This window comes from Salvia hispanica, chromosome 2, assembly GCF_023119035.1.
Source record: "Salvia hispanica cultivar TCC Black 2014 chromosome 2, UniMelb_Shisp_WGS_1.0, whole genome shotgun sequence".
NCBI classification, from domain to species: Eukaryota; Viridiplantae; Streptophyta; class Magnoliopsida; order Lamiales; family Lamiaceae; genus Salvia; species Salvia hispanica.
In genome coordinates, this window is record NC_062966.1 from 1418589 (window position 1) to 1490677 (window position 72089).

The following is a 72089-nucleotide window of genomic DNA, read 5'->3' on the forward strand; positions in this document are numbered from 1 at the left end:
TGGTGGTCCAGTACGGTGTGGAGGTCGCTGGGTCTGTGCGGCGAAACCCTGGCCGATTTCCCCAAGTGATGAATCGGTGGTTCCACCGTAAGCTTCTCCGGTGGGTGGAGGCAACACCAGTGGCATGATGGGGTCGACATCGTAGGCATGATGGGGTCGAGCCGCCTCCGTCTTCACCCATCCATACGCAGCCTCTACTGATGGGGTCGGCTCCTCCTTCAAAATGTCCCTTCGAATCAAATCATACTCCTGATTTAGTCCGGTCAGGAACTGAATCAAACGCTTCTCGTTTGAATTTGTTCGGAACTGATCAATCCTCTTGTCACAACAACTAATCGGCTATTTCTGGCTTCTGTCACTGCTGATCCACAGCCCGTGGATCCTTCGGTAATACGTCTCTAGATCGAGATTTCTTTGTCTGATGTTTATAGTCTTTTCTTCCAGGTCGTAGATGTGATATTTTTCGGCTTTGTTCTCAAACGTCACAGCGAGGTTATCCCACAACGCTTTAGCTGTCTGGTGGTGGGCGAAATCGGCGACGATATCATTCTCGATGTTGTCGACGATCCATGAGAACACCACCAAGTCGTTCTCCTCTCACTCGTCAAATCCCTTACTTCCGGGTTCTGGGGGTTCATTCCGGATGTACGAATAGGCTCCTCGGCCTCCGATTTTCACCTTGATGAATCTTGACCACAGGGGGTAGTTCTTCCCATTCAATTTGAATGCGATTGTGACACTCTTGCTATTTCTTAAATTGATCTGCTCTGGTTGTTCTGGTTTTGCATCGTCTGAGTCTGACATTTTGGCTGATTGTAGGGTTCGATCTCTGTTGTTAGAATGAAAAAAAGGTCGGGAAAGGTATTTTAGGGCTATGATGAAGATTTTCTGAGCCCGAATCGTTGCTGTTCTGAGGCCATGTAGAAATTGGTAGAAGGGATGTTTCTTATTCAATATATCAACAATGTAGAGTTTACAGATTTATATAGCTTAGGAATTCTATACATGGTAAACCTAGATTACAATAATATTCTCCTATTACAAACGTAATATTCTACCATATCAATTCCTAATTTTGTGCAATATCTTTTAACACCGTCGATGCAAAGGCAAGCAGGAGAAAGGCGGTGAAGCAGAATGGTAAGGAGAAAGGGAATACCTCGGTACAAGCATGTAATTATTCTAACTGTATTGGAATTTCGTGTTACAAAATTATTTGCATATAAATGATAAATAAGAAAGATTAAAGAAAATATTAGTTATGACTCATGATAAATGAGTAGGTGATAAAGAAAAACAAGATAAGAATATGTTATACATGAATGTTGGATTTGACAATTTCCTTCCAGAATAATACTCCCTCTGTCCTGACTAAGATGACACATTGCTTAGCCGGCACGAGATTTTAGGAGTTATTGGTTAAAGTGTTTAATTGGAGAGAGAAGGTGGGTGTAAGTATTGAAGTAGAGAGATAAAGAAAGATGAATATTTTAATAGGAGTGAGAAAAAGTAGTTATCAAAAAAGGAAATGTGTCATCTTAATTGGGACAAACTAAAAAGGAAAACGTGTCATTGTTAAATTCTCCAAATCATTGTCCCACATCGGTTTGGTGATGATCCTAGCTTCTCTATATAAGTGTGGATAACCCTCCCCCTTATGAGCTTATGAGGCCTTTTAAGGGTTGAGTGACCCATTTCTAATAGTAATCTTAAACGGGATGGAGGGAGTAATATTTTATCATTCGTAAACCTCATAGGATGCATTTCTTATGAACCACAAGTCATTATTATCTATCACCGTATTCTGAACTTGTGGAAATATTGGTGCGCTGACGCATAAGCAAAAGGAATGTATAGTGTTATTACAAAACATGAATCCAGTAACATTTGCACCAAAACAGTGCATTATTACATAAAAACTTGATCAGATTTGGAAAATAGAGAAGAAACGAGAGAGGTTGGGATCGTCCGACTTCAGTGATTTCCACAATCCCGGGTTCAATAATATCTTATGGGTCGAGGCCCAGCCAAATCAACAAGCACAGGAAGTTTCTTCATCAATCTTGGGCACTTTGTTATGGAGACAAATTCAATGGAGTTGCAAATGATGGTTGTTCCCTTGCATAGGCTCTTCAGTTTCGGAAGCTCTTCTAAACACAACTGATGTAATTTGGGGAGGACGAGGGAACGTTTCCCTTCATCATCGAACACATCTTCTATTTCTCCACAGTTACTCACATGAATAGTTTTAAGGTTGGGAACTCCTGATAGGAGTATCCCCACCTTCCTCAGTCTTGGCAGCTCATCTAACCATAAGGTTTTTAATTTAGGCAGGGTGAGGGAACTTGTTCCTCCATCTTCGAATATCTCTTCTATTTCTTCACACTCTTTCATATCAATATCTTCGAGGTTGGGAACCCCTGATATTGGTATCCTCATCTTGTTTTTATTACACTTGTCAATTCTTAGCTTTGTCAGAGAGGAAAACACAGGTTGTGTAAGTGCAGCTGATGCTCCTATTTCCCCCTTTTCGATCAACCCCTTCATATCATCCAACCCATACAGTACAATTTCTTCAAGATCAGACATTTGAGATGATAATCCTGCCTCACTCTTCAAAATGTACTCCATTCCTCCACAAAATTGAATTTTCAATCTCTTCAATCCATCCACAAAGCAAATGCTCAGACCCTCACATTTACTAATTGTTAGCTCCACAATTCCCTCTGCTAATACTCTCTCATCTTTAAGGTTGCATTCGGAAAGGAACAACTCTTTAATATAACATACTCCTCTTATTGCTTGGAAACTTTTATCATACGACCCCACTGCGATTGTGTAGCAAGTGTCATGCACCCGACTTCCCAAACTTGTAATAAAAGTATTAAAATCATTCACATTTTTCACTCTTCCACTAAACTCCTCTAGCAGTTTCAGATTCTCAATTTCTTCAATTACTACTTGTATATGGAATGGTAATTCTAAGTGCTGAAGATTCCCAAGTTTAAGAAATAAACCTCTTGGAAGTGTCTTCAATTTACACACATCCATTGCGAGGAACTTGAGACTGAATAATTCCTCAACTCCTCTAGGGACTTCCTTGATGGCTGTTTTCGAGAAGTCTAACTCCCTGAGTTCTTTCATCTCTCCCAAGTACGGCACATTTTCTAGCTTAAAACACGACCTAAGGAGCAATGCCTTGAGGCACTTTAGCGCACAGACTGACTTTGGCAACATCGTTATGTTAGCGCAGTAGCTAAAATCAAGAGTCTGTAGTACGTGCATGTTAGAAAAGAACGAATCTGGGATAAACTCCAACCAATAATTACCGAATAAAAGTAATGTTGAGAGCTTAGGACAATCAGGAGATATTCCTTCATCAATTCTCCTTATGCCATTGTACATTAAGGACACCCTCTCCAGATCCTTTGCCCATTCTATTTCTTTGGGAATTTCCTTCTCAACACTTGCTCTTACCATATGTTTCCCCTCACATATCTTCAATGCCATACCTCTTACAAGATCATGCATCTTCACGCATTCCGTGGGACCAAACATATCAGGAACAACACACCTTTCCAATAAGCAAACATTCACTAATTTATCCAATATGGAATGTCCTTGCTCAACTTGCGCTCTCCTCGTCTTTCTTTCATCCACCAACCCTCCTGAAATGAAATCTTTAACCAAACGATCTTTCAGTATTTCTTCATCTTCAGGATATAATGCACAATGCAGGAAACAATGTTGTAATGTATTGAATTCATTACTCTGACTATGATGATTTCTATTCAACCGATCAAAACTATATTTCAATAATTTATAAACATCACCGTCTCCTATGCCATTATTCCCTGAGACACGTTCTGTTAGTTCTGCATAAGCATCTCTCCATGTATGGATGGCTCTGTCGCCCCTCATGCTTCCAGCCACTATAACAATTGCTAGGGGCAGACCACCACACAATTCTGCCACAGATCTGGCAATTTTTTCTGCTGAAGAATCAAGTTCTATCTCATTTCTTAGCGTTTCATGGAACAATTCCCATGTCTCATGATGATGTAGATTTTTCACTTGAATCACTTTTTGGCAAGAAATTTGACGACACACTTCTAAGGAGCGAGTTGTTATAATCAACCTACAACACTTGACCGAAAAGGGCCATCCAACCTTTAACAGATCAATATTTTCCCACACATCATCTAATATCAGCACTGAATTCTTCATCTGAGACAAAGTTGTATGGAGTCTCCCTGCCCTTATGTCTTCATTATCCTCACCCACAATGTCCGCACCTATTAAACTGGCTATTTTATCTTGTACAGTCGAAACACTAAATTCTTGAGAGATTGTAACCCAAATCACATGTCCCCGAGAATGATGGAGGAGTCGATTGCGAATGTGCTTTGCCAGTGTCGTTTTGCCCACACCACCCATACCGCAAACACTAATGCTCGACACTTTCCGACTCTCCAAAAGTGTCAAAATCATTTCCAAATTTTCATTAAACGCTTCACCAACCATCCCATTTGTCAACAACTTCTCTCCCCTACTTCCACAAACATCAAGGACAAGTTCACCAAAATTCCGACTTTGCTCAATAAGCCTGTCAACCTCATCATTTAGTTTAGCAGGTAATCCTCCATCCATCAGTCTCATAATGAATCCTTCGGATTCCACTTGAGTCCCCAAATCAACAACTTGCTTTTCGATGGACCTGACTTCTTCCAACCACTCCTCAACTTCACGCTTTCTTTTCTTTCGACCAGAACGCTCTGAGTTCTTGATTTCCTCCTCCACATCATATGCCTTAGCACCCAATGTCTTCAAGTTTTTCTGCAGAGCTTTTAGATTGAGCTCAAAGTCCTTTATACTATTCACGTTATTGTGTGCATTATCTGCCGTTTGTTCCACCAACTTTGACATAAATAACTCCGCTAGCTTTGTCAAAATCGGCTCGAAAAACCAGCTTAACATTTTCACCACTTTGCTCTTCCCAAAGAAAACATAAACAAAAAACAACAATTATTTGATAAGCAAAATAGCTACATTCTCACTTTGATAAACAACAATCATCTATTCCGTCCGAAAATGAATTTGCAAGTAATGAACAAAGTATAAATCCAATATATGTTGAATATGTGAACATGATGCTAAGATGTTAGAGTGGAGTCTAATACAGATGATTGTTCAAAATTTCCTTCATTTTAAAACTTTCATTTCCTGAAGGCTTGGGGTAATATTCACCAGATTTTGTAAAATTCAGATAAAAGCAGAGATGTAAATTAGTAAGAGAATTGTTACCTGAGAGATGTGAAGTTGAGTCGGACTCTGTGTTGCAGTTTTCCGATTGTCCAATAGATATCGCCTTTTAGTTGCTTCTACTTTCAAACTTCTTTTTCTTTCTTCTTCTACACATTAGACTTAGACATTAGAAAGCTGAGATTTTGCTTTGACATGATCGCTTTTTGGGTTTTTCTTTTGTCCATATCGATTCATTTATGATTTGACGCTCGATTCAATTGATTCGCGCCAGTTTATTTATTGATTGGAGGAATTTGTACATTATCTTATCATGGATCATGGACAGCTTGTTTTTATCTATTACATGGCGTTTTTTTAATAAGGAACTGTATTAAATAAATTAAATAAATATAAAATGAAATAGGAAAAAGTATATAATGTAGTATTAGAGAGGATAAAGTAAGTAGTTATTGGATGTTTATCTTTTGCAAAACAGAAAATAATTCAACTCTAAAAAATAATACGACTCAACTTAGTTGGGACGGAGTGAGTGCTACCAGTTATGATGAATATGTTAGCTCATACTCCTAATTAGTTTCGATACGAGTTTTAAGAAATGTAAAAAAAGGTTGTTGAATAAGTTAATTGAGTATAATTTTTATATATTAGTTTTATAATGAATGAAATAGGTTAGTGGAACGGAGTGAGTAATTTTTACTTTTCAAATTTTACTTGAACTAATATTAATACTTAATTCTCTTGACAATGAAAAGAGTTTTCCTTGAAGGTTCCATTTTGCTATTTATATGATATATCAACCCTTACTATCAGAAAAATCTTCAAGGCTGAACCATAGTTAATTTAACAAGAAAAGAAGGAGATTTTGTAGATGCAATGATCTGGTACATGTGTGATCAGCTAAAATAAAAATGGCTGATTTGTCATTAATTTTTTGTTTTAGTGGTTTTTGCTGAATGAAGTCACTTATTTCATTTATGCAAACTTCAAACTTTTTATACCAAACTTTTTATACCAAGTATGAAATAAAAATGTATGGAAGTTGTAATTACACCTAAAAGGGAGAAACTGCAAAGAGAATAAGATTGATAATTTAATTCTCTATTTTTTTAATATTAATAAAACACTCCGTACATATTTATAATATATAGTACAAAAAGATTTTCTGTAAACTAGAATATAAATAAAATCTTAAAGTAAATCAAATCATAATACCTAAACAATAAAATATAAAATAAGTTAAATAATTATATGAATAGATGTAAAAATATATATCCCTATCACTCTTATTTCATCTTGAACACATCTTCTAATCCTCCACACTTAGCGCAGTTGGTTTCGGGGGAGCAGATATTGCTACAAGAAATAGATATAAGGTCGGGAAAATCTGATAGTGATATCCCCACCATCCTCAGTCTTGGAAGATCATATAACCATACTTCTTTTAATTTGGGGAGTGTGAGGCAATGTCTATCTTCATCTTTGAATATCTCTTCTATTTCTTCACACTCCCTTATATCAATAACTTCAAGGTTGGGAGCTCTTGATAGTATCCCCAACTTCCTCAATCTCGAAAGATTTTTTAACTGTACTTCTTTAAAATTAGGGAGGGTTAGGGAACTTGTTCCTTCGTCTTTGAATATCTCTTCTATTGCATAACAGTAGCTGATGCTCCTATTTCCTCCTTTTCGATCAACCCCTTCATAGCATCCAACCAAACCAGTTCAATTTCTTCAAGAGTAGACATTTGAGATGATAATCCTGGCTCACTCCTCCAAATGTACTCCATTTCTCCACAACTTTCAATTCTCAATGTCTTCAATCCATCCACAAAGCATACGCCCAGACCCTCACATTGCTGCACAATTCCCTCTGCTAATACTCTCTCATCTTTAAGGTTGCAGTTGAACAGGAACAACTCTTTATTATGACATATTCCTCCTCTTTTATTGAATATTTCATAATACGATCCCACTAATATTCTGTAGCAAGTGTCACGCACCCGACTTCCCCAACTTGTAATCAAAGACTTCAAATCTTTCACATTTTCCACTCTTCCACTAAACTCCTCTAGCTGTTTCAGATTCTCAATTTCTTCAACTTTTACTTCTATATGCAATGGTAATTCCAAGTGCTGAAGATTCCCAAGTTTAAGAAAAAATCCTTCTGGAAGCATCCAAAATTCACGCACATCCAATGCGAGGAATTTGAGATTGATTTTGTAATATGGATGACGAACATACTAACCACTAGGATAGAAATTGATTTTGTAAACTTAGGACTACATATATTATAAAAGCACAAAGATTTGGGGGTACCGTTGTACCCCTTGTTCCCATGTGCATACGCCTCTGCTCTGATTCCACCTAGATCGATCATTGATGCTTGCCTTCTTTGGTTCCACTGACAAAACTTAAAAGCTTTGTCATATTTTGGCTTCAGTATAGTTCCGATATTTTGAATTTTAATTTGAAATATGTACATATTCAGATTCTAAATTTTTTGGATCCATATAATTTAGTAAAGTAAATTGGTACACTAACAATTAACTAATCCAATTGTTGAATTTGTAAATTAATAGGAGTAAAATTAATATAAGTAACACATGAATTACCAGGAAATTCTACATGAAAAAAAAACGCCTTCCCCTTTCTCCTCACTAATTATTGAATTCATAAATTTAAAAAAATAAATGAAAGTAAAAATACAAATTCCAAAATGAAATTACACATTAATTACCCTAGAAACCCTATGTGAAAAAGGCGCCTTCCTCTCTCCTCCTCCTCCTCCCGGGCTTGGATCCCCTGCTGTGGAGAAATCACAACAGGAGATGTTGCACTCTCTCATTCTTATATCTTATTCATAAAATATAATATTAAAAAATTAAGTCTATTTTGTAATTAAACCCATTCTAATATCTTATTCATAAAATATAATATTAAAAAATTAAGTATGTTTTATAATTAAAAATGACATGTGAGAGGCACAACATCCCCTGCGGGGGATCCAAATCCCTTCGAATGCTCCACCTCTGTTATAAAATATTACTAATATAGATGTTCAGTCCCATTGACTTTTCTGCCATCTTTTTGTAAAAATGATAAAAAATAGTTAACGTGGAGAAATGGTAAAGTAAGAGAGAGAATTATGTAGATAAGACTCTTCTCTATATTATTCTCTCTCTTAATTTACCATTTCTCCTCTTTAACTATTTTTTTTATCATTTTTACAAAAAGATGGCAAAAAAGTCAATGGGACCGCTAAAGCGGGACGGAGGGAGTATAACAATATCTTCGATATGCACTTTGGGTAATATGGATTATGGAATTACAATTTAATCTTAAATTTTATTTTTGTAATTGTTGTATCCTATGTATTATGTTTGTTACCTATTGATCCTAAACAATATGTTTTGATCCAAAGTTAACTACTACTTCCGTCTCAAAGAAATAGGTCATTTGGGTTCGATACGAGTTTTAGTGCATAATTGGTAAAGTAAGAGAGAAGGAGAAAAAGAAGTTGAAAATGTGTAGTGTGTGGTCCATAAATAAAAAAAGTACTCTCTCTGTCCCGCTTAAGATGACACGTTTTCCTTTTTAGTTTGTCCCAACTAAGATGACACATTTCCTTTTTTGGAAACTTTATCTCTTCAATTAATACACCCAACAACTTTTTCTACTCCTATTAAAATATTTATCTTTCTTTCTCTCTCTATTTTCATATTTGCACCTATTTTTTTTCTCTTCAATTAAACACTTTAACCAATAACTCCTAAAATCTCGTGCCGGCCAAAGAATGTGTCATCTTAGCCGGGACGGAGGGAGTAAAAATTAAGGAGAAAAAGGTTATGAATATAGACTATTTATATGTGACGGGTGAAAAGAAAAATATGACATAATTCTATAGGACGAAGGGAGTATTTTGTTAAAAACTTTACTGTCAAACTTATTTTGACCAAATTTGAGACTTAATATTGAACTAAAATAACCCAATTAACCAAATTAATATTAATTTGATTAACCTAATGATAATTAATTAGGTTAATCGTATTAATCTGATTCAAAATTAACTTATTCAATTGGCCAAACCAAGTTTTTGACGAAATTGGTAATTTTTAGACTAAAACATATTGTTTGAAACTAAAATGTAACACACTTAATGTATACTACTAAAAGTTTTTTAGGACATATATAAGGGACCAATTTTGGTCTAGTCTTGAAGAAATATTTTTGAGAAATACTCTCTCCGTTCCTTCATAGTTGAGTCATTTTTCCATTTCAGGAAGTTCCCTCATAGTTGAGTCATATCCATTTATAGTAATTTTTTCCTCTCTCTTACTTTACTCTCTCTTACTTTATTCTCTCTACTTTATTCACTTTTTACTTTATTTTCTCTACCTTTTTTTCTTTCTTATTTTTTTATCTATTTATTTAACACACTCAACATTCATTTCTTAAACTCCATGCCGAAAAGTTCCGCCTCAACTATGAGGGAACGGAGGGAGTAGTTCAGAATTGTATTATTGAAATCTTTTTAATCTATATTAATTCTTGAATGAGTACAGTGATAATAATCTGTGATCATTTCCGAACCTCCACCTCCACCACCATTTAAATAAAATGGATGCATTTCTGATAAAGCATGACTCATTATTGTCTAACATCAATTTATGAACTTATGGATATATGGGTGTGTTGACGCATAAGCAAAGGGAATGTATCGTGTGATTACATACATGAATCCAGAAACATTTGCGCCAAAAACAATGCATTAATAGATATAACTATTATCAGAGGGGTGTGATCAATTGTTAACTTTCTTAAGTTGCTAACTTGCTAACTCAACAATGCAGTGTATTAAAAATGTCAACACGATGACATTATAATGTCAACACATAATTTTGTTGAACTTCAATATAATATGTTGATATTATGTGTTGACATTTTGATGTCACTGTGTTGACATTTTTAATACATTGTATTGATAAGTTAGCAGAGTTAGCAATTTAAATAGTTAGCAATATAACACACCCCTATTATCAGATATGGAAAATAGAGAGAGGTTGGGATGGTCCGACTCCAATGATTCCCACAGTTCTGGGTTGACCCTTATCTTAAATCGTCGAGGCACAGCCAAATCCACAAGCACAGGAAGTTTGTTCATCAATCTTGGGCACTTTTTTATGAATATAGCTTCAATTGAGTTGCAAATGATGGTTGTTCCCTTGCATAGGCTCTTCAGTCTTGGAAGCTCTTCCAACTTCAACTGTTTTAATTTGGGCAGGGTGAGGCATCCTCTTCCTTCATCATCGATTACATCTTCTAATCCTCCACACTCACTCACAGAAATAGTTATAAGGTTAGGAACTCCTGATAGTGATATCCCCACCTTCCTCAGTCTTGGAAGATCATATAACCATACTTCTTTTAATTTGGGGAGTGTGAGGAAATATCGATCTTCATCTTTGAATATCTCTTCTATTTCTTCACAATTGCTGATATGAATAACTCCAAGGTTGGGAGCTCTTGATAGTATCCCCACCTTCCTTAGTCTTGGCAGCCCATGTAACCTTAAGGTTTTTAATTTAGCGAGGGCGAGGGAACTTCTTCCTTCGTCTTCGAATATCTCTTCTACTTCATCACACTCGATGATATCAATAACTTCAAGGTTGGCAGCTCTTGATAGTATCCCCACCTTCCTCAGTTTTGGCAGCCCTGTACTTGTTTTAATTTAGGGAGGGTGAGGGAACCGGTTCCTTCATCCTCGAATATCTCTTCTATTTCTTCACACTCGCTTATATCAATAAGTTCGAGGTTGGGAGCTCCTGGTAGTGGTATCCTCATCTTGTTACACTTATCAATTCTTAACCGTATCAGAGAAGAAAACACAGGCCATGCAAGTGCAGCTGATGCTCCTATTTCCCCCTCTTCGACCAACCCCTTCATATCATCCAACCCAACCAATTCAATTTCTGTAAGAGTAGCCATTTGACATTTCTTCAAAATGTATTCTATGTCTCCACACCATTTAATTTTCAATCTCTCCAATCCATCCACAAAGCATATGGTCGGACCCTCACATTCAATAATTGTTAGTTGCTCAATTCCCTCTGCTAATATTCTCTCATCTTCAAGGTTGCATTCGGACAGGAACAACTGTTTATTATAACATGCTCCTCCTGTTATTTCGAATGTATCTTCATGATACGATCCCACTAATATTATGTAGCAAGTGTCATGCACCCGATTTCTCCAACTTGTAATTAAAGAATTAAAATCATTCACATTGTCCACTCTTCCACTAAACTCCTCTAGCAGTTTCAGATTCTCAATTTCTTCAATTACTACTTGTACACAAAATGGTAATTCTAAATGCTGAAGATTCCCAAGTTTATGGAACAAACCTCTTGGAAGTATCTTCAAGTTAGACGATTCCAACGCGAGGAATTTGAGATTGAATAATTCTCCAACTCCTTGAGGTACTTCCATGATGGCTGTGAGCGAGAGGTTTAACTCCCTGATTTCTTTCATCTCTCCCAAGTATGGCACATTTTTCAGCTTATAACACGACTCAAGGAGCAATGCCTTGAGGCTCTTCATGGCACAGACTGAGTTTGGCAGCATTGTTATGACAGTCCAGCTCAAATCAAGAGTACATAGTCCTTGCATTTTAGAAAAGAATGAATCTGGGATAAACTCCAGCCGATGATTATTGCATAAAAGCAATGTAGAGAGCTTAGGACAATCGGGAGACATTCCTTCTTCAATTCTCCTTATGCCATTTTCCATTAAGGACACCTTCTCCAGATCCTTTGCCCATTCTGATTCTTTGGGAATTTCCTTCAAAGACCAATCACCTGCTCTTACCATATATTTCCCCTCACATATCTTCAATGCCATACTTCTTACAAGATCATGCATCTTCACTCATTTCATAGGACGATCAAATTCATCGGGAACAACGCAACTTTCCAATAAGCATACATTCACTAATTTATCCAATATGAAATGTCCTTGCTCAACTTGCGCTCTCCTTGTCTTACTTTCATCCACCAACCCTCCTGAAATGAACTCTCTAACCAAACGCTCTCTATTTATTTCTTCATCTTCAGGATACCGTCTAGATCATGGAACCAGTGTTTCGATCAAACCGTTCAAAAGTTTGGATTCGAAAAATGCCCTAATGAAAGCTGCGTGAATAAGAAGGTTGAGAAAGGAAATGTTGTGTTCTTAGTTTTATATGTAGATGACATTCTTCTAATTGGAAACAATAAAAAGATGTTGTCATCAGTGCGAACTTGGTTGTCCAGCCAGTTCGAGATGAAAGATATGGGTGATGCGGGACACATTCTCGGTATCAAGGTTCTTAGGAACCGTGCAAAGAGAATGTTGTGCTTATCCCAAGAATCTTACATCGACACAGTACTTAGACGCTTTAGCATGCAAGATGCCAAGAAAGGTTTCCTACCTTTTAGACATGGCATCCATTTATCTCAAGAGATGTGTCCTAAGACAACATCTGAGATAGAAGAATACCATATGCCCCGGCAGTTGGTAGTCTCATGTATGCTATGCTTTGTACTAGACCTGATATTTGCTTTGCTGTTGGCATGGTAGCAAGATATCAATCAAATCCCAAATACACGTTTTCGAGTGATTGAATACTATAAAACTCTTACCTTATTTTCCAATAAATAAAACAGATTATTTTTGTCATAATGTTGTTATGTTTTATATTCAATGGATGTTAATGCATGTTTAAATGTATAAGTTAACTTAACAAAGTCTAAGTCTTTCTTTTAGTAGACCGGTTGTGGGCGTCGTCCACTTTTAAGGTGACATGGTCAGTCTCTAAACAAAGAAGAAGAAGAATTTCACTACCTAGATAGAATTAGACTATCCATTGGTAGGCATGTTGCGATGTCAGTCCGCCAAGATTTCTAAATTCTTACTCGAAATAAGATGACATTAGTGTGGTAGCATCCTGAACGGATCTAAATGTTGTAAGATTTGTTCTTGGGCTATCTAACGACGAAGGCTTGCGGTTTTGATAAATGTTTGTTTCTTAATCAATATAGGTTAGCATTGAGCATACGGTGATTGATTATGCATTACTTTGACTTATCAAATGGTAAGGGTTTTTCAGTAACCCAATTATCTCTGATATATTGGGTAATGCAGTGATCAATATCTAGCGGTGCTAGGATTGCTATTATATCGAATCGTGCGCGAGCTGAGTCTCGTTTGATAATGTCCTCCAGAGGAGCGCGAAACAAGGTTTTATTATTCGGAACCTAGCTAGTTGGAGTTCGATTACTCTACGAATAATAAATAAGCGTTTTATGTTAAGTTCACTCTCTTCCAATTAATAAGCTAGTTAATTAATTAAGTCAATAGCAGACATTAATTAATTTGATGGACATTTTAATCTTTTGTGCATGTAAATAAAAGTTAAACGGAAACCCGTATTACTTTGTAATTTTCTAGATATTTGACGTGGAGAAAGCTCAATATTACTTACGTAGTGTAAGCTGCTCGTAATATTCCAATTATAACTTTTATTAAATTATGGGTTCAATTTAATTAGTAAAGCAAATTTGAATGAGGACCCATATCCAAAACCTTCCATAGATCTCAGTGTGGACCCATGTGAACTTAATATAAATAGGAGAATAAAGGGACACAGAAATGATCACAATTTTTATTCTCAAAATTTTGAATTCCCCCCCCAGGTGAAGGAGATTTTCGAATTCCACTCCTATTCCCAAAGGATTTCTACTGTCTTCTTTATTTAAGTCGTAGTATTCTAGTAAGATCAGCCCACACTGATATTGGAATACAGTTCGGGAATCAAAGAGAAGATTTATGGTCTAGTATTCAAAGCATCACGTGGAGAAGAAGCTGGCCATCTTCAATTCTTTGGAGAATTAATTAGGTATTATTTCTGCTCCGTAGAAAAGTATGTTTTAGGTTTCAATATTCTTAAGGCATGATTAATTCAAGTTATGAGCATTATACATGTGATAATTACGCGACTAGATTTTGTCTAAATAATCTTGCTAAAATAGATCTGATTATTATGTGATTTATTGGTGTGATTAATAATTGTAAAATTATGATAATCAATTCAACACCGCATCCGCTGCCGGTTCCATCATCTCAATCACAGTGGAGTCGTCCCCTCATTTCCCCAAGCCAACCTGAGCCTGATTGGAGTCGTCGCCCCTACTCACAAAGCCAAAATGAGCCGCAATGGAGTGGAGCCCGAGCATCAGTCGATTCATACTTCCACAATTATCAATTTGTGGCTCCTCAACGAGTTGAAGAAGATGATGATGAAGGAGAAGAAGAAAATAAAGTGGAAGAAGAAAATGATGACAGCAATGAGGAAAATGAGGAAGCAGAGGTTCAGAACACCCATGTACAACCTCGCCCAGTTGCGGAGGGTTCATCACGTACTGGGGTTGGGAAGTACGTGAGCAAAGTGATGAAGAGATTTTCAACTAGGAAGAATAAGGGGATTGAACCGTCGAAATACACTCCATCAACGTATAAGTAGCTCATTGTGGAATGATTTAATGTCATGTATGTTTTGTTTGCTTGAACTTATTTTCATTATATATTGATGTTTTGGTTTTTGAAAGGTTTATGGTGTCATACTTTAAGATAAATTCTTGCCAAATTTTTTTAAAAAATCGACAACTTTAATGTAAAAACCATTATACAATTACCTTTAATAGATAAAATTATAGTGCGAAAGATAATTTAAATCAAAAGATTTATACGAAACTATAAGTTTTTGTTAATTGTGAAAAATAATTTAAATTTTTGGCTCAAAGCTCAATTACTCAACCAATCCATCACAAAAAGAGAAAATCATTACCAAAAAAAAAGGGCCACCAACATAAAAAGGGACTCCCCCAAACCCCACAAAATGAGAAAATCATTAAAAAAAAGGTCCCCCAAGATAAAGTAAGGACTTGGTAAGGGATCACAAGAAATCAATTCATAATAATTGATCTATTTAGGGGTTATTTTGACAAATTCTATTCGGGGGTAATTACTGATCATGCTCATAACCAAATAAAACAGCAAATTAATTGAAACCAAAACATGCTTTTCTGGGTTTACCATTATCCAAAGATTCTCCAAAGAATCAAGATAGCAACGCTTTCCAGGGGAAGATCTTTAGTAAAAAAAAACCATTCCCCGTTGGGGTTCTATAAAAATTTGGGGGGATCTCACGTCCCAGATTTAAATAGAGATACGAAATCCACCCCTAAAAGGGGAGAAAATTTGACACCCCCCGGGGGGGGGCAAAATTTTTGTAAACAAGTGTATTTTCTTCCTTTATTTTTATTTATATTAAGCACATACCGAAGGATCTATGGAAGATTTTGGGATAGGGGCTCCTCCAATTAGTTTTTTTACAAATTTAAAATTAAAACCCCAAATTTAATATAAACTTAAAATTGGAATATTACACCCCAAATACGAATAATATTGCACCCCCCACCCAAAACCAAATTAAAAGTATTTGGGTTTTTCCATTCTTTATATTTTTTTCCCCGCTTTTAAGATAAAACATCCATTAAAATTATTTCCCTTATATTAATTAATTTATCTTATTTTTTCCCAAAGTATGGTTCGTAATAAAAACCTTATTTCAAGTTTCCAGGATGTTATCAAACAGACTCCCTCCTAATTCAACATAATAGCAACCAAGACCGCTAAATATTAATCCCCACTCCCCAATATCCCGGTTATTGGGTTTAAAAAACCCGCACCATTTGGTGTTAAAGTAGTGCATAATCAATACCGTATTCAATGCAAACAATTGATTGAAAAAAAATTTACAAGCCCTCGCCCTTTTGAAAGATAATTTAAAAAGGTTAGATCCATTATGTATACCACCAACGCATCTTATTTCAGAAGGCTTAGAAATAACGGATGAACAACCTTTCAAATAGGTAGTCTAAACTTTTAGGTTGTGAAATTTTCTTTTTTTTTGTTTAGAACTGATGTTTCCTTAAAGTAACACCCCAAACCGGCTACTAAAACAAAGACTTTGACTTTTTTAATTCTTATACATTTAAATATGCACAAATATCCATTAAATGTGAAACATAACAACATTATACAAAATGATTCATATTACTTTAAAAAATAAAAATAAGAGTTTTAACAGTATTCAATAACTCGAAAGGTGATTTCTAGTATACAAACTCTAACAAAAGGTACTCAACAAATCCATCACAAAATGAGAAAATCATTACATAAAAAAGGTCCACCAAGATAAAGGTAACAACTTGCTTTTCATCCAACCGTAGTAGAAACACAGTCTTCACCAACAAGTCATGTTACAACAGAAAAGAAAGATGATTTACCATAACAAGATCCAATACGCACTAGTAAAATTAAATTAAGAAAAAACTAAAAATTTAGAATAAAAAAATACCGCGCAACAAAAAGTGGGAGGATCTCACAAATGTCAACAACTCCTACAACACGACCGACAAAGGCAATTTCTTCTGCCATGCCCCCTACGCAATTCCTACATCTTCCCATGGGTTTCCTGCCTTCATTTTCCTGGGACATCCATTCGACGTAATCCTCTTCTTCTCACTGCTCCACGCTTTCGAGGTGCTGCTGTCAGGGTGGAGGCACAATTTCCATCCGGTTGCGCCTAAATAGTCTTCGTATCTTGGTGTTCCAAATGGGCCACCAGAGTACTGTGCTTCCCATGTGGCTTTATGGTTGAAGTCAGACAATTATTCAAACATAGCGTTAAATTTATATCTAGCAACAAGGCAAGCATGTGAACAAGGAACTTCACATCCGCCACTTCCCCACAAGTGCAATTTGAAGAAAAATCCCTACCTCCTTGTTTGTTGTTCCCTTCGTCGGCATTTCCATTCGTGGACGACTTAAAATTTCTGTGATGTCTGGGCTTTGTTTGTATACAACAATAATGCTTTTTCCCCTTCATCATTCGCAGCTAAAAGCATCTATACTTCACCTGGGTTAATCGACCTTCTGTGTCAGATTTCGCTTTTCTATCCATTTCACCACCGCATTGTCTTCAAAATGCCTGATCCAACAGTACAATCCCCATATCTTTCCTTCCAACTGTCGCCAGTTTCTTCATCAACAACAGCATATGCAATCGGCAGAGTCTTCTTGTTAGCATCAACACCACAAGCAACAAGCAATTTACCTTTAAATCTTCCTCGAAGGTGAGTCCCGTCTATTGTTAAAACTGGTTGACACTCTTGTAAAGCATGTATAGCAGGTCCAAGTGCCCAGAAAACATAATAGAAGACTTTATTACGTCCCTGGCTCAACAACTCATTGTGCTTCCACTCAACAATTGTGCCTGGATTCCTTGACTGCAGTTCAAGCATGTAGTTTGACAACTGTCTAAATGACTCCTCCCACCCACCAAATACAATCTCTATAGCCCTTCTCCGCGCATACCATGCCTTTTTATAACTGATTACCACATGAAATTTGTCAAGAACAAAATTTCTTACGGCTGCGGCTTTGTACTCAGCATTTTTTAGCAATTGATGGCGAATACACAAAGCAATCATTGATGATGAAAAGTTAGCATGTCCTATCCTCTATCATTACGATGGCCTTCACAACTATGGCGTTCCACTTACTTCCTAATTTCCCACATATCATCATGGGCCCGTTGTGTCACAGAAACTTCCCAAGAACATTCATTCGCCTTTTCAGCGTCGGTCTCGCTGATAATAGCTACCCCATCTTCTGTCCTCCCGCATTTAGCATGCCACCTTCTTAATTTGATCTCCACCACCCTAAATTGTCGATGTTGCCTCAAACTCCACATAGTGATAGCAGTCTTCACATGCAACTTGCTATCAAATTTTTTTCCCGCATTAATCCGATACGGATGTTCCTCATCCCAGTGCATAGTGCTGTGTTCATTACCAACATCAGGTACCCCAGAAGGACAACTCGGTAATTTGCGAAAATATTTCAACCCACTGTGAACGTATTTTGGAAGTGGTTGCTTACCTTGCACGACGGGTTTATATATTACCTCCTCATCACTGGAAATATCAGCTCACTTAAAATAGTGTCAGATGATGATGACGACAATGGTGGATCACGGTCTCTTCGTACAACATCAACATCAACATTATCCTGAACATCCACTTGATTATCCATTCCAACATCAGTAGCATTAGCAACAACTGCTTGCTCATTCATACCACAATCAAAGCTCATATATTCAACCCTCGTAGATGATCCAACACCGTAATCAACAATTGGTGGGATTTCTAGATTTCTTAAAGGCGAATACTCAAGAAATAATTCAATATGACGAGTAGAATTTTGAGCCTCATTGAACATACACAACACACTTTCATCACTGTCAACCCCAGTACATATGTAACTCATACCGGTACTATAGAGACAATGCCTCCATGATATTTCAATGGAATGTTGATTCATATCTATTCTTATCTTAGCACATATCATTGCAACTAATTCAGAGAATGAGACACATGAATTCAATACGATGGAGCCTCTCGCACGAGGTGGATCATAACCAATACCCACTTGAGGAAGTTGAACTATTCTACCACCCCAATACAAACTCACAAATACTGGCATCGTTTCTGCATAAAAAAATATACAACATAATAACAATTAGAGATAATTTTTTTTCTATAAACCCTAATTTAGTAAATTTGACAAGTTTGGCATTAGAAATCCTAATGTTATGCAATAAACAACGAATAAGTGAGAAATGTTGAAAGATTGAACAAAACTTACCGAAAGATAAGAGGAAATGGCCGGAAATCGGCGAGAATCGCCGGAAATCGACCAACAAATCGCCTGCCCCTTTTCTCTCTTCCTCTCTTGCGCAGAATGAAGCTACTGCCTCTGCCGCGATTGTTTTAAATCGACGAAGAGACGCATGACGCTTATGCGTCTTACCCTAAGAAGCATGACCGTCATGCGTCTTTTAATTAAAAAAAAAAAATTCAAAGACGCATGATCTCTATGCGTCTTACCCTAAAACGCATGACGCTAGTGCGTTTCATTAAAAGGAGACGCATGACCTTAATGCGTCTCTCCCAAAGTCGGATTTTAAGAAAAGTCCAGTACAAATATGGAACCTAAGTTTTTCCCTAGAAGCAAAAGAGAAATACCCCACGTGGGCAGTGGCTGATTCAGTTCCGGCGGTGGAAGATTCTGCTTCTTTCCCCGCGGCTCTCTCGGAGGTGGCTGTCTGGTTTGGGAGAAGAGTAGCTGCTAGAGGTGCGGTGCTTGAGGCTGGGGAAGTCGCCAACGGCTTGCTCAACGACGACTTGGTTGAGTGGTCAGTGGATGGTGATGGTTGTGCGACGAGCGACGACTGGTCGGCGATGCTAATACGACAATTGCTGCCGTTGAATTTGATTTCAACATTTTCTTAGTTGGGGACTTTTTTTGGTTGTTCAACATCTACGTTTGTTGCTGCTTGGTATTGAGTAACTAGATTGGATATAATCTCAATAAGAGTTTCTGCCGAAGATGTCAAGCTAGTGACCGCGACACTGCTCCGGTACCATGATAAAAAGATTGTAGTGATAAAGGATTCTTATATCTTATTGATTGAGAAATGATGCCCAACATCCATGTATTTATAGGATTTATGGGGACTCTTGAGATACAACAATAACAACACGAACAAGATTACTATTGAAACAAAACCGAACTTTTGACGAAGTTCACGACTTTTGAAGCAATTTACCCAAAATAATTACTATTACTATTAAATAAAATGGATGCATTTCTGATAAAGCATGATCAGTCATTATTGTCTATCATCAATTTATGAACTTATGGAAATATGGGGGTGCTGACGAATAAGCAAAGGGAATGTTATTACAAAACATGAATCCAGAAACATTTGCGCCAAAAGCAGTGCATTATTAGATTAAATATTTATAAGATTTGAAAAATAGAGAGAGGTTGGGATCGTCTGACTTCAATGATTCCCACAATTCTGGGTTCACCCTTATCTGATATCGTCGAGGCACAGCCAGATCCACAACCACAGGAAGTTTGTTCGTCAATCTTGGGCACTCATTTATATAGATAGATTGAATGGAGTTGCAAATGATGGTTGTTCCCTTGCATAGGCTCTTCAGTGTTGGAAGCTGTTCTAAGTGCAACCTTATTAATTTGGGGAGGGTGATACAACCTCTTTCTTCATCATCGAACACATCTTCTAATCCTCCGCACTCACTCACAGAAACAGTTATAAGGTTGGGAACTCCTGATGGTGGTATCCCCACCTTCCTCAGTCCTGGCAGATTATATAACCAAACTTCTTTTAATTTGGGGAGGGCGAGGCAATGTCTTTCTTCATCTTCGAATATCTCTTCTATTTCTTCACACTCCCTTATATCAATATGTTCAAGGTTGGGAGCTCTTGATAATATTCCCACCTTCCTCAATCTTGGCAGCTCTTCTAACCTTATGCCTGTTAATTTCGAGAGGGTGAGGGAACTTGTTTCGAATATTTCTTCTATTTCTTCACACTCGCTGATATCAATATGCTCAAGGTTGGGAGCGCTTGATAGTTTCCCCACCTTCCTCAGTCTTGGCATCTTTTCTAAACATATGCCTGTTAATTTCGAGAGGGTGAGGGAACTTGTTTCAAATATCTCTTCTATTTTTTCACACTCGCTGATATCAATATGTTCAAGGTTGGGAGCTCTTGATACTATCCCCACCTTCCTCAGTCTCGGCAGCTCTTTTAACAATAAGGTTTTCAATTTAGGGAGAGTGAGGGAACTTGTTTCGAATAGCTCTTCTACCTTTTCACATTCCCATATACCAATATCTTCAAGGTTGGGAGCTCTTGATAGTATCCCCACCTTCCTCAGTCTTGGCAGCACTTTCAACTTCAACTTTTTCAATTTAGGGAGGGTGAGGGAACCTGTTCCTTCATCTTCGAATATCTCTTCTATTTCTCCACACTTCCTTATATCAATAACTTCAAGGTTAGGAGCTCTTGATAGTATCCCCAACTTCCTCAATCTTGGAAGCTTTTTTAACCATACGTCTTTTAATTTGGGGAGGGTGAGGGAACTTGTTTCGAATATCTCTTCTATTTCTTCACACTCCCTTATACCAATATCTTCAAGGTTGGGAGCTCTTGATAGTATCCCCACCTTCCTCAGTTTTGGCAGCTCTTGTAACCTGATTCTTTTTAATTTAGGGAGGGTGAGGGAACTTGTTCCTTCGTCGAATATCTCTTCTATTTCATAACAGTAGCTGATATGAATATCTTCAAGGTTGGGAGCTACTGGTACTGGTATCCTCATCTTGTTACACCAATAAATTACTAGCCGTGTCAGAGAGGAAAACACAGGTTGTGCAAGTGCAGCTGATGCTCCTATTTCCCCCTTTTCGATCAACCCCTTCATAGCATCCAACTCAATCAGTTCAATTTCTTCAAGAGTAGACATTTGAGATGATAATCCTGCCTCACTCCTCCAAATGTACTCTGTTTCTCCACAACTTTTAATTCTCAATCTCTTCAATCCATCCACAAAGCAATTGCCCAGACCCTCACATTGCTGCACAATTCCCTCTGCTAATACTCTCTCATCTTCAAGGTTGCATTTGAACAAGAACAACTCTTTATTATAACATGCTCCTATTCTTGTATGAAAATCTCCATCATACGATCCCACTCCTATTGTGTAGCTAGTGTCACGTACCCGATTTCCCCAACTTGTAATCAAAGACTTCAAATCTTTCACATTTTCCACTCTTCCACTAAACTCCTCTAGCAGTTTCAGATTCTCAATTTCTTCAACTTCTGCTTTCATATGGAATGGTAATTCTAAGTGCTGAAGATTCCCAAGTTTAAGAAACAATCCTCTTGGAAGCATATTTAATCTAGGCGCATTCATTGCGAGGAATTTGAGATTGAATAATTTCCCAACTCCTTGTGGGACTTCCTTGATTGCTGTATGCGAGAGGTTTAACTCCTTGAGTTCTTTCATCTCTCCCAAGTATGGAACATATTTTAGGCTCTGACAGGAATTAAGGAGCAATGCCTTGAGGCTCTTCATGGCACAGACGGAGTTTGGCAGCATTGTTATCATAGTGCAGCGCAAATCAAGAGTGCATAGTCCTTGCATTTTAGAAAAGAATGAATCTGGAATAAAATTCAAACAAAAATTTTCCTGTAAAAGCAATGTAGAGAGCTTAGGACAATCAGGAGACATTCCTTCTTGAATTCTCATTATGCTACTGCGCATTAAGGACACCTTCTCCAGATCCTTTGTCCATTCTGATTCTCTAGGAATTTCCTTCGAAGACTTATCACCTGCTCTTACCATATATTTCACCTCACATATTTTTAATGCCATACCTCTTACAAGATCATGCATCTTCACCCATTCAGGATCAACAGAGCTTTCCAATAAGCACACATTCACTAATTTATCCAATATGGAATGTACTTGCTCAACTTGGTCTCTCCTTGTCTTTCTTTCATCCAACAACCCTCCAGAAATGAACTCACTAACCAAATGCACTCTCATTATTTTTTCATCTTCAGGATGTAACGCGCAATGCAGGAAACAATGTTGTAACGTATTGAACTCATTAGTCTGATTATGATGATTTCTATTCAACCGATCAAAACTATATTTCAATACGTTATAAACATCACCATCTCCCATGCCATCTTTTCCAGTGACACGTTCTTTTAGTTCTGCATAAGCATTTCTCCAAGTATGAATGGCTCTCTCACCCCTCATGCTTCCAGCCACTGTAACAATTGCTAGGGGCAGACCACCACACAATTTTGCCGCAGATCTGGCAATTTCTTCTACCGAAGAATCAAGTTCTATCTCATTTCTTAGAGTTTCCTTGAACAATTCCCATGCCTCTTGATGATGTAGAGTTTTCACTTGAAACACTTGTTGGCAACAAATTTGACGACACACTTGTAAGGAGCGAGAAGTTATAATCAACCTGCAACACTCAACAGAAATGGGACATCCAACCATTGATAGATCAATATTTTCCCACACATCATCTAATATCAGCACTGTATTCTTCATATGAGACAAAGTTGTATGGAGTCTCGCCGCTCTTATGTCTTCATTATGCGCTGTTCGTTCCACCAGGTCCACATCTATAATACTAGCTATTTTATCTTGTAAAGTCGTAACACTAAACTCTTGAGAGACTGTAACCCAAATCACACGACCCTGAGAGTGTTGGAGGAGTCGATTGTGAATGTGCTTTGCCAGTGTTGTTTTGCCCACACCACCCATACCATAAACACCAATGCTCGACACTTGCCCACTCTCCAAAAGTTTCAAAATCATTTCCAGATTTTCATTAAAAGCTTCACCAACCATCCCATTAGTCAACAACTTATCTCCCCTACTTCCACAAACATCAAGGACAAGTTCACAAAAAGAAAGTCTTTGCTCGACAAGTGTGTCAACCTCAACATTTAGTTTAGCTGGTACTCCTCCTTCCATCAAGCTCAGAGTAATTCCTTCGGATTCCACTCGAGTCCCAAACTCAACAACTTGATTTTCAATGGACCTCACTTCTTCCAACCACTCCTTAACTTCACGTTTCCTTTTCTTTAGACCAGAACGCTCTGAGTTCTTGATTTCCTCCTCAACATCAGATGCCTTAGCAACCAATTTATTCAAGTTTTTCTGCAGAGCTTTTAGATTGAGCTCAAAGTCCTGTATACTTTTGAGATTGTTGTGTGCATTATCCACCGTTTGTTCCACAAACTTTGACAAAGCCGACTCCCCCAGCTTTGTCAAAATCCAGCTTATCACCACGTTGCTCTTCCCAGAGAAAACATAAACAAAAAACAAAAATGATTTGATGAGAAAAACAGCTACAATATAACTTTTCTAGGAATCATCTATCTTGTCCGAAAATAAATTTGCAATTAATGAACAAAGTATAAATCCTATGTTGACTATGTGATTATGCGAATATGATGCTAAGCGCTAGCAATCTACAAGCAAGATGTTAGAGTTGACGATGACCGAGTATCCCCACCCTGGTGGCCGCCATGGTCGTTCTGCAACTGTGCGTGTGAGAAATTTGATTTGGGGAAGAAGATAGCCTTACTGGGCTATAAGTTAGTATATGCTATGTTGGGCTTGGGTCATTAGGGATTAGTAATTGAAATGGAAGCCCAAATTTGTAAGTATCTAATTAATTTGTATATTAATTCTTTTATTTATACAGCTTCACATTATTAAGAAGATGCAATAATAAATAGTCTATCATATTCCAAGTTTCCACGCACCATTTCTAGTTTAATATTTTTGTGATCTTCATCTTAACATTTCCCTATTATAGTGTATACTTTATTTTGGATATTTCTTCAGTCTCTTTTTTATATTAATCTATTTTTTCAATATTATGAATATTTATATACTATTACTTTTTATACATATTATTATTATACTACCTCTGTTCTCCAAAATTTGTCCCACTTTGACCCGACACGAATTTTAAGAAATGTAATAGAAAGTGAGTTGAAAAAGTTAGTGGATTGTGAATCTTACTTTTATATATTAGTTTTATAATAAAATGTGAGTAGAAATAAGTTAGTGGAATATGGGTCCACTACTATAAATGGAAAAAAGTGAAATAAGACAAATTTTGGGGGACGGACAGAAATGAAAAAATGGAACAAATTTTCAGGGACAGGTAGTATCTCATAGTGTAATACTTCTTACTCCCTCCGTCCCGGAGTATTAGACTCACTTCTTTTGGGCACATGATTTAAGGAATTGATATTTAAATAGTTAAAGTGGAGAGAGTAAAGTATGAGAGAGGGAAAAAGTAGGGGAGAGAAGAGAGAAAAAAGTAGGTGGAGAATAAAATAAGATAGATACTTTTTGCTAAAAAGGAAATGAGTCTAATATGTTGGGACATCCCAAAAAGGAAAGTTGGTCTAATACCTTGGGATAGAGGGAGTACTATAAAATTGATGGTAAAGTTATAGACCTCTCTCTTCCATGTACTACTCCCTCCGTCCCAAGGAAGATGACCCCTTTCTTGGGCGACACGGGATTTTATGCAACTTTATTTTGTGTGTTAAGTGGAGAGAGTAAAGTAAGAGAGGGGGAATAAAGTAGAGATAAAGGGATTTCTATTTTAAATAATGGGTCATCTTAATTGAGACAAACCAAAAAGGAAAGTGGATCATCTTCAATGGGACGGAGGGAGTACTATATTAGAAGAGCATATAGATTCCATGTACTACTATATTAGAAGAGCATATAGAGTATTCAAGTGACCCAAATATTATTGAAATATTTTATCAAAAAAAATTTGATAACTATTATTTATAGTTTAAAGTCACGATGATCCGATTAATACAATTATAATAATTTAGTGTCTCCTAAAAACTAGTATAAAATATTATAAATAAAAATAAAATTAAATATTTTAACATTATTTTTAAATTCAGCACCGCCTTCCTTAAAATTCTAGTTCCGTCTCTGATTATGTAAGAATATTTATATTTTTATGTGATCTATGTGCATATTGGTGTAGGGTTGTGATCGATTGCTGAGATGCGATCAATAATGGAGGCGTTTCTTTTTTACACGGAGACTAAGAAAAATTGTGTTAGGTGAGTTAAGTAAAGGGAGAATAAAGTGGAAAATGAAAAGGTAGAGAGACGAAGAGAGAAAAAAGTAAGAGAGAGTAAAGTAGGTGTGGAAAAATGTATTGACTTTTACTAAAAAAGAAAATGACTCTATTGCTATGGAACGTACCAAAATGACAAAATGACTCTATTACTTTGGAACAGAGGGAGTATCTTTTAAATTTAAATAATTATTAAATTAAATTAAAGGGTAATAATGTCAATTATCTATTATTAAAATTATCCCAAAACTTTGAATTTACGTAACTCTTTCGATTTAATTTATTTTTCCGCATAAAATATATCAAATTAAAGAATTTTATAAGGATTCTAACGAGAACTCAATTGCATATGTTCCGACGACGTTCGATTGATGAATTTCGATAATTTTTATTTCATTTTTCGTATATGCTGATAAGCATAATTTTATCAACAAATACATCAAAAAGTTTCAATATAATATATGTAAAATCTCAATAAAACTGTGTACAATCTCAATAAAATTGTGTTGATATTTTCTTGTACTTGTGTTGAAATACTCATGTCATTGTATTGATATTTTGTAATACGAAAAACATGAAAATTATGATATGATAACAAAATGACGATCTTACCCCTTTGTCGATATTTTGTCTATTGTTTATTGAAATTCGTAAGGTTTAATCTCATCCATTCATTTTAAAATTCAAGGGTGTAGATTTGGTCTTGATTTTGGATTATGATACTATAAGAAATATAAGATGACCCTATTGGACTATGGGTTTATCTCGCCCATAGTTCCTGGACTTTAAAAATATCGCCAGACATCCCTGGACTAAGAGTTTATCTCAAATTTGGCCCTTTTGCCATTTTGGGAAATTTGGTCATTGTACACTTTTAACATTTAAAATATGATATTATTTTAGTGATGTACTAAATCTGATATTATTTCAAAATTATCATTCTTCTTCCCTTTTGCCATCCTTCACTTTGTTTCTTTATTACAATATTAGATTTAATTTTATAAAATTAAATTTTAAAATTAGATTTTTAAATATCAATAAATTTTTTAATTAAAACTATTAATTCATGGACCCTATAAATATTGATTAAAAATATTAATTTTTGTTATTTAATATAATATTCAGCTGAATTGAAGAAGTACAAAAAAAATAATATTAATCATGATGGAAAAATAAGAGCTATTATATTTAGCCTTAGTTCAATTATTATAATTGCTTGTGATTAAATATTATAAAGTTGACTAAAACTTTGATACTACTAAAAATTTTATATAGGAGTATTTTTGTTGAAATAAACAAACGGAAATTATATTAGTCTTACATTAATTGCATATTTATTTCAGAATAAATCGTGTTATATGATCTATTTATGATTAAAACTATTAAATATTGATTAAAACTAAGTTGCCGTCGGCATATCTTATTGATTAAATATTAGACACTATCAACTATAGATTAAAACTATTAGTTTTTGTTATTTAATAACTTTAATAATTAATAAAAAATTATTGATATAAAATTGAAATTTAAAATTTAATTTTATAAAATTAAATCTAATATTGAAATAAAGAAACAAAGTGAAGGATGACAAAAGGGAAGAGAATGATAATTTTAAAATAATATCAGATTTAGCACATCACTGAAGTGATATTATATTTAAAATGTTAAAAGGATTAAAAGACCAAATTGCCCAAATCCAATTGGGTATTTTCGTATCAAAAAATGGCAAAAGGGTCAAATTTGAGATAAACCCTTAGTCCAGGGATGTCTGACTATATTTTTAAAGGCCAGAGACTATGCGCGAGATAAACCCATAGTCCAGGAACCATTTTTGTAGTTCACTCTAGTATATATTGGAGTGAACTACCCTAATAGTCTCTAATCTTGTCGAAAAATGCATAAATGGTTCTTAAAATTTTTTTATAGCATTTTAAGTACGATAAAACTAAATAACCCCAGGCACCAAAAAAGTGAATCTTTAATGTTTGAGGGCATTTTAGACCTTAAATACTAGTATACTATTTTTGTAATTTTAGTTATTTAAAATAGTTTATTTTCATTATATGTTTAAAAATAAGTACAACCTTAAAATAGTTTAGTTATACTCTTATCTATTTTTTAAATTAAATATTACTAGTATTTATTATAAAACTCAATCTATAAAAAAAATTAAATCTAATAATAACTTCTTTAATAAAAATATTAAAGTAAATTACAAAAAATTCTTTTGCATGTGGAATTTATTTTTACTTAAAAAATTTGATTAAATTTTATACATTTGAGAATGAAACATATTATAGTGAACTATAGTAATATTTTACTTAAAAACTGTTAGTTAAATATTTAAATGTTACTATACTTAAGTGAAAAATAAATATTTTAATTACATTTAATTAAAATAAAGTATAGTGAATAATATCTTTTAAGTATAATAATTAAAATTAAAGTGAAATTATAACTAACTTATATTATAGCGAACTCTTGCAAGTAACATTTTTAATAAAAATATTAAAGTAAACTAAAGTAATTTTTCAGTATAAAGCTCAAACTATACGTTATTCAAGTAATTATTGAAAAAAATTAAGGGAATTATAATTCAAAAGAAAATGTTTTATATTGTAAAAATATAAATTAACTAGTAGTACTAGAAATGTAAATGTTTTCTACCCGAAAAGGTGCTTTTATATATATCCAAACAAATTGCAAGATTGAAGAGGTACCAAAACTGTGATTTCCAAAATAAAAAATGCCCTCCATGGCATTTAGGGAATTTTTTTAATATAGAGGGGTATAAAAGACCGTCAGGTACCAAAAAAGCTATAAAAATTTTTTTATGGATCATTAGTGTATTTTTCGACAAGATCTGGGACTGTTAGTGTAATTCACTCTATATATTAAAGACGCCGAGATGGATCAATTTCAATTTAAGAATTAGAATCATGTGTGTTGATACCCCTCCTTTCTTACTGCTAAATTGGAAAATGTCTATATTTTTATGCGATGAATGAAGTATATAATATATGTACATATGAGAAGATGTAATAAAATGCAAACTCTATATATTATACAAACTCCAACTATGAGCTAGACCGTTAGATTTCAATATTTGATGTCATCTGTTGACATCAAATCTTGAAATCTAACGGTTCAAATCATAGTTTGGAGTTTGTAGGCCAATTTGCTTTTTATGACTACCCTATGTATATATAGATATAGTGGAGTGTTATATTGCTAACTCAATATTAAATTGCTAACTACAACTAAATTGTAGACATTAGATTTTTAAATTAAGGTCCAAGATCATTCAACTCCGAATATCAATACATTGAATGAAAAATGTCAATTAGGGTATTTATGTCAAGTAACAACAAATTAATTGTAACTAACTTTTAAAAAATATCTCAAAACTTCATATAACTATCTCGATTTAAAATATTTTTTCACACACATATATCAAATTAAAGATAATTCTATAAGGATTCTAACGAGATCCCACATGCATATGTTTCAATGTTAAAATTTGATAATATTTTCGTATATTTTCATATATTTCGTCAACATTTTTATGTCAATGTTACTAACATAATATGTCAACTTAATACATGTATAGTGTCAATATGAAACTATGTTGACATATTCAAAACATAGTGTTATATGTTTAATTCACTGTGTTAGACATTTTGATATAAACCCTAAATTTAGAGTCGTTATTATCTCTTTAGTATTATAAAATAAAAAATGAATTCACACATGGAAATTTATAGGCCATTATATCTTTAAAATCTTATGGTATTAAATTAATTGTAGTTAGCAATTAAGGGGTGAGTTAGCAATTGATCACACCCTATAGATATGTATATTAAAGTTCTCGATTCTTTATCCATAAAAAAAAAATCATTATAAGTTGAAATTAAAGAAATGACAAAAATTGATTGGTGGATTCAACCTCTACATCAAAAGAAAAAAGTATGAATAGAGATTGGTGATTCTATCTTATCATGTACTCCCTCCGTCCCGGCTAAGATGACAAATTGCTTAGCCGACATAGGGTTTTAGGAGTTATTGGTTAAAGTGTTTAATTGGAGAGAGAGAAGGTGAGTGTAAGTATTAAAGTAGAGAGATAAAGAAAGATGGATATTTTAATAGGAGTGAGAAAAAATGGTTGAGTGTATTAATTGGGGAGAGAAAGTTATCAAAAAAGGAAATGTTCATCTTAGTTAGGACAAACTAAAAAGGAAACGTGTCATCTTAAGCGGGACAGAGGGAGTAGTATTGTTATGGATTTGAATTATTCAAATATAGACAGTATTTCATAATCAAAATCATAATAACATTAAGATGTGGCTGACCGATTATTCAAATTTTTCTTCATTTCACATGTACTAGAAATTTAAACTTACATTTCCCGAAGCCTTGTGGTAATATTAGCAAGATGTGTAAAATTCCAAACAAACAAATAAAAGTAGAGATGTACTTTAGTATGAGAATCGTTACCTGATACATAGTGAAGGGCTGAGCTGAGACTGAATAGATTTGTAGATCTAAAAATGAGAGAAGAATCACAATATGTAAGGATTTTCTTACAACAAAGGCAGCAGCAAAAGATCGATTCACGTGTGCTAAATTGATCAGGCAAGAAAAACCGGCAGTAAAGTTACACCATCCAAGGCTGACTAGACTTCTCAGTCTCGTTACTGATTTCCTTTTTTTAATGACATAACAATAGTAGTATTTTTTTTTATTAGAACTTTATTAGGAGTATTTCAGATTGTTGTGTGCATCATTTCGTCCTACTTGAAAACCCAGCTTTAACATTTTCACCACTTTGCTATTTTCAAGAAAACATAAAAAAAAAAAAAACAATTATTTGATGAGAAAAATAGCTACGATCTCAATTTTCATGCGATCATCTATTCAGTCTGAGAATGATTTTGAAATTTATGAAGAAAGTAGAAATACAATAAATGTTGAATATGTGAGCATAAAGCTAAGCGCTAGCAATCTACAAGCAATATGTTAGAGTTGACTCCAACACAGATGTTTATTCAAAATTTCCTTCATTTTATAAGTACAACAAATTAAAATTTTCATTTCCTGAAGTCTTTGTGGTAATATTTGCAAGATCGTGTAAAATACAACACAAATAAAAGAAGAGATGCAAATTAGTATGAGAATTGTCACCTGAGAGATGTGAAAGGCTGAGCTGAGGTTGAAGAGATTTGTAGATCTACAAAGCGAGAATCAGAACATGTAAATATGAGAGAAGGATTGATTCACAAGATGTAAATGAGTATGAGAATTGTTACTTGAGAGATGTGAAAGGGCTATCTTAAGATTGAAAAGATTTGTAGATCTACAAAGAGAGAATCAAAACATGTAAATATGATCGTACAAAAAGGAAGAAGCGAAAGGTTTATCCACAAGATACTAATTGATCAGGCATGTTCGTAGAACCAACAGAGAAAGTCACACTAGTATACGAAAGTTGACTTGTTCTTATAAATGATTTATTCGGAAAAAAATAGTCTCAGAAGTATAAAGGAGCTGATAAAAAAAGAAGTAATTGATGGAAATGAATATCAGAAGAAAGGGCCCTGTGAAGATTGCTTTCATGAGAAATTCGAGAAACTGCCATATCCCAAAGATAAACAGACATCATAGACGATTATTCTAGAAAAATATGACTACATGTTTCAAGGGAAAAATCAGAGGGATTTGGAAAGGTTAGAGAATGGTGTTGTGTGGTTGAGATAAAGAAAGTCAGTGTGTTGAAGTGCCTAAGAACTGATATTGGACTTCTAAAGCAAAGTAAGCTAGAAGGTAGAGCCTTGAGGTGAGTGCTTCTAAGGTATCAAGCCGGGGTAAATGGATACTGTATATGGAGTGTAGAGCATGGAAACCAAAAGATCATAACCAGTAGAGATGAGGTGTTGGCAGAAGCTGATTTTCCCTTCAAGAAAAAGAGACCAAGAGACCAAAACAGTGCTGAGATACAAGTACAACAAAATTGATCTTGTAGATTATGAATGTGATTAAGGTCAGTTTAGTATGAGGGAAAAGGTGGAGTTAAAGGGCAGTGGATCAGCTGCGAGACTTAGCTTCGGAGAGATCATGACTGTTGGAGTCGGTTAGCCAAAACTAGCCGTTGGAGGTTTTGAAGCTCAAGAGTCACAGCAGTAAGTTTGTTAAGACTCTTAGATCCTCAATTCTGTTACTGATGTATCAATTCACATATAAGAATCAACGCGCACACACACACATTCCGATTTAGTTACGCTCTTCTCATTTATCTCATTTTTGTTCTTGATTAGCATCTTGCAGTTATCTCTTCCATTCATTGTGAGAGAGAGATAGAGAGCTAGATCGAGTGTTGTTGTATGATCTTGATTGGGAGGTGAATAAAGGTTTCATTTTGTTGTCCGCGGATGTAGATCACATTGATCGAACCACGTAATTTTCTGGCGTGCTTTACATTCATACATCTTGTTGATTTAGGTTTCGTGTTCGATTCTTAACAACTGGCGCCGTCTGTGGGAAGAGAGGCGATGGCGACGACGAAGCTAGAGACCGAGAAATTCACCGGCCGCAATGATTTTGGATTATGGCGAATCAAGATGAAGGCCATTCTGGTGCAACAAGGTTTGGCAGAGGCGCTGAACTGATGCGAAGGCAGAAGCCTGGAAAGAAGTAGCTGAGAAATCCGTGATCAAGAAACAGGAGATGCTTGAGCGCGCATATAGCTCGATTATCCTATGTTTAGGGGATAAAGTTCTACGGGGGGTCGCCAAGGAGAAATCGGCCGCGAATGTATGGTCCAAGTTGGAGAGTCTATACATAACCAAATCCCTAGCCAATAGGCTGTTCATGAAGTAGAGGTTGTACTCCTATAAGTTTCTTGAAGATAAGGGAATCAAAGAACAGCTCGAATAGTTCAACAAGGTAGTAGATGACATTGAGAACATAGATGTAAGCTTGGTAATGAAGACAAGGCCATCCTACTTCTTAATGCTCTGCCAAAGTTATTCGATCATCTTAAAGATGCAATGCTGTATGGCCGGGAGAAAGACAATCAATCTTGAGGAAGTTCAATCAGTATTGAGGGCAAGGAAGTTACAGAGTTCCTCCAACAAGGCCCCTGATTCCTTAACAGAGGCTCTCAATATTAGCAGGTTTAAATGGCACAGAACAGTGCCCAATAATCCAAAGCAAAATGGCACTGCAGAAAGGATGAATAGGACTCTAATCGATAGAGTCAGGTGTATGATGCTTAGCTCAGGAGTTCCTAAGAAATTTTGGTGAGAAGCAGTAGCTACAGCCGCATTCTTGATCAACAAATTTCCCCCCTCAGCTATTGAATTTGATACTCCAGATCATAGATGGTTTGGAAGGAATGATCTCAGAAATTTTGGTTGCTTTTGCTCACGTCAGGCAGAATAAATTAGAGCCAAGGGCTTTAAAATGTATCATGTTGAGTTATCAGCCTGGTGTTAAAGGGTACAGATTATGGTTTATAGAACCTGAAAATCACAAGCTAATTATCAGTAGAGATGTGAAGTTTGTAGAAGACAGAATGCCCTTTACTGAGACAAAGCAAAGCCATGGCCAGAGCTCTGATAATAATGGTGATTAAACTGAGGTGGAGCTGCCTGGAGTTGAAATGTGTAATGATCAGAATTAGGCTGAAGAGAGTCAACATGATTCAATGCTAGAGCCAGAACAAAATCCCGAGGGCACATCAGCACAACAAGAGAATCTGCATAACTATTTGTTGGCCAGAGATAAAACGAGGAGAGAAATCAGACCACCTCCCAGGTACAGCCAAGCTGACATCATCTGATAGAGATCAAGCTAATGATCTCCATTATCTCTTGAGATCATTTTAATTATTGTGGAGATTGATGAAAAGATTACTTTAAATATTGAGGATTAGTTTCCTTGTTTATTTATATGCTGATTCACTTTCCTAGATTAGAGTGCGTAGGAGTCCTATAAATAGCTCCTCTTTAGAAGAGCTAGACATCTTGGAAAATAAAGTGTATTAGGACGGTATCAACTGTAGGCCTCTTCGGAGGATTATCTTGGCCTCTTCGGACGATTGTTCTTCTTTTATATTGAATTCCAGTTCTTGTTTTACTTCAGCCTTTCACTCCATATCATCATCAACTATGCTGTGTGTGTTGCTGAGCACATTGAGTACTCAGAACCTTCTACTTACTCTACTCAGAAGCCATGAAGAGCAAGAAGAAAGAAATAGAAGAAAGCCATGATAGATGAGATAAAGTCATTACTAAAAAAATGGGACTTGGATTCTAGTAAAGAGATCAAGTTTGCATAAACCTACAGGCATAGGTCGCAAATGGATATTCAAGAGAAAGGTGGAGGTTACTGGAACTGAGAAAATGAGATACAAAGCAATGTTAGTTGCAAAGGGATACCCACAGAAAGGAGGAGTAGATTTTAATGAAGTGTTTTCCCCCGTGGTAAAGCATAGTTCTATCAGAATCCTTATGGCTCTCACAGCTCAAATGGATTGGGAATTACATCAAATTGATGTAAAGACAGCTTTTCTACATGGTGGATTAGAGGAAAAAATACATGCTTCAACCTGAGGGATTTATTGCCCCAGGTGATTAAGACAAAGGGTGTCTCCTCAAAAGGAGTCTGTACGGTTTAAAGCAATCCAACAGTCTGATCTTTGATGAAGAAATGCACAAGTTGGGATTTAGAAAGTCCAAGTTTGATGGTTGTGTATACATCAAGTACAAGGATGAAGTAGCTGTGGCATGGCTGCTACTGTACGTAGATGACATGCTAATAGCTGGACCCAAAATTGAAGAAATTCAGTGTTTTAAGAGGCAGCTCAGTTCAGTGTTTGAAATGAAAGATTTGGGCTGTGCAAAGAGGATTTTGGGTATTGAAATCATAAGGGATAGAAAGGAAGGGAAGCTATGGCTCATACAGAGTGACTACACTGAAAAAATATCAAATGAGTAACTCAAAAGGAACTTCAACACCACTGAGCCAGCAGTTAAAATTCTCATCAAGTCAAAGTCCAAAACTGACTATGAGAGGAAAGAAATGGATCAGATCCCATACTCAAACATAGTGGGAAGCCTGATGTACACCATGGTGTGTACTAGGCCAGACCTAGCTCAAGCAATGAGCGTCGTGAGCAGGTATATGAGTGATCCGGGCAGGTGTCACTCATATGCAAAGTGGGTGTTGAGATATGCAAAGGAATCTTAAAATGTTGGGATCATGTATGGGAATGTTCAAGATGCAGGAACTGATCCTCTAGTAGGATATTCCGATTCAGATTACGCTGCCAACATTGGCAACAAAAAATCTCAATCAAGATATATTTTCACACTATTTGGTTCTACTGTTTCTTGGAAATCAAGTCTGATAAGGGAGAAATCAAAGTGGAAATTAACTATGATAGCAGTGGTGCTTTATGTCTTGCAAAGCACCAAGTGTTTTATGAAAGAAGCAAGCACATGGATGTGCTAATGCATTTTATCAGAGATGAAGTTCATAAGGGAAAAATCAAAGTGGAGAAGATCAGCACTGATCACAACCCTGTTGATATGTTGACTAAAGCTTTGCCAACTGCCAAGTTCAAATATTGAAGTGGAGTTTGTAAGGGGTGTTGTTAGTGAAGTTGTGGAAAATGAACTTGCAGCTCAATGCATAAAGAACAATGAAGTGAAGCATTGTGGATCCTTAACTGAATATGCTGAGTCATCAAGTGAGGATCAAGCTGGTGCACCTAAGACCAAAAGCAGAGGATCCATGTCTGAGTCTAGACTGATGAATGAGGCTCCAGCTGTGATGAAGGACCACTCCTTGAGTTGGAGAGACGTGGCAGCTAAAGCTGGAAAGATGCCAAATTGGACTTGGATAAAGTTTTGTTACTGGCTGCTTTTAGGGTTATGAATGGTTGCATTCTAGAACCTTCACTTGATGTTATATATATAGTGATACAGTGTATTCTCGTTTTATCAAATATAAGATGAAAGCTTACTACTTTGAGCAAATGTGTTTTGTTATCTTTATTTCTCTAGCTATGCATTTGGGTCTTTTTCATTAGTTGACAGCGTGGACCTATACCTCACATTCAAGGTGGAGATTTGTAGATTGTGAATGTGATTAAGGTCAGTTTAGTATGAGGGAAAAGGTAGAATTAAAGGTCCGTTTGAGTCAGTTAGCCAAAACTAGCCGTTGGAGGTTTTGAAGCTCAAGAGTCAAAACTGGAAGTTTGTTAGACTCTTAGATCCTCAATTCTGTTACTGATGTATCAATTCACATCACACACATTCCGGTTCAGTTATATATGCTCTTCTCATTTAGCTCATTTTTGTTCTTGGTTAGCACCTTGCAGTTATCTCTTCCATTCATTGTGAGAGAGAGATAGAGAGCTAGATCGAGTGTTGTCGTATGATCTTGTTGGGAAGGTGAATAAATGTCTGCTTACTGAAAAAAAGTTTATATGGTTTGAAGTATGATACTAGTAAGCAATGGCACCATGTGCAATTGGTTGTGATAACACCAGTGCCATTTGTCTTGCCAAACATCAAGTTTACCATGAGATGAGTAACATATACGTATCGGGCTGCATTTTGTGAGAGAAGAGATGGAAAAGGGGACAGTGAAAGCATTCAATGTTGATACGACGGCTGAGAGTCTAGCTAACATGCTCACAAGGCATTGCCGAGGGAAAAGTTTGAGAAATGTATGAGGCTGATTGGTTGTGCAAGATAGAGCATGATGCCAATTCAGCACTCAAGGTGGAGATTTGTTGGTTTGCTCACTAAATCCGATCATTGGGAGTAAGTCAACAAATAAAGTCTTCGATTAGAGAAAGAAAGAAGAGCAAAATCAAATTCTGTTAATCAAAGATGCGAGGATCTTCAGGAGCCTGATGGCGTTTTAGTTTAGATGTTTTAATCTGAGCCGTACGATCTAACTAGCGTTAGATCAGTTTTTCTGTTATAAAAGTGCTTCTTTCAGCTCGTTAGTTCGAGTGTTGTTAGCTAATTTACTACTTCCTCCGTCCCCAATTAAGAGTCACACTTTTCCATTTCGGTCCGTCCCCATTTAAGAGTTACACTTCATTTTTACCATAAATGGTAAGTAAGTCTCACATTCCACCAACTCAATTTATTCACATTTTTATTATAGAACCAATATAAAAAAATGGGTCTCACATTCCACTAACTTTTTCAACCAACTTTTCTTGACATTTCTTAAAACCCGTGCCCGGTCAAAGTGTGACTCCTAATCGGGGACGGAGGGAGTATTTATTAGTCTCCTTCGCGATTAATGTGAATTTGAATCCAATAGTTCGTTATCAACATCAATACAATTCTTCGAGAGAACTTCGTTTACTTGTTTTGAATATGTAAACATGGTGCCATGCTATAGGTAAAAGTGGTAGCGCTCTAGCAATCTACAAGCAAGATGTTAGAGTTGACTCTAATATTTTTACAAAAAATTAACTTTCATTTTCAGAAGCCTTGTGGTAATATAATTAGCAAAATGTTGTAAAATTCTAAACAAACAAATAAAAGCAGAGATGTAAATTAGTAGTATGAGAATTGTTACCTGAGAGAAGTAAAAGGCTGAGTTGAGGTTGAAGAGATTTGTAAGATCTAAAAATAGAGAATCACAAGATGTAAATATGATCGTACAAAATGGAAATGGAAGGAGATTGATTCAAAAGATGTAAATTGATCACGCAAGTACGAAGAAACGAGAGTGAAAGTCACAATAGTATACCAAAATTGACTTATAGTTATATTGACTAATTAATTTTTAATTAACTAACAGTGCTTTATAAGTGACTTATTTCCAACCCTTTATAAATGATTTATTTTGTTATAAACAAAAAAACTATATATATTCTTTTTATATTTATTTTCTTTCTTATTTTATTATCTCTTCAATCTTATTAATTAATTTATTTTTCTATTCAATACATTTCTATATAATCACCACACATTATAAATCAAAGGTAGATTCCATTCTAGCGATCGGATCTTAAAATTAATTCATTAATTATTTAAACTCATAACTTTTGCATTCTCATATAATTTGCGAGAGTTATCAAATCACTATAATAAATTCTTATAAAATCATAATATACATAAATTAGCCCCAGGTTACATATTTGTGTTTAAATTAAACAAATAAAATTTATAACCTTTATTTATCGACAGAGAAGATGCAGTTATTGTTTAGATTCCAAAACAGTAATCAAAACATGATTATCACTATCATACATTAACATATTAATCAATCTCATGTGTAATTTCTTCCTTCCAAATAATTCCGAAATATATCCATAAATAACTCAATATTTCATAATTTTTCAAATTATAAACAAAGTGTAGGATGAAGAGATACCTCAGATTATCGACATGTACCTCTTTTGCTACTTGAATTAGCCTTGAGATTAGTTTCTGATTGGAGACGAATTTTTCTTATTTGTTGTTGGGAGAGTAGTGAAACTCCCTTTAATGAGATTTGTTGCCTTTTGTATATTAGCTAATCCTCTTGAAAAATATCTAGTAGTCAGTTTCGTAATTTCTCTTGAAATTAATCTAGCCGCCAATATTGAAAATATAAGTATTTAAGCATTCACACTTGAAAAATATCTAAGGCGTAGTCTAGCCATCAATTTTAAAAATAACTGACATTGGCGTAGGCTAGGCGAGGGATGGAAATATGGATATCCGTGGATATCCGATCCAAAAAAATTGAATATCCAAATCCGAAAATCATCTAAAATGTCTACTCGATGTTCGACTCGATATATTTTCGGGTAATCCAATACCCGCCCCAGGTATCTAAACCGGACAAATCGGGTACCCAAATACCCGACTATTTACATATGTTAATAACTAATAAAAAATTTAGATTGTAATTATATTTATATAACTATAGAAAATATTTAAATAGACTAATATCTTTAATGTTGTATAAACTGTTAATAATGAGTCACTTTTATTTTAAAGTACACAATTATATTTATGAGGATTGGTTATGTAAGTAAAACAGTAAAAGTTACACATTTAATTAAAATGTAGAAGAAGTGACCTAGAGTAAGAGAGATTGACTTATTTATACTATAAGCTTAGAGAAAGTTATAATTAGTATATAAATGAGCCCGGCTCTTGAAGCCCGAAATGACTAAACCTAATTTATAAAATTACTTAAAATAATAAATTGGGTATTCGGGTAATTCCTGATACCCATTCGGGTTACCCAATACTCGAATTATCTTAAATTTCAATACTCAATCCGATAAAAGTGGATATTGGATACCCAATACCCGGCGGTAGGGGTGGGTTAACGGTTTTCGGTTATTCAGTTAAACCTAGAACAGAACGGTTCCGGTTCGGTTCTTGTAACCGATAACCGAATTAAATTCAATTTTAAATTTCAATTATATGTTTATTTAACACTAGAAGAAATTTTAATTTACTTTCAAACTTTGACACAATGGAAGATATTATACTCCCTCCGTCCCATAAAAGTTGAGACAAAACTTTTGGGTACGGAGGTTAAGAATTTATATTAAATAAATAGGAGAGATGTCTTTTGTTAAAAAAGGAAATTACTCAACTTTGCTGGGACGGACTAAAATGGAATACGACTCAATTTGTTTGGGACGGAGGGAGAAATTTATATCTAAATTTTGTCAAAGTCTCGTATTGCAATGTCAAAAAAGGTCCATTTTAATTTGTGTCACTATCAATTATAGTATTATACTTATAAATTTATATCTCAAAGTCAATAAAGTGCTTAAGCATTAATATTTTTTAAAAAAATAACCCTTCACTTATTATTGGAAAAAAGTTTTTAAATTATAGATCATGTAAATTTTAAGTCTTTTAAATTGCCTAAACAATTTATGTATTACTTGTAAATAATAATAATAATAATAATAATAATAATAATAATTCGATGAAAAGTTAAAAACATAAACAATTTTAATTTTAATTATATTTTAATTAATAATAGAAGAAATTGTAATTTACTTTCAAATTTTGTCAAAGTCTCATATTGTAATGTCAAAAAAGTCTATTTTAATTTGTATTACTATCAGTTATACTTATAAAAGCTTATAAAGTTTCTACATATTAGTATTTTATAAATAAGATCTCTCAAATTCATAAAGTGGTTAAGCGTCACTACTATTTTAAAAATAGGATAATCCTTCACTTATTATTGAATTTTTTTTTTATATTTTTGATCATTTAAAGTTAAGTCTTTTAAAGTGCCTAAACAATTTATGTATTACTTGTAAATAGAAATATAATGACAATATTATTAATAATAAAAAAATAGATAAATGTTAAAAATCATAAACAATTTTCATTTTAATTCAGTTAGTTCGGTTATAACCGATAACCAACCGGTTCTAACCGAGTCAGTTAATTAAGTAACCGAACTTGAGATCGGGTGGTTCCGATTAGTTTTTTGATGAAATTTTGGGGTTGGTTAACTGACCAAATAACCACCCCTACCGGGTATCGGGTCAGGTACGGGTAAATCCAATACCTGATATCCGTATTCCCACCCCTAAGTCTAGCCATCAATTTTGAAAAGGGTAGTGATTTAGAGACATCCTCCATGCTATAATACCCTTATATATACTTTGACATAATACATTTTATACTATGACTAATTTACCCTAATACTATTTTAACATCAAATCCATTATCCTTCGTCCAAATTCCTACTCTTATAAGCATGATTATGACTCATCAAATAGAAAATTTAATTAAGTATCCTCAAACTGTCACAAGTTTTGTGATAAGTGATTGAAATTAATTTTAGTTATTTTTTTAATACTAGTGATGTTTATAGAATATTTATTTAAGGACATAAATTCTGATATATATTGAGTTCTTTTTTTTATAACACTAGTTAAAATTCTTCCACACTTTGATAATTGGTTGAATATTGGATGTGATTAGCTATATCTCCAAAAAGAAATTACATGAGTATTAATGACTTAATATGTTAAATAAAATATTAAATCAATTATTTATTTATTTTTTATTTTAATTTATTTCAGGGTATATTAAAAAGTTATGCAGTTAAAATTTTCTCATTTTCTTTATAAAAATTAGACCTCATTAACCAATCCACTAGATGCAACAAATTAACAAAGTAGTACTATATATTAAAATATTATTAAGCATTAACTATACAGATTTAAAATATTAAATGAATGAGTTTAAAATATGTGATTAACTAATTCTTTTTATTGAGGTTCGATCGTACGTTCTAAAAAAGATATTAAAGTTTGAAAAATAGGAAACTAAAATAAAATATTGAAATTCTTATAATGAAAATTATAAACTCAATTAGTACTATGATATCATTTACTGTATCAAATTTAAATTTGTAACATGATATACAGGATTGAGTTAAGAATTCTAATATTTATTAATATAAAGATAAAAATATTAAATATATTGCCTTAAAATACTGAATAGATAATTTAAAAACCTGTGATTATTTATCACTACGGTTAGATTGTACCGTTCCATAATTAAGAATTCATTGGAATTAATATTTTAAAGGATAAAGAATTTAAATCAAAATTATAAAATTTTAAAAATCAATTTCGTAAACTTATTTAGTATCAATATACTCCATCCGTCCCACGTTATCCGCTCTTTTTTTGGCATGTTCATAACTATTTGCACTATTCCTATTTCAAGCCAGAATTATCTAATTAAAATATTATACTCCCTCCTCCGTCCACAAAAAATAGAGCACATTTATTTATGAAAAGTTTTCAACAAATAATAACCCTACACATCATTTCACTTACACTACTTCTCACTTACTTTTTCTCCTTGTCTCTTATTTTTTTCCCTTCTTTCTTACTTTACCAATTTTACATTAAAACTCGTGCACCAATTGCTCTATTTTTTGTGGACGGAGAGAGTAGTTAATTGTTGTGACAAATAGGGCAATCGTGAATCAAGAAACAAAAGAACGTAAAGAGACACAGATTTACGTGGTTCACCAACGTTGTTGGTTACCTCCACGGGCAGAAAACGGAGAACAAATTGTATTCAGAGTGTTTTCAGATTATGGCTACAGATTGGATCTGTCAGATCACAGAATTATGTGTTCTACTCCCATATAAATAGGCACACATAAAATCCTATCCTAATTCGGAAACATAATCCTATTCCAATTAGGAAACACAATCCTATACAGATTCAAGGCATACTAACATTAATTAAATGTCCCTCATCGGTGTTCCCTTATTACACTTTAATTATTAATTTTTCTTAATTTACGATCCAAAAAGAAAAATATGAGAATAACATAAGATGGAGGGAGTATTATATATCAAATTTTAATTTGTTGCATAATTGAGCTGACAACTTTAACAAAAGAGATTATTAACAATATAATTTTATAATACTAAATATATGAATTAACGGCCTGTGATTATTTTTTTTATCAAGATTTCAGGTAACATTCCAAACACTAAAAATGAAAATAACACTAAAAAAGAAAATAAAATTTTGAAAAGTAAGTAATGATAAACATAAAATTCTTAAAATGAAATGGTAGACTCAATTAATATCAGTATTAATATAGTATACAATAGATTTAAAGTTGTTGCATAGGAACTCTAATATCTTAGAAAAAAAGAGAAAATATTAACTTTATATCTTTATAAAAAATTAAGTAGACGAGTTAAAAACACGTGTTTATATTTTTTATCAGTGTTCTAAGTAATATTCCAAAAATTTGGAATGAAAAAATTAAATTTTCTAAAGTAAAGAAATAAAATGCAAATTATGAAATTCTTAAAATCATAATTAGTATTATTACATCATGAGATCTGATCTCCTGAACGCCCCTATGTGAGCGATAGATAGGCGACCACTACGTGGCAGTGGAATAATAAATTTTTCTATTGAGTATGTTTTTTTAGTAATTAATTATCCTTAATATTCTCTCTCTACTAAAAGGCAGAAGCACTTCATCTCTACCAAGTACCCACTATCGAGTACCCATTGCATCATTAAGTGTATCTAGCCAGAATATTGTTCAATATTCGGGCCGAAAACTTTTTTTTCCAGTTGCGCCGCCCATTGCAAATGGAGTTTTTTACTGGGTATTCTCTCTTCGTCTCAATCTTGCGTTCTTCCTTGTTAGCATGCAACACATCCAAAATTTCTCTCCAAACTTCATCACTGTGGATTTTATCACAACCGCATCAAATTTTTTTGATTGATTTCAAGCTTTGGCAGGCTCAACAAAAATTAAGAAGGGGTTAGTGGGAATAAGAAATTTGTCGCGACTTTTGCGTCTCATGCTTTGCATTTTTTCTGAAATTTTAGGAGAATAAAGAGAGGTGGAGGGGTTTTACATTGCTCGCTCTGCAATTTTGTGATTTCTGAAATTGTAGGAGAAGCAAGAAATCAAAAGCTAAGATGTGCTGTGGAATTTCAATCTGGAGAAAAAAATCATGAAAGTGGAACTGTTAGGTTACGCATAATCAATGGCGGATCCAGAAAATGAAATTCGTGGGGTCGGATGTAGTAAAAAATATTTTTAATATTTCTCAACTCTGATGACATCCTTTTCGTTGTTTTCTCCTTTGTTGTCGTCTTCATAAATCCTACTAAATTAATCAGATCCGCAAATATTATCAATGTCTAAACTTTTCTTTCATGTCTAATACTTTGTCTTGATACATGGATTAGAAATAGCAACTCGCCTTAAATAACATTGTATCCTTTTTTTACTTCATTGTTAATGCAAAATTATAAACTCGATAAGGAATCTTTTGAATAAAGAGTAGTAAGACGGACAAATCTATCGACATTTAAAATTGATATTTGAGATTTGTTTAAATTAGACCATATCTTTTATAACTAATTAAAATTTTATAGAATTATCAAACACAACCTCTTAATATTATGAAATCATGTGTTTTTATTCATTTTAATAAATAAGATAGATATGTATAAATAATTATCAATCCATTATATGAAAAAAATAGTACTAGTAATTAAATTTCTAGGTATTAATTTGATTCTAGAGGCCATCTCAGTTAATTCGTTACTTATAAAAAGTTAATTTGAGTTAACTATAAATATTAGTAAAACTATTTTGGTAATTTTGAATAATATGAGAATATGCATTTAACAAAAGAGATAAAAGTCGTAGGAGTATATTCGTAACAAATAAAAAGCTGGGTCCCACGATGAGTATTGTACTTTTCATCGTCTTCTTCCCCCTTCTCAATTCCAATACTTTTCATCGTCTTCTTCCACCTTCTCAATCTTTGCAAGACTGCAACTCAATTTTTTCAATTCCTCTTCTCAATTATTCAAATTACTCCTCTCTGTCTATAAATTTCTTTTCTAGCACACACATGACACAAAGATTCGTGACTGCTCTCTTTCCCGCTCCGGCACACCGTGGGGTCAGCGGCAACTTCAAAGACCGGAACTCATGGAGCTCCCCCTGTCTTAGTTGGCCGGCGGTGGGGTCGGCCGACCCCGCCCGACTCCACCTGGATCCGCCGCTGCGCATAATGTTTAAGGAGAATTAGATCTCGAGAAAAAAGAAGGAAGTGTGAAATCTTTTGTGGGACAAATTAAAAAGGAAAGTGTGACATTTTTGTGGGACGAAGGGAGTGCTAATATTTATGTAAATTTATTAAAGTATTAGAACGTTTAGTATTTAAAATTGTATGTTTTTAATATTTTTTTTCGTTTTAAAATAAATTGATGAATTTGATCAAACTTTTTTTATGCTTTTCATTCCTTTTCTATTTCTGAAGCACATTGCAAAAATATTTAAGTTAATTACCGAAAAAAGGTGATAAATTTATGGGACAAAGTCAAATATGGTCCAGCCTCTCTAACCTTCCATATTTTTCACATATGATTTCCATAATCAAAGCCATCCTTGTTTAAGATGTTGCAGTAATTAATACTCGTACATACTCAATTCTACAAATGATTGATCAGATAAAAGGGTAATAAGGAGCAATGCCTTGAGGCTGTTGGCACAGATTGAGTTTGGCAGCATCGTTATGTTAACCCAGCACAAATGAGGGATAAACTCTAACCAATGATTACCACATAAAAAGCAATGTTGAGAGCTTAGGAGAAATTCCTTCTTCAATTCTCCACATAAAAGCAATGTTAACTCTCGGTGGACCACTGACTTCATCTTGGAAGTCGTCGGTTGGGACATCGGCTCAGCCTCAATTTCCAAAACAGAGCGCAGGACTCCCATTGACTGCTGACCGGCTCAGCAGCCGCTGACTTCTGGTTGGCAGACCAATGACCTTGGTTAGTTCCTATGACTTGAATTTCGACCTTTTTCTGCCATTTTCTAAGTCTATTTTGCACATTTCTTACAAACACGTCAAAATACCAAATAGTATAAATATTACTCCCTTCGTCCCACGAGAATATGCACTCTTTTCTTTTTAGTCCGTCCCTCAAGAATATGCACTTCCCAATTTTATAAACTCTTTTCTCTTTAATGAGGTGGAATCCATTCTCCATTGAAAATACTTAATTACCTTTTCTTTCTACCTCTTTCTTACTATACCAATTTTGCATTAAAAATCGTGCTGAACTCAAAGTGCTTATTCTTTTGGGATGGAGGGAGTACAGTTTAAGAACATACTTTGCATGAAAGAAAATCAAAACTAGCCTAATCTAAACTTTAAAAACATGCAAAATCCGTGTTTATAAGTGCATCCGTTGTTTTCTTGTGGAATGGGCATTACCAAACCACTTTAAATCTTGTGTGTCTTGCGTTCATTCATAGCTCGAGTTTCTTGTCGTTTAATGTCATCGAGATGTTTAACCCACACCATGAGATCATATAGAACATGACTATCCACGTTTGCTTATCAAGCTTCCTAAGAGTAATGTCAAGCCATAAGAGAAAACATGTCCTAGGCTGAGGGGCATACAGAGTGAGACATTCCATCAATCACCATAATGGTACCACAAGCTACTAGAGAGTATGCATGTGAAGAAAAGGTGTAGGATCGTAACGCCTCAACTTTTCCTATTATTTTTAATTGTTCCCGTAAAGACGTGGAATGCCTAGCTGATTTTTTTTCTTTTCCTTTAACTCTTTAGTCAAGTAATGAAATTGTTATTCGCCAAGAACCAATGTCCTTTTCACGTTTAAAAAAAATATCGATTACGCAACCATTGTGAGTGTTGCATTTGAATCGAAGAACAAGTATATGGTTGATCGATCAAGAGGTGTTGAAATTTATGTTTGGTACTTAGATCAATAAAGGAATTTTATTCCAAGGAATAATGCATAAAGAAAATACTCAAAAGAATGATTTCTAAAGCCATTTGGGGCTATCAAATAAAAGTGATAGCGCCCAAATTAATTAATATTCTTTTGGGGTAAAGTTGTCAAAATACAGTTCGGGCCTAATTTATTTTTATCAAGCTACAATATTAGTGAGCCCAATTGTTCCAAAAACAAATTAATTCTCCCGCTCAAGCGATTCATAGTGTAACATGTGCCTACTATGTGCAGTTCAGCAGAATTAAGCAAGCTCAACTTCCCAAAACACCACAGAACCAACCAGAATTCACAACAATCAAGTAGTAGACACAATCACGATAACTAGATTGAATTACGAAAACAGAATCCATGTGCAATGTAACAGTAACAACACAAACAATAAGTTAAGATAAATTCATCGGATCGCAGATTGATTGAACAACACACAACACAACCATCATGTTCCTTCATCATCGAACACATCTTCTATTTCTCCACAATCTGTCACAGAAATTCATTCAATGTTAAGAACTCCTGACAGTAGTATCCCCACCTTCCTCAGTCTTGGCAGCTCATGTGGGATTTAAATTTCAGGAGGGTGAGGGAAATTGCTCCTTCATCTTCTTATAACAGAAGTAAAACCATTCACAGTTGTCATTCTTCCGCTAAACTCCTCTAACTGTTTCAGGTTCGCAATTTCTTCAACTACCACTTTTATATGGGATGGTAATTCCAAATGCTGAAGATTCCCCAGTTTAAGAAACAACCCTCTTGGAAGCATCTCTAATTCGGGCGCATCCATTCCGAGGAATTTGAGATTGACTAATTCCTCAGTTCCTTCAGGGACTTCCTCGATGGCTGTGTGCGAGAGGTTTAACTCCCTGAGTTCTTTCATCTCTCCCAAGTATGGCACATTTTCTAGCCTCTCACACCACTCAAGGAGCAATGCCTCGAGGCTCTTCATGGCACAGATTGAGTTCGGCAGCTTTGTTATGCTAGTAGAGCACAAATCAAGAGTGCGCAGTCCTTGCATTTTAGAAAATAATGAATCTGGAATAAACTCCAAACAAACATTATCCCGTAAAAGAAAGGTTGTGAGCTTAGGACAGTCGGGAGATATACCTTCTTCAATTCTCATTATTCCATTGTTCATAAAGGACACCTTCTCCAGATCCTTTGCCCATTCTGCTTCTTTCGGAAATTTCTTCAAATTACATCCTGCTCTTACCATATATTTCCCCTTACATATCTTCAATGCCATACTTCTTACAAGATCATGCATCTTCACACATTCCGTAGGACCAAACATACCGGGAACAACACACCTTTCCAATAAGCACACATTCACTAATTTGTCCAATACGGAATGTCCTTGCTCACCTTGCGCTCTCCTTGTCTTTCTTCCATCCATCAACCCTCCTGAGATGAACTCTTTAACCAAATGCTCTCTCATTATTTCTTCATCGTCGGGATATAACGCGCAATGCAGGAAACATTGTTGCAATGTATTGAACTCATTACTCTGAATATGATGATTCCTATTCAACCGATCAAAACTATATTTCAATACTGTATAAACATCACCGTCTCCCATGCCATCATTCCCTGAGACAAGTTCTCTTAATTCTACATAAGCATCTCTCCATGTATGAATGGTTGTCTCCCCCCTCATGCTTGCAGCCATTGTAACAATTCCTAGGGGCACACCACCACACAATTCTGCCACAGATCTGGCAATCTCTTCTACCGAAGAATCAAGTTCTATCTCATTTCTTAGCGTTTCATTGAACAATTCCCATGCCTCATCATCATGTAGAATTTCCACTTGAATCACTTCTTGGCAAAAAACTTGACGACACACTTCTAAGGAGTGAGTAGTTATAATCAGCCTACAACACTCAACAGAAATGGGACATCCAACCTTTGACAGATCAAAATTTTCCCACACATCATCCAATATCAGCACTGAATTCTTCATCCGAGAAAAGGTTGTATGGAGTCTCTCTGCCCTTAATTCTTCATCATCCTCACCCACAAAGTCCAAACCTATGAAACGAGCTATTTTATCTTGTAGAATCGTAACACTAAATTCTTGAGAGACTGTTACCCAAATCACACGTCCCTGAGAGTGTTGGAGGAGTCGATTGTGAATGTGCTTTGCCAGTGTCGTTTTGCCTACACCACCCATACCATAAACACCAATGCTCGACACTTCCCCACTCTCCAAAAGTTTCGAAATCGTTTCCAAATTTTCATTAAAAGCTTCACCAACCATCACATTTGTCACCAACTTATCTCGCGGCCTACTTCCACAAACATTAAGGACAAGTTTACCAAAATACCGACTTTGCTCAACAAGCTTGTCAACCTTTTCATTTAGTTTAGCTGGTCTCCATCCATCAATCTCATAGTAAATCCTTCCGATTCCACTCGAGTCCCCAACTCAAAAACTTGCTTTTCAATGGACTTGACTTCTTCCAACCAATCCTCAACTTCGCGCTTCCTTTTCTTTCGACCAGAACGCTCTGAGTACTTGATTTCCTCCTCAACATCACATGCCTTAGCAACCAATGTCTTCATGTTTTTCTGTAGATCTTTTAGATTGAGTTCAAAGTCCTTAATACTTTTCGCGCTGTTGCGTGCATTGTCCGCCGTTAGTTCCATAAACTTTGACAAAACTGAATCCCCCAGCTTTGGCAAAACTGACTTCCCCATCTTTGTAAATGTCCAGCTTGCCATTTTCACCACTTTGCTCTTCCCAGAGAAATCATAAACCAAAAAACATTAATTATTTGATGAGAAAAATAGCTACAATCTTACTTTTCTAGCGATCATCTATCTTGTCCGAAAATAAATTTGCAAGTAATGAACAAAGTATAAATTCAATATATGTTGACAATGTGATTATGTGAATATGATGCTAAGAGCATCTCTAATACACTAAATTCAAAACCCCTGTAAATATCACATTAAATATTGATTTTACTTTAACTATGTACACTAGACTTAAACTCAAAAATAATATTCTCACTCACTTATTTTTTATACTTTTCGATCGTACATATATGTTTTATCTAAATTACCATAATCCCATCACACTTTATCAATAACTTAAATTAGATTAAATTATATAATACTAACATTTATTAGGCATTAGGCATAATATTAGTTTAAAATAAATGTTATGTCAATTTTTAGTCTCGTTGAAATTTACTTATATAAATAAAGTTGCAATTTTCACCATATTGTTTGAATTTTATTTATGCATATTTTATAGATAAATAATGACTAAAAAGACAAAAAAAAAAAAAGAAGTGAACCGCCGAACCGGCCGGAAACCGTCAGTTTAGCCCAGAAACCAACGGTTCTGAATCGACGGTTTCGGGCCTCAACCTAAACCGCCAAAAATACCAATATGGGCCACTTCAGGTTCAATAATTTCGGAACCGGCAGTTTTTTAACCGTGTGCACCTCTACTTGTGGTAATATTAGCAAGATGTAGTAAAATTCTAAACAAACAAATAAAAGCATGGTATGAGAATCTTTACCAGATACATAGTGAAGGGCTGAGCTGAGATTGAATAGATTTGTAGATCTAAAAAGAGAGAAGAATCACAAGATGTAAATAATTTCTTGGAACGAATGATTGATTCACGTGGCGTAAATTAAACAGGCTAGAACAAAGAACCGACAGAAAAAGTTATGTTGACTTTGACTCAGTCTCGTTACTCATTTCCTTTTTTTAATCAAATAATAATTGTTTAGTTGCCGTTTGTTCCACAACTTTGAAAAAAATAACTACCCTTGCTTTGTCAAAATGGGATTGAAAAACCAGCTCTTAACGTTTTCAGCACTTTGCTGATTTGCTCTTCCCAAGAAAACATAAACAAAAAAAAACAACAATTATTTGATGAGAAAAATAGCTACAATCTCACTTTTCATGCCATTATCTATTCGGTCCAAAAATGAATTTGCAAGTAATGAAGAAAGTAGAAATACAATATATGTTGAATATGTGAGCATAATGCTAGCAATCTACAAGCAATATGTTAGAGTTGACTCTAATACAGATTACTATTATTCAAAATTTCCTTCAATTTATAAGTACAAAAATATAAAAATACTTCCACATATATATAAGCAGAGATGTAAATTAGTACTCCCTCCGTCCCGCCCGCTTAAGATGACACGTTTTCCTTTTTAGTTTGTCCCAACTAAGATGAAACGTTTCCTTTTTTGGTAACTTTCTCTCTCCAATTAATACACCCAACCACTTTTTTCCCACTCCTATTAAAATATACATCTTTCTTTATCTCTCTACTTTAATACTCACACCCACCTTCTCTCTCCAATTAAACACTTTAACCAATAATTCCTAAAACCCCGTGTCGGCTAAGCAATGTGTCATCTTAGCCGGAACGGAGGGAGTAGTATGAGAATTGTGACCTGAGAGATGTGAAAGGCTGAGCTGAGGTTGAATAGATTTGTAAATCTACAAAGAGAAAATCACAACATGTAAATATGAGTGAGAGATTGATTCACATGAGTATGAGAATTGTTACCTGAGAGATGTGAAAGGGTTACCTTGAGATTGAATGGATTTGTAGATCTACAAAGAGAGAATCAAAACATGTAAATATGACCGTTTAAAAAAAGGAAGGAGCGAAAGGTTTATTCAAAAGATGTTAATTACTCCCTCCGTCCCAGATAATTCGGGTCACTTTGATCGGACACGGATTTTAAGAATTGTAATGAAAAATGGGTTGAAAAAGTTAGTGGAAGGTGAGTCCTACTTTTATATATTAGTTTTATAATAAAATGTGAGTAGGAATGAGTTAGTGGAATATGGGATCCACTACAAAAAATGATAAAAGTAAAATGGAATAAATTATGTGGGACAGACCGAAATGGAAAACTGAGATGAATTATCTGGGACGGAGAGAGTATTTGATTAGGCATTTTCGAAGAACTAACCGAGAAAGTCACCGTCACAGTAGTATACCAAAGACTTCTACTTATAAATGATTAACTCGAGGTAGAGACGAGAGGCGGAAGTGTAGAAAAAGTAGAAGATGAAGAAAAGAAAAGTTAGAAAAGGAAGTAAAGAAAAGAAAAGTTAGATAAAATAGTTATAAAATAAAGCTTTTGTTGGAAAAAGGAAGATGGCCACCCACATTGATTATAGGAGAGTTCCTAGAACATTGAATGATTGTAGAGTTCCTAGTGTAGTATGTTTCCAATACTTGATGTACTCCCTCCGTTCCTTCATAGTTGAGTCATTTTTCCATTTCAGGAAGTTCCCTCATAGTTGAGTCATTTCCATATATAGTAACTTTTTCCTCTTTCTTACTTTACTCTCTCTTACTTTATTCTCTCTACTTTATTCACTTTTTACTTTATTCTCTCTACATTTTTCTCTTTCTTACTTTTTTATCTATTTATTTAACACACTCAACATTTATTTTTTAAACTCCGTGCCGAAAAGTTCCGCCTCAACTATGAGGGAACGGAGAGAGTAATTTACAAGATTCTAATTTCCCTATAAATACTAGGGAAATTAGCATATCTAAAGACAAACATACACAACAAGAAATATAATTTCTTTACCTTCTACTTCAATATGCTTATCAAATCTTCTTATATCTCTCTCGATTACCATCTTTAAGATGGTATCAGAGCAGGAACCTAACAAAAAACCTCCAATGGAGGTCAGCCACATAAGCACTCTCGAATTATTGATCGAGACAATCTCAAATCTAATTGATTTGTACAAAACCAACACAAACCAAAGCCAAAACTTCTACACTCTTGCAGCAACAACACAGGCGAACAGCCGAAGGAGTACTGCCTCAAACATAAATCCAGCCTACACTAAGAAGAAGACGTACGCTAGTTCCCTCATTGATGGTGGAGAAAGGATATGCGGTGATTTAGCGCCGCCAGTGGTAGCAGCACAAGTCACCGACGCCGGAGAGAACAAAGAGGGACGGATGGCTGCTGTAATTGGCAACCGTTCTGCAGCGTCACCGGTCACAGACAGCAACGTCAGCGGCGGCGGCAGACGCAGCAGCGGGGAAGACGCATCGGCGGATCAAGGAGCAGTGGCGTCGTCGGCGTCGGCAGCGGCGAAAGAAGCAACGGCTTCGGAGGATGACCCAGCGGCGTTGGCAGATGAACCAGCGGCTGCGGCGGCGGCGGCGGCGGATGTTCTACGGCTGAGAAGGAGGAAGAAGTGGAGGATGCGTCGGGCCAGTGCACCGACGCCTTCCAAAATTTTCAGATTTGAAAAAAGGGTAATGGAAGAGGCGGCTACGGTCAAGGAGTTTGGAAAATTGGGGTTTTCTAAAACCAATCACTCCATTTTGCAAATCAACCCCCCAAATTGGAGAAAATCCCAAAATAAACCCCACCCAAAAAATTCCTTCCAAAATCCCCCCCAGTCAAATCTGATTTTACCAAACCCACCCCAGTTGACCGAAAACTTGCACAAAAAACCCCCTTTTGTCCAAATTTCGGAGAATACACCCTCAACTTTCAAAAATTCCGAGAACACACCCCAATTTTTTGAATTTCAGCCTTCCATTGCTTGTGCAAACACATTCCAGGCTTTAGCGTACTCATCTTCCTCCAACATAGGACATAAAGACTACCATTGGATTTTTGACTGTGGGGCAACTGATACCATGTCCTTTGATGCATCGGACTTCCTTGATATATCTCGATCCACAAAAAATTTTGTCCAAACAGCCAGTGGGGAATTAGCACAAGTAGAGGGGGCGGGAACTGTCACTATCTCACCAACCCTGCGCCTCTCGAACTGTTTTTATGTTCCTTCATTGACCCACAAACTTTTGTCAGTTAGTCATGTGACAAGAGATCTCAACTGCAAATTGCTAATGTAGCCTCATTTTTGTATGTTGCAGGATATCAAGACGGGGACGATAGTTGGGCGTGGCACTGAGCGACATGGAGAGAAAAACCCCCATAAATGAGTCGGACCAAATCATGTCCGAAGTCTTTCCCAAAAGGAGGAAGTTAGTGGTCCATGGGCGTCAAACCCGCGGAAAATGTGTCCCCGAGGACCCCCGGAGCTATGGGCCGGTCTTTGAATCGGGTAAAATTTTACCCCAATTTGCATAAAAAACCCTGGGGGCGGGGGAAAACAAGTGATCGGAAGAGCCACCAATAGAAAAGGGAAGCAAGAAGATTGCCTCGGAAGTCGGGCTCCCCTTTTGAAGATATTCACCCGGGGAAGGGAAAATCTAGATCTCCGCAAATCTCCCGAGGGGACCTTGAAATGGCTAGAGCATTCGAAGCGCACTTTATGAAGAAGAAAGATTCCCAAAACCTTGAGAGCATGAAACCGGCTTGGGGGAGGCCGGGAAAAAGGAGATTGATGCCTTGATAAAAAATGAAACATGGGAAAATGCACTCTCCTCCCGGGGGAAAACAGAGGGGCGTTGGATTTCCCATCGACGTCGGATGGTTGTCCCGGGGATACGAAGCAGATTGGTTGCTAAAGGATACACTCGGGTATGGAGGGAAAATGAAGAAACTTTTTCCCCTAAAAATGGAGACAATGAGAGCTTTGCTTTGGTTGGGTGTAAAGAAAGGCCATTATACCGGGTTTGATGTTCAAAAGCCTTTTTCACGGTGACTGGGCATGGAGGGACCCGGGGGTTTATGAAGAATTTGGGAATGGACAAATATGCTGAAGACCTTGTATGGAAAAAGCAAACCCCGAGTTTGGTTTGGAAGATTTTGCCGGAAATTTCAAAAGGGAAACGGGTTCGGATCCGTATTCCAAAAAAAAGGGATGGAAAAATGACATGTTTGATTATCATGTTTAAAAATGATCTGCGGGATGATGGAAGAGATCAAAAACTAAAAGGGAAAAACTTTTAAGGAATTTGAGATGAAAACGGGGCTTTGAAGTTTCAGGAATTGAAGTGTTGAGATCAACACGGAATATTTCAAAAAAAAAGTATGTCTTGACTGTGGAAAGAGGCCTCTTGGGTGCAACGAAACTCCGATGATATCCAAACCCTGGGTTGAAGATTGTGGATAGTAAGCCAAATCGTGAAAGATATCAATGATTAGTAGGGTTTTTTTTATCATCTAGGGACCCCATATCTTTATCAAATTGGGGGTTTTAAATCTTCTCATTCCCTCGAAGATCATTGAGCCTGGGTTTAAAATACCAAAGGGAAAGGTTTTTGGGGTGTTCTTGAAAAAAAAAAGACTTGGGTTTATGGATCCGGGGCGTTGGGCGAAAAGGTGGATGAAAATCTTTGGAGGATATTTTCCTTTGTTGGGGGAACCTTTTTCCGGGGACAAAAAGCAAAAGTTGTGCTCATCAAGTCGGGGCTTGAGGAATCGGTACGATGGAGATACTTTGGCTTAGGAGATTGTTGCAAAAGGGTTTTCCCCTACTCGGAAATGGCTTTTCTGGCAATAAAAAATTCTTATTTAATTTCTTTACCTTCTACTTCAATATGCTTATCAAATCTTCTTATATCTCTCTTGATTACCATCTTTAAGAGCTTTAATATTTAAAATAGACTATTTTTCGTAGATATTCCAAAATGATAAAATAATCAATATTTTTCATGATAAGAGGAGTACTTTTTAAACAAAAACAATAAATTTATTATTTTTTATAGACACCACAGAACCAACAAGATAAAACACCACCCTGAGGATAAAACAACAATCAAGTAATAGACACACAATGAAGATAAGAACGAACAATAAGTTAAGATAAATGCATTACGAAAATAGAAGCAATGTGCAATGTAGCAGTAACACAAACAATAAGTTAAGATAAATGCATCGGATCGCAGATTGATTGAACAATACACAACACAACCATCATGAGTATGAGAGAGAAGTGGTCCTTCATCATCGAACACATCTTGTATTTCTCCACATTTTTGTTCCTTCATCTTCTTATAAAGAATTAAAACCATTCACATCTGTCATTCTTCCAATAAACTCCTCTAACCCTTTCAGATTCTTAATTTCTTCAAATGCTAGTGGTGTACGGGATGGTAATTCCAAATGCTGAAGTTTCCCAAGTTTAAGAAACAATCCTCTTGGAAGCATCTTCAACTTACGCGCTTTCATTGCTAGGAATTTGGGATTGAATAATTCCCCAACGCCTTGAGGGATTTCCTTGATGGCTGTTTTAGAGAGGTTTAACTCCCTGAGTTCTTTCATCTCTCCCAAGTTTGGCACATTTTCTAGCTTATGACACGACTCAAGGAGCAATACCTCGAGGTTCTTCATGGCACAGATTGAGTTTGGCAGCACTGTTATGCAAGTGCCGCACAAATCAAGAGTGCGTAGTACTGGCATTCGAGAAAGGAATGAATTTGCGATAAACTCCAGCCGATGATTACCGCATAAAAGCAATGTTGAGAGCTTAGGACAATTAGGAGACATTCCTTCTTTAATTCTCGTTATGCCACTTTTCATAAAGGACACCTTCTCCAGATCCTTTGCCCATTCTGATTCTTTGGGAATTTCCTTCAAAGACAAATCACCTGCTCTTACCATATATTTCCCCTCACGTATCTTCAATGCCATTCCTCTTACAAGATCATGCATCTTCACACATTCTGTAGGACGACCAAAGTCATTGGGAACAACACAACTTTCCAATAAGTTCACATTCACTAATTTATCCAATATGGAATGTCCTTGCTCAACTTGCGCTCTCCTTGTCTTTCTTTCATCCACCAACCCTCCTGAAATGAACTCTGTAACCAAACGCTCTCTGTTTATTTCAATATCTTCAGGATATAACGCGCAATGCAGGAAACAATGTTGTAATGTATTGAACTCATTACCCTGGCTATGACGGTTCCTTTTCAACCGATCAAAACTATATCTCAATACTTTATAAACATTATCGTATCCCCTGCCATCATTCCCTGAGACACGCTCTCTTAGTTCTACATAAGCTTTTCTCCATGTATGAATGGCTCTGTTGCCCCTCATGCTTCCAGCCATTGTAACAATTGCTAGGGGCAGACCACCGCACAATTCTGCAACAGATCTCGCAATCTCTTCTGCCGAAGAACCAAGTCCTATCTTATTTCGTAGTGTTTCATTGAACAATTCCCATGCCTCATGATGATGAAGAATTTCCACTTGAATCACTTCTTGGCAAACTTGACGACACACTTCTAAGGAGCGAGTAGTTATAATCAGCCTACAACACTCGACAGAAATCGGACATCCAACCTTTGATAGATCAATATTTTCCCACACATCATCCAATATCAGCACTGAATTCTTCATCCGAGATAAAGTTGTATTGAGTCTCGCCGCCCTTATGTCTTCATTATCCACGCCCTCAAGGTCCACACCTATTAAACAAGCTATCTTATCTTGTAAAGTCGTAACACTAAATTCTTGAGAGACTGTTACCCAAATCACACGTCCCTGAGAGTCTTGGAGGAGTCGATTGTGGATGTGCTTCGCAAGTGTCGTCTTGCCCACACCACCCATACCATAAACACCAATCCTCGACACTTCCCCACTCTCCAAAAGTTTCGAAACTGTTTCCAAATTTTCATTAAAAGCTTCACCAACCATCACATTTGTCACCAACTTATCTCGCGGCCTACTTCCACAAACATCAAGGACAAGTTTACCAAAATTCCGACTTTGCTCGACAAGCGTATCAACCTCATCAATTAGTGTAACTGGTAAGTCTCCATCCATCAATCTCGTAGCAAATCCTTCGGATTCCACTCGAGCTCGCAACTCAACAACTTTCTTTTCAATGGACCTGACTTGTTCCAACCACTCATCAACCTCACGTTTCCTTTTCTTTCGACCAGAAAGCTCTGAGTTCTTGATTTCCTCCTCAACATCAGACGCCTTAGCACCCAATGACTTCAATTTTCTCTGCAGAGCATTTAGATTGAGCTCAAAGTCCTTCACACTCTTCACATTGTTGTGTGCATTATCCGCCGTTTGGTCCACAAACTTTGACAAAACTGACTCCCCCAGCATTGTCAAAATCCAGCTTAACATTTTCACCACTTTGCTCTTCCCAGAGAAAACATAAACCATAAACAAAAATTATTTGATGAGAAAAATAGCTACAATCTAACTTTTCTAGCGATCATCTATCTTGTCCGAAATTAAATTTGCAAGTAATGAACAAAGTATAAATCCAATATAAGTTGACTATGTGTTTATGTGAATATGATGCTAAGCGCTAGCAATCTACAAGCACGATGTTTAGAGTTGACAATGATTATATAAGAATATTTAAATTCTTACGCATAGGGATATACTAATATGCTAACTAATTTTATAATTACAACACGTGGCACGAAACATGCAATATTGTAAATACTAAAATACAATATACATTTGTAAAAGTTACAAATAGATATCAGATTACATTTTAGTCATAGACAGATTGCATTTTTTATTGTTGAATTTTGCATTTTAAATATAGATTGTTTAATTTACATTTTATATATAGAAGGATTGCATTTATATATACTCCCTCCGTCCGCAAAATATTGCACATGTTTGATTCGACGTGGGTTTTAAGAAATGTGAAGAAAAATAAGTGGAAAAGGTTAGTGGAATGTAGGCGTCACATTTATATATTGGTTTTATAATAGAATGTGAGTGTAATAGTTGATGGAAAGTAGGGTCCATTTACCAAAAATGGAAAAAAAAAAAAGAAAAAAAAAAGAAGCAAAGTGGACAACATTTCATGGACGGACCGAAATGACAAAACTGGATAACATTTCACGGATGGAGGGAGTAGTTTATTTTGCATTGTAGACAATTTATGTTAAAATGCAAAACTTAACCATATAAAATGCAATTTGCCTATAACTAAAATGCAATTTGCAGAAATCCATCTACAGCTTCACAAATGTATATTGCATTTTTTTGTTTACAATATTGCATGTTCGTGCCACCTGGCAGCACGAGATTGGATGTATGTTGTGACTCTAATTAAGGATGCACCCTAATGTGTATAATGGTTTAAAATTAACGATCAAGTTTATACTATTAAATGTTAAGGATTCTAATAGTATATATTAAAGACGATACCGTGATGAATCAATTTCGATTAAAAAAATTAGAATCAAGTGTATTGATAACCCCCCTTTCTTACCTCTAAAATGGAAAATGTCTATATTTTTATGCGACGAATGGAGTACATAATGTATGTATATATGAAAGGATGTTAAATATAATATATTTTTATATATGGATGTAATCCAGTGCAAACTCCAACTATGATCTGGACAGTTAGATTTCAATATTTGATGTCAACAGATGATAATAACGTCAAAGAAAATGTCAACACAACGTCAACATTGCCAACATTGACATTTTCTATTGATGTTATTTGTCATTTGTTGACATCAAATCTTGAAATTTAACTGTCTATATCATAATTTTGGGTGTGTAGGAAAGATGCAATTTGCATTGCATGACTACCATATGTATATATAGATAGATATATATTAAATTTCTGGAATTTTATCTATCAAAAAAATCATTAAAGTGTTAAAATTAAAGAGATGAAACAAATTAATTGGTGGATTCAATCTCTACAATCAAACGAAAAAAGTACTCCCTCCGTCCCAAGGTATTAGACCAACTTTCCTTTTTGGAATGTCCCAACATATTAGACTCATTTCCTTTTTTAGCAAAAATCATCTATCTTATTTTATTCTCCACCTACTTTTTTCTCTCTTCTCTCCCCTACTTTTTCTCTCTCTCATACTTTACTCTCTCCACTTTAACTATTTAAATATCAATTCCTTAAATCATGTGCCCAAAAGAAGTGAGTCAAATACTCCGGAACGGAGGGAGTATGAATAGAGATCGGTGATTCTATCTTCTCATGTAACTATATGGATTTGAATTAAAGTTGAGACAAATTAATAAAAATAGTATACACAAAAGAAGATATTTTAGATTGTAATAAATTTATAATGATTCATAAAATTAATACCTTACATATTTACCCTTGCATGATCGTTTAGGAAAACATTAAATTTACAAGTACAAATTTAGGAAAAGATTATTTGTATCTTACTCATCGTATCTAGACACTAATATAATTACTTTACTTACATAAATGGTGTAGCAGTGTAGGCAACAATATTTAATTTCTGCTTCTACTTTTCACTATATACGGCCTTTTAAATTATTTATTAATTCATTATTCGGTAATATTCTAGTTATCTTTATATTTTATGAAACGAAATTAAATACTCCGCATGCCCAATTATTTTATTTTTATACAAATTTTAAGATTGTAAATTATAAAAATGAATACATAGTATACTTAATTTCTCATTAGTATCATATAATAATTGATGATCATTAAGTCAATTTCGTTGTATACACCACATTTACGTAAAAATCATAAAATTATTTTAATTTAAGTAAATTTTAAGATTGTAAATTATAAAAATGAATATATATATATATATATATATATAGGGTCTTTTTAGGATGAGATTTTTTGGCATAATTGAGAAATGAGATGCAATCTCAGCCACTAATTCACAAGATTAACTTAATGTCAACAACTATCACATTATGTCAACACGGGGGTATAATTGTCTTTTTAAAAATTGTATTTAAAATCATTTTCTAAAATCCTCTCTAAAATTCTAGCTGCAAAGTCTTCAAATCTTCAAATCTTCAACATTCAAATCTTCAAATCTTCAAATCTTCAACATTCAAATCTTCAAATCTTCAACATTCAAATCTTCAGATCTTCAACATTCAAATCTTCAAATCTTCAAATCTTCAACATTCAATAAAAAAACACTTATTAAAATTTTAACAACTAAAAAATAACACTTATAATTCACATATCAATAACGAGAATATCGAATGTCAATAACTCGTATTAAAATGTCAGACAACTAACAAATAACACTTATAATTCACATATCAATACCGAGAATATCGAATGCCAACCACTCATATTAAAATGTCAACAACTAAAAAATAACACTTACAATTCACATATCAATACCGAGAATATCGAATGTCAACAACTAACAAATAACACTTACTATTCACATATCAATATCGAGAATATCGAATGTCAACAACTCGTATTAAAATGTCAACAACTAAAAAATAACACTTATAATTCCCATATCAATACCGAGAATATCAAATGTCAACAACTCGTATTAAAATGTCAACAACTAACAAATAAACTTTACAATTCAAATATCAATATCGAGAATGTCGAATGTCAACAACTCGTATTAAAATGTCAACAACTAACAAATAATACTTATAATTCACATATCAATATCGAGAATATCGAATGTCAACCACTAACAAATAACACTTATAATTTACATATCAATACCGAGAATATCGATTGTTAACAACTCGTATTAAAATGTCAACAACTAAAAAATAACACTTATAATTCACATATCAACTACGATGTCAACAACAAACATTATTCATGTCAACTACGATGTCAATAGCCAACATTATTCATGTCAACTACGAAGTCAACAGCCAACATTATTCATGTCAACTACGATGTCAACAACAAACGTTATTTATGTCAACTATTATGTCAACAACAAAATTTTACAAATAATTAATGTCAATAACAAATATTTTCATGTCAACGACCTATATTATTTATGTCAACAACAACGTTTTACATATAATTCATATCAACAACAGTCTTTTACATATAATTTATGTAAACAACATTTTTCATAAAATTTATGGCAACTACCTATATAATTCATGTCAACAACAAACGTTATTATGTCAACGAGCTATATAATTCATGTCAAAAATAAACATTTTCATGTCAACAACTTATATTTTAGGCAATATCACAAACACCTTATCTACACAACTCACAAATTTAAGCAACATAATCGAATTAAAAACTGCATCCATATATTTCACAAATTAATCGTGATTGTTGGACGTCAAATAAATTGTCTTCTCAAATTCATCTACATATTTCACAAATTCTTGTAATTAAAAAATAACAACTAATCCAGCCTATAGCTAAATTACAAACAATGACTAGAAAATTCATAATTTCGTCAATTTCACTCTTCAATTCTGAAGACTCAAACATGAGAATAATCCAGCCTATAGCTAAACTCCAGAAATATACAGTTCAGTCCGAACACAGATAATCCACAGAATAAAAATCAAATAAATAGAGTAGTACCCTGGTTTGGAGAAGAGGCGGGGACCGATGGAGATGAGAAGTGGAGGTGACGGAGTTTTTGGTTGGCAGCGATGGCGGCGGCGGAGGATGAAAATGCTTGAGATCTGCGCAAAATTGACCGGCTCAAGGATCCAACATTACTTTCTTCATATCTATTCCTCAATTGAACCACGACGGCGGTGGGTGGCAAATTACCATGCGGCGACGGACGGAGGAGGATGAACCACGACGGTACGGCGCCGGAGAGCGAGTTCTCGGCAAGCTCGACCACCATTAGGTGAGTCAACTCAGAGAATGAGGTTTTGCATCTCCAAAAACAAAAACAGCTGATAAAACAGAGACACCTCTCCTCCCTTTCCCCCCTTTCCCTTAAAATTCCAATTCCACAAACTCTACGTCTCCACTCCCTATCTCTATCTCTAATTCGGAAAACGACGGTTTACTTCTTCGCAATCGCGGTTTACGAATTCCTGAGGGGATTCGAGGAAGCACACCTCCGCGCTGAATCTCACCTTCGTGCCGCTGTGCTGGAGCACAATCGCAATCGAATTCGTACAATTGGAGCTCATCAGCAACTGCAGAATCTTCTCATCGTAGTTAGAAACCGGAATGTGACGCAGCACTGCCACCGCCTTTTCGCAAGCCCTAAAAACCGCGAAATCCAAATTTTCCCCCAAAACCTGCTCCATTATCCTCACCAGCACCTCAACGCCGCCCAACCTCTTGATCCTCCTTCACCTCATCCTCCAATTCCACTATCGACCTCAGCCTTTTTAAGCAGCTGACCTTAAACGGCGTCGAATCGATCTCCCCTAACGCGGCGGCCAATTCATCGCGCTTTGCCGCGGCGGCGGCGTAGATCCGCTCTTCCGCAATTGCCAGGCGGAAATCAGGCGCTGGAGTGTGTGATTTGGAGTCATGTCGAAAGCTGCATAAACTGCGATTTGGAGCGTGCGCATAAATTGCAGCGGGGAGGAAGAAGGATCGATTGGTTTGGAGAAATTTGCAAAGCTGCAGAGAGAGTGAAATTAAAACACGAAATGACCATTATACACTTTCAAATTAAATTAATCTAAAATTATTTATTGTGTGGCAAAATCTGGACCTCTCATTTAATAAAAATGAGTGGCTGATATTGCATCTCATTTCTCAATTAGACTAAATAATCTCAATTGATCACAATCATATATATATATATATATAGGTTTGTGTTAAAATAACAACCCCTCTTAAAATGACAACGTGACAACGCTTATACAGCAATATTATAAACGCTACACAGCAATATCCAACACGTTAGACAGCAATCTATATATTGTTGTCTAACGTGTTGGATATTGTCTGTTCAAGAAAAATTGTTGTTTAAAGGCCACAAAATTGCTTGCCCGTCTTTTTTGGTTTTTTTTGCCACGTGGCAGCTTATTATTCGTCACGTGTACAAATGATTGGCTAGAAATGGTGGTATGGTGTTATTTTAAAGGGTGGTAGCACCCTAACATGCCTATATATATATATATATATGTATATATATATATGGATGTATTAATATGACAACCCTCTTTATTGTAACACCATACCACCATTTTAGGCCATTAGATCTGAAAATCGTGTGCTTGTCATGCTGCCACGTGTAAAAACACGGAGGGGTAAAATAGGAAATTTCTAATTTTACGTTACCAGATTGCAGTGTTGTTCATTGAACATTGCGGTCTTAACACACAACAATATTGCGGTTTACCACGGCTCGCAATATCTAATACCTGATGAAGCTGCAATATCTAATACGATAGGCTGCAAACCGTGTTTTTTCACGAAACTTAATCCTAGGCATCCATAAATGAGATCTAACGGACTATATTGGTGGTATGATGTTATCCTAACTATGGTGGCACCCTAGTGCACCCCTATATATATATAGTCCTATTAACCACAAATCCACCCTTAAAGACCGAACTAGAGACCAAATTAGGGCCAATGATTAATTTACAATTAATTTAATATTTTATTAAATAAAAATGTTTTTTTTTTATTTTTTAGATTTTTTTAAATTTTTTAAATTTTTTAATTTTTTTTATAATTTTTTTTTAATTTTTTTTATATTTTTTTTAAATTTTTTTAATTTTTTTTATTCGATAAAAACTTGCTAGAGTAAATAATGAACTATATTCACTACATGATGAACTAAATGAATGTATGTTATGAACTTATTACTTCATTCAGTCGTGCTATTACTTCATTCCGTTAGTTTATTACTTCATTTATTTATGCTATTACTTCATTCTATTAGTTTATTACTTCATTCCGTTAGTTTATTACTTCATTCAGTCATGCTATTACATTATTCCATTAGTTTATTACTTCATAATGTGTTATGACATAATTATCTTTCAGTTGGGTTTAGGGTTATTACTTCATTCCGTTAGTTTATTACTTCATTCAGTCATGTTATTACTTCATTCCGTTAGTTTATTACTTCATTCAGTCATGTTATTGTTATGAGCTTATTACTTCATTCAGTCTTGCTATTACTTTATTCTGTTAGTTTATTACTTCATTTATTCATTCTATTACTTCATTCTGTTAGTTTATTACTTCATTCCGTTAGTTTATTACTTCATTCAGTCATGTTATTGCTTCATTCCGTTAGTTTATTACTTCATAATGTGTTATGACATAATTTTCTTTTAGTTGGGTTTAGGGTTATTACTTCATTCCGTTAGTTTATCACTTCATTCAATCATGTTATTACCTCATTCTATTAGTTTAGTACTTCATTCCGTTAGTTTATTACTTCATTCAGTCATGCTATTACTTCATTCTGTTAGTTTATTACTTTATTCAGTTATGTTATTACTTCATTTCATTAGTTTACTACTTTATTTCTTTAGTTTATTACTTCATTTTATTATTTTATTACTTCATAATGTGTTATGACATAATTATCTTTCATTGAAGTAAATTCAGTATATAATGAATGCGAAAAATTACTTCATAACATACATTCATTTAGTTCATTATGTAGTGAATATAGTTCATTATTTACTCCAGCAAGTTTTTATCGAATAAAAAAAAATTTAAAAAAATGATTTTTTTTAAATTAAAAAAAATTAAAAAAAAATATTTTTTTTAAAAAATTAAAAAAATAAATTAATTAAAAACGTTTTTATTTAATAAAATATTAAATTAATTCTAAATTAATCATTATCATAAGATAAAGAAAAATGAGTGGCCCAAATTTGGTCTCTAGTTCGGTAAATAAGAAGGGTTCGACATTGATCACAACTCTATATATATTATATATATAGACCGAACTAGAGACCAAATCTGGTCCATATGTTTTTGAGAAATCTCTTTAATCAATTTGGGACGCCCACTCTAAAACTGTAACCATCTCCGCAGATCTACTCCCCATTTCCCCTCTCTCTCCCCCAAATTTAATGTGCTCTGTTCTTAATTAAGCAGCTATGCATTTGTAGCTTGCTATCTCTCTACCTCTCTCAATCAATCAATGGCAAGTTCAGACCCCAACAAGCGTCCATTGCCACTGCCGGGGCAGGATTCCGCTGCAATGCCCCCTCTTCATGGGAGAAACGCACCGGATTCCGCTTTAAATTCTTCGGCGAGACCTATGCCAGCGATTCCGGCCAAATTGACGCCCTTCCGTCGCGGAGCTTCCACATGCGAGGCTGAAGCCGTCGAATTCGAACCTGGACCTCAAGGCGGGGCGGTCGCAGCCTGCTCCGAACGGTGAGGCTGCTACTGCTACTTCTGTTGCGAAGGATAGGGCGAAGGAAGAGAAGGAGAAAGAGCGGAAGGAGAGGGAGCAGGAGCTTGCGCCGCCAGTGAGGAAGTGGAAGGATTCGGATGGGGAAAAAATTGGGTGTGAATGGGCAGACGACGGCGGGGGGAGGGAAGCCGGAGGGAGGTTAGGAAAGAGGAGGCGGAGTGATGTTGGATGATGATTGATTTATATCCGGCAGATTTGGTCTCTATGGATTTCAGCATTGATAAATATTCCGCTTGACTTCATCTACAACTAAATTCAACTTACCACATAATGAACTATATTCACTAAATAATGAACCAAATGAACTTTAGTAATGAAGCGAATATGACATTTTATTGAAATACAATGTTAATTGTGTTAAACGTCAAGAGGTGGTAATTAACTTATTACTTCATTCAGTTATGCTATTACTTCATTTCATTAGTTTATTACTTCAGAATGTGTTATGACATAATTGTCTCTCGATTGAAGTAAATACGGTATATAATGAAGTAATGAACTATATTCACTGCATAATGAACTAAATGAACGTATGTTATGAAGTAAATTTTCGCATTCATTATATACCGAATTTACTTCAATTGAAAGATAATTGTGTCATAACACATTATGAAGTAATAAACTAATGGAATGAAGTAATAGCATGATTGAATGAAGTAATAAATTAACGGGATGTAGTCATAAACTAAAGGAATGATGTAATAAACTAATGGAATGAAATAATAGCATGACTGAAAAATGTAATAAGTTAACGGGATGAAGTATTAAACTAATGGAATGAAGTAATAATTTCATTACTACTGCTTGACGTTTAACACAGTTAACATTGTATTTCAATAAAATGTCATATTTACTTCATTACTAACATTCATTTGGTTCATTATTTATTGAATATAGTTCATTACTACCGTTTACGTTTAACACTAAAATTTGTTGTATCATTAATGTATTTCAATAACATGTCAAAATTACTTCATTACATACTTCATTTAGTTCATTATTTACTGAATATAGTTCATTATTTTACTCCGACAAATTTTTATTGAAGAAAAAAAATAAGAAAAATAAAAAAATATAATAAAAAATAAAAAATAAATAAAAATAAAATAAAATAAAAAAGTTTTATTAAATAAAATATTAAATTAATTGTAAATTAATCATAACCACAAGCTTAAGAAAATGGATGGCCCTAATTTGGTCTCTAGTTCGGTCTTTAAGAATGAATTTATGGATAATAGGACTCTCTCTCTCTCTATATATATTTAATTTCTCAGTGCCTAGTATCACTCCACTAATTGAGATGATCACTAATTCAATTTCATTTTATACTCTACATCTTCTTCATGCAAAAACCATGAAATGAACTTAAATATGATATACTCCATGATAGTGAGAAAAAACAAATTAAATTGACAATGTTCATTCACGTCCAATCATTTTATTTTTACACAAATCTTAAGATTGTAAATTATATAAATGACTACTTGTAGATGTACTTAATTTCTCATTGCTTAGTATCATCCAACTAATTAATGATTATTAAGTCGATTTAATTGTGTACTCTACATTTTCACCCAAAAAACATGAGATGAAATTATATACTCTATGATATATTATAGTAGCAAAAACCAAATTAAATTAATAATAGTCATTCACCTCCAATTATTTTTAAAAAATAGTAGTAATAAATATGATGATTGTGCATAAAGATGACTACACGCATGTATACTCATTTCACAATACCAGTGTTACCCAATTAATTAACTATCATGAAGTTGATTTCATTATATACAGTACATCTTTGTGCAAAAATCATGAAATAATGAAATTAGATATGATATATAATAGTGAAAAGCAAATTAAATTGATAATAATCATTCACGTCTAATTATTTTAATTTTAACAATCTTATGATTGTAAATTATAAGAAGAACTACATGTATTATATAGTAGAAGTACTTAATTTCGCAGTGCCAACTCGATTAAATCGATTGATGATCATCAAACATCTTCATGCCAAAATCATAATAACATTTAGGATATGGCCTTACAGATTATTCAAAATTTCCTTCATTTTATATGTACAAGAAATTTAAACATAAATTTCCCGAAGCCTTAGTGGTAATATTAGCAAGATGTAAAATTCTAAACAAACAAATAAAAACAGAGATGCACATTAGAATGAGAATCGTTACCAGAGACATAGTAAAGGGCTGAGCTGAGATTGAATAGATTTGTAGATCTAAAAAGAGAAAAGAATCATGAGATCAAATGTAAATATTTTCTTGCAACAAGGCAGGAGTAATAGACATAGTTACCTAAATTGATCAGGCAAGAAAAACCGACAGTAAAGTTACCTGATATGTGAAAATCTGAGCTGAGATGTAAATATTTGCAAGATCTTGTAAAATACCCACACAAATAAAAGCAGAGATGTAAATTAGTAGTATGAGAATTGTTACCTGAGAGATGTGAAAGTCTGAGCTGAGATTGAATAGATTTGTAGATCTAGAAACACCGAATCACAAGATGTTTGAATATGATGCTGCAAAGAGGAGGAAGCGAAATAGAGATTCATAATAGCATATGAAGTTGACTTGGACTTAGTCATGCAGTTTTTGAATAATAATAATACGAGTTGTATTTTTTTAGGAATAATACGAGTTGTTGATCGACAAAGAGAGAATCAAAACATGTAAATATGAGTGAAAGATTGATTCACATGAGTATGAGAATTGTTACCTGAAAGATGTGAAAGGGTTACCTTGAGATTGAATGGATTTGTAGATCTACAAAGATGTTTGAATATGAATATATGATGGTGCAAAAAGGAAGGTGCGAAAGGTTTATTCACAAGATGTTAATTGATCAGGCATTTTCGAAGAACCAGCCGAGAAAGTCACTTAGCCACACTACATGTACTAATAAATTATTTAAAACGAGACTAATTTTTGTAGATACTCCTAACAGGTTACCTCTTTAATTGTGTTGTTGGACTTGTTCAAAGACTATTATTATTTCATTCCTTCAGGATTTGATGCATTGCTTTTTTCCTTCCAGGAGGTCCAGTGGGATTATACTAACAACAGCACCAGATACATGTTTGAAGTTTATGCAGGTGCAGATATCGTATTTTCATATGATGTTGCCTACAAGGTATCTCCTTTTCTTTTCTTGATTTTTGGAATGGTTTTATTTTTCCATATGAATCATCCTTCAGCAAATCTCCGGTGCAGGAGAGTGATATCAAGTGGGCATCAAGGTGGGATGCCTACCACTTCATTAATGATTGACAAATCCACTGGTTTCCAATTGCCAACACCTTGTTGATCATGCTCTTCCTCTGTGGCACAGTGACAATGATCTTTGCGTTGCTAGGCTTCCTCTCCCATTTCAACCACAGAGTGGAAGAGGAGTGCCTTGAAAACAGCCCTCCTCTTCCCCGATATTCTTCTCTCAGTTTTCTTTGCAATGAGCACTCTCATTTGGGGTGTAATGTTATCTTCGGCATACCCCTTGGAACAGTGCTTCCACTTTCGATCCTGTGGTTTGGAGTTTCAGTGTTTCTTGGTGGATATTTTGGTAACAGAAAGACTGCCATTGAAGCTCCGGTGGAAACCTGTACAGCCATGGTACCTCAGACCCATGTTTTTTATACTAATGGCAGGCATACAGCATACTTCCGTTTGTATCAGTTCTCATTGAGTTTCGGTTCATCCAGACCTACCTACGGTGAACCAGTTGTGTTTCATGGTCGGATTCCTCTTAGCAATCATTGTTGTCTTGATGATATTGTGCGGGGAGTGCAATTGTGCAGTGAAGACTACAAGTGGTGGTGGAGAGCCTTCTTGAATGGTGGCTCCTCTATATTCTACCTTTTTGTGTGCTTAGTTTTCTACGTGTTCGCCAAATGGGAGATCATAATGCGGGTATGTGGGATTTGGTACACAGGGTATATATTTATCGTGTTGTGTGCTTTCTTCGTGGTGACTGGCTCAGTCGGCTTCTACGCCTGCTTATGGTTCGTCCGGATTATCTATTCATCCGTGAAGATAGAGTGAAGTGGAATTATGTTACTACCTCCGTCCACGAAAATTTGTCTACTTGAAGGAACTGCAAATTGCCCAAATAAAATATGAAATTTAATAAAGATTTGTTTGTAATAGTTCTAATTCAGAGCTACAAGAGAGCATTTTATCAACTAGAATAAAATATTTTATATTGAAGTGAAGCAATGAAAAATTGCATTCACATCGAAACATACAAATCTCCAAATCTTGCAAAGCAAAGATAGCTTGCATCTTGGTCTAAACAAGAAGAGATGAACGTCGCGCGGACTCACTTTGTCGTCTCGACGCGCACTCCATTCCCATCTCCATGATCACATTTGCAGAAAATCAAAGTATAGCTATATACATACAAATGATTACCTAGAAGATCTTCAGAGGCTCTGGACTTGACAGTGTGTTGTATGTATGCACAACTTCACTCACCAAAGCCCCCAAGAAAACAATCACATCTAAAGCACGGCGAACAACCTGCACCACGGCGGCTAGAGCGTCTCATAAACCCTCAACTGCAGATGACCCTCCACAGAGAGCTTTTTCATCACACTAGGACACGGGTCACCTCCAAAGATCTGGGGTGTCACGGGCACGTGCAAGAAGTTTGGCCGATGCAGTACTGCAAAGCCCGGTTAGGGTAAGGAGAAGTCGAAAAATAGTTCAAGAAACATCTCAACAAGATCTAGTTGTAGTAAATGCAATTTTAAACTCTCTCGATTTAAATTATTTTTTATGAAAAACATCAAATTAAATGCAATTTTATAAGGATTCTAAAGAAATCTTATTTGCATATGTTCCGACGAAAATCGGATGATGAAATTTTATAATTATTATTTCAACTTTCGTATATGTTGATAACTAGATTTTCTATAAGTAAATGTATAAAAAAATTCAATATAATACATGTACAGTGTCAATAAAACTGCGTTGAAATTTTCATGTACGTGTGTTGATATAAAAAAAACCATGAATAATTATCATGTTATGATAGATTGACGGCTTATTTTATTGATATTTTATCTACTAATTATTAAAATCCGTGAAATGTAATCTCATTCACTCCAGTCGGACAGGTACCAGCAGCCGACGTGCTGGTCAGAAGCTTACCCACCACCACCGCCTTGCCAGCCCTTGCAGCCTTTGCCAGTGACAACCCCATTTTTGGCTTCAATTTGTCATCAGCAAGTTGATGTTCCGAGCTCAAGGGAAAAGGAGTGGGAGACGAATCTGGTCGACGATGAAGATAGTGGAAAAAGAAGTGGATGACATTCATGAAGATTTTCTATTGAAGAGTTGTCTATATGAGAAACTCGGGCACAAGACCTATGGATTTGGGGATGTAATTTTATTTGGAAGTTGTCAGAGGATGAAGAAAGTTGAGCATCAAGAGTTTCATAATGTGTTTCTTTCTGCGTCAGGATGCCTTCTTGCTCATTGGTTTCCACCTTGAGGACAAGGTAAATTTTAACCGTGGGGGAGTTGATACGAGCATATCTTCGGAAATATCCCCGATATCCTATTAGTTATTTAGTATTCAATTATCATATCTTTTCCATAGTTATTGATTTACATTATCTTTTGATTAGAATATTATTATATTTGATTTAGTATATTTTGGTAGGATATTATTGTATCTCCACATATTATAAATGTGTTGGAGAACTTCAGATTATCCAATCAATATATCAGAATTATCTTACTTTTATTGTCTCTTTCATTTCCTGCAAATTATTTTTTGCTCAAAAACCTAGTGACATACTTGGATTTTACATGATTTTAGAGGATGGTTTTGTTTGAATTTGATCATATTTTGTCTATTATTGAGCGTGTTTATATCTACTTCTCTATTATGTTGGTATGTTGTCCATTTTGTTAAGAATGTGTAGAAAAAGGTACAAAATATGTGGATGTGCAATATCCTTGGTTTGAGACAATTTTTACTGGAGATTTTGAAGCCCAATCAGCCCCTAATGCATATCAATCTCTTCGTCTTTGAAAAAGCTTCGCGTGGGTATCTTGCACGCCTCAATCGGAGTCCGGTAGAAGAAGTTATGGTTGTTATAAGAACACTGCGCTGTCCACAAACTTTCATGCGGCCGAGTATATTATTACCTGTAAATTCACCTGGCCGGGTACAGTAATTCTGCGCTGAAAGAGTCAAAAAGGGGTCGAAAATCTTCACACGGACGGGTGAATTTACAGTCTATTAATTCACGCGGCTGGATGCACAATTTTGGCGAATTATTTTTCTGAAAACACGATTTTTGAGAAAAGAAAAGGAAAAAAGGCTAGGGTTAACGATGATTCTACACTCTACCGCCTACCACACAAAACACACTTCCCAAGAACACTTTGAAGAGAGATTTGAAGATTAAAGACTACAAATCGAGAGATTGAAATTTTCATTCCATAGAATCAATCCATAGGAGTATCTATTTGCTCTATTATGCATTAGATTGAATCCTTTGTTTTGGTTTTCATGAAGAACATGAGTAGCTAAATTTATTGTAGTTGGATCCAAAACTCTACTCTCCTCTATGTGGTATCTTTTCACTTGTGTTCATTTCCTCTTGTCACTTTTAATTCCTTTTTCTTGTTATGTACTTATAGTAGTGTTAGAACAAAACCAATTCCTTTTTTATTGTCTAGATCGTAGTCGAAGTTTGTTCGTGGTACTTGAGTTGACATAATATTTTCTCTGTGAGATACGATACTCTTACTTGTTTTAT

General features: G+C 35.0%; 5 protein-coding genes and 1 long non-coding RNA gene across 7 annotated transcripts; 1 reads left to right on the forward strand and 5 right to left on the reverse strand.

Annotated features, from left to right (window-relative positions):
- Positions 1-1998: 1998 nt before the first annotated feature.
- On the reverse strand, positions 1999-4977 carry LOC125205180 (probable disease resistance protein At4g27220). The gene has a single exon (XM_048104004.1). It carries the CDS (start codon positions 4975-4977, stop codon positions 1999-2001), a length of 2979 nt encoding a protein of 992 aa, XP_047959961.1.
- A 15215-nt stretch (positions 4978-20192) lies between these two features.
- On the reverse strand, positions 20193-23857 carry LOC125205184 (probable disease resistance protein At4g27220). The gene has a single exon (XM_048104010.1). It carries the CDS (start codon positions 23798-23800, stop codon positions 20216-20218), a length of 3585 nt encoding a protein of 1194 aa, XP_047959967.1. The 5' UTR covers positions 23801-23857; the 3' UTR covers positions 20193-20215.
- A 22744-nt stretch (positions 23858-46601) lies between these two features.
- LOC125204018 (probable disease resistance protein At4g27220) lies at positions 46602-48554 on the reverse strand. The gene has a single exon (XM_048102554.1). It carries the CDS (start codon positions 48550-48552, stop codon positions 46894-46896), a length of 1659 nt encoding a protein of 552 aa, XP_047958511.1. The 5' UTR covers positions 48553-48554; the 3' UTR covers positions 46602-46893.
- Positions 48555-55226: 6672 nt separating this feature from the next.
- Positions 55227-57302, reverse strand: LOC125205185 (probable disease resistance protein At4g27220). Its single transcript, XM_048104012.1, has one exon. The coding sequence runs from the start codon at positions 57300-57302 to the stop codon at positions 55227-55229; it is 2076 nt and encodes a 691-aa protein (XP_047959969.1).
- Positions 57303-61467: 4165 nt separating this feature from the next.
- Positions 61468-67845, reverse strand: LOC125203107. 2 transcript variants are annotated; one of them, XR_007173298.1, is made up of 3 exons: positions 67759-67845; positions 67492-67538; positions 61468-62520 (listed from the first exon to the last, which is right to left on the reverse strand). It is a non-coding gene; the product is annotated as an uncharacterized LOC125203107 (long non-coding RNA). The 2 variants fall into 2 exon arrangements; XR_007173297.1 differs by lacking the exon at positions 61468-62520 and adding an exon at positions 67615-67668 and having other exon boundaries at positions 66383-67538; positions 67759-67828.
- An 810-nt stretch (positions 67846-68655) lies between these two features.
- Positions 68656-69357, forward strand: LOC125205191 (transmembrane 9 superfamily member 7-like). Its single transcript, XM_048104014.1, has one exon. It carries the CDS (start codon positions 68656-68658, stop codon positions 69355-69357), a length of 702 nt encoding a protein of 233 aa, XP_047959971.1.
- The last annotated feature ends 2732 nt before the right edge of the window (positions 69358-72089 follow it).

Bases quoted from the DNA above. Each gene is read 5' to 3' on its own strand.
- LOC125205180 (XM_048104004.1), bottom strand. From the start codon at position 4,977: ATGTTAAGCTGGTTTTTCGAGCCGATTTTGACAAAGCTAGCGGAGTTA.
- LOC125205184 (XM_048104010.1), bottom strand. From the start codon at position 23,800: ATGGAAGGAGGAGTACCAGCTAAACTAAATGTTGAGGTTGACACACTT.
- LOC125204018 (XM_048102554.1), bottom strand. From the start codon at position 48,552: ATGGTTGGTGAAGCTTTTAATGAAAATTTGGAAACGATTTCGAAACTT.
- LOC125205185 (XM_048104012.1), bottom strand. From the start codon at position 57,302: ATGCTGGGGGAGTCAGTTTTGTCAAAGTTTGTGGACCAAACGGCGGAT.
- LOC125205191 (XM_048104014.1), top strand. From the start codon at position 68,656: ATGATCTTTGCGTTGCTAGGCTTCCTCTCCCATTTCAACCACAGAGTG.